Source organism: Tenrec ecaudatus, chromosome 14 (assembly GCF_050624435.1).
Source record: "Tenrec ecaudatus isolate mTenEca1 chromosome 14, mTenEca1.hap1, whole genome shotgun sequence".
NCBI lineage: Eukaryota > Metazoa > Chordata > Mammalia > Afrosoricida > Tenrecidae > Tenrec > Tenrec ecaudatus.
Window position 1 is genome coordinate 77,011,368 of NC_134543.1, and position 72,089 is coordinate 77,083,456.

Here is a 72,089-nt window from a genome sequence, read left to right on the forward strand (position 1 = left end):
GCTGATCTGGGCTCCGGAACTGGTTTATGTGGGGGAGAATGCTCTTCAGATCAGCAAGCACTCCCAGGTCCCTGCAGGCCTGTAGAGTTGATCAAGTGGGAGAGGCTACACAGGCTGAAGCAGCCCCACAGTATCAGGCCTCCTGCATTGGCCAGAAAAGACTGGAGGAGCAAGGGGTGCTGAGAGAGGCACAGGCCATTAGGGAAGGGATGGGGCAGGCTTAGAAGCTGGCCCTTGGAACCTGCCCACAGGGCACTGCAGTGGTGAGAGCCCTCTGAAGCACACAGACGGCTCTGGCAGGGACCAACAAGGCGTGTCCTAGCCATCTAGCAGGCGGGCGTTTATCGCTTGAGCCACTGGCCCTGTGAGCAGCGCAGGCTCCTCAGTGACATGGTCAGAGCCAGTTCGGACAGGACAGCTCTGGTGGGAAACAGCAGCAAAGGCGCCTGTCCTCCGTCCTGGGAGGAATGTGTCACGGCAGCCTCAGAGCTCGGAGCCATCGGCTGTTTCCCTGCAGCTCGAGGGCAGGAGTGCAAAACTCTGTCTCTGGTGCTTCCGACGCCCACTGTTGCACCCGGGGCTCCCTGCGTTGCAAGGGGTTCCCTGTGGCAGGCAGGTTTAACGCTCTGGGTGTGGCCAGGGGTCTCCGTGGTGATGCAGGCCAGCCTGAGGTGACTCCCGCAGTGTCGGGGATAGAAGCGGGATGGTTTCTAGCAGCAGACTAGCCCTGGCAGGAAGTGCACAACTCTGGTTCCCGGCAGGGAGTGGAGCGGGAGCTAAGCTGATGGACGGGTGGCTGGGCAAGCGGCTTGGCCGGTGGAGAGGTCCCAAGAAGCAATGGGGGTGGATGGTCCCCATGGGGGTGGATGGTCCCCATGGGGGTCTCCCAGGAGCTCCTGGTAGCCTTCAGGTCAGTTACTTGGTCCTTAGATGACTGGGGCGGAGGATGCGGGCCCAAAGGCAAATCACTGCCATATGAGGAGAGGGGAACCACGGGAAAGGGAAGGTTCTCTCCTAGTGGGGTCCCGCCACCGCTGCCTGTGTCTCAGCAGAGCAGGCAAGCGACTCTGGGCATGAGGTCCTGGACGGGGAATGGAGTGGAGCGATAGCTAGTCGCGGCCATGATGGCGGCAGCCTAGTGAGCAGAGGATGTCCCATTATTTGGGTCCTGGATCACCCAGGGCCCAGCTCAGGACAAATGCATTGGGTGGGGGTGGGGTGCTGTCCCCGGGGAAATATTTCACTCACCAGACTCCTACCACTTGGCTACCTGGACAACAAACCTGCTTTTTTCAGAAATGCTCTCAGAGTGTGTGTGTGTGTGGCGGGGGGGGGGAGGCGCCTGGTCCAATATCTGCCCAGAAGTCCAAGAATGCTTCTCAGAACTGCCTAAAGTGAATTTCACTATGCAATTAACCTACCACTTTATCCTCCTGTGGCTTCCCTCTCAGGGGAGGGCCTCGGAATGCTGGTGGGTTGCCTGCTTTGGTGTTGGGGAGGTTGCTCAGAGGTTCCTGCAGCAGCTTGGAATGTTCACGAGTGTTGGCTTAGTTGCCCTAGGCCCCCAGGCACAAAGGCAGGAATGCCACGGTATGAAGTTGGGCAGAGCATCCCCTGGTGGATGTCAGCAGGGCTTTCCTCATCAACGGGTTAGCAACACGGAGTGGAGCTCACCTAGCTGGGTGTGGGACAGGAGTAAACGCCCTAGGCTAAGGAGAATGTTCTGGAGGTCAGCAGTGGAGTGTGAGAGAACAGGAAAGAGACAAAAAGGAGAAAAATATTAAAATGTAAGCCCGCCGAGACTGTGTGGGGATATAGAGAAGAGAGGGAAATATAAGTAGCAATGTAGTTGAGTCCTGATCCCTGCCCGTGGAGCTGCAAGGGTTTAGGTCTTGCCTTGAGCAGGCAACTGTGGCTCTGTTGAGATTATCCACCCTTACAGGCTCCAAATGGTCCCAGCTCCAGCAGAGGCAGTGGCTGGGCTAAGGTCAAGTCCTAGCCGGCTTCCACTGTGGTACGTCCGCCACATGACCCCAGCCCCTCAAAACCCTGTGGGTCTGTGCCTACTTTATGATGCTCCTCCTGAGTTCCAGCAGTGTTGAATTTCCGTGTAATCAACTCTCCTGGGCTGAATTCCGCGGAGTCACTCTGGTATGTGTTATTCCATCACCACCTTACTGGAAGTCCCCCTATAACCTTTCTAAAGTTTAAATTTAGAACATAGGTGATCAGGCCCTTTTTCTGATATCCACTTGCACAGACTGGAACTACCCATTTTTGCTCTTAACCCCATTTATACCACCTAGGGATCCTGATGGAGGGCCCAAATTATAAAGCAAACCCATTGCCTTGGAGTCGACTCCAACCCAAAGTGACCCTATATAAAGTGTTTAGGCTGTGAATCTTTACCAGGGCAGGCTGCCTCATTTTTCCACACTGTAGCTAATGCGTTTAAATGACAGAACTTGCTGTTAGTAGCCTGATGCTTACGCAACAGTGCCACCAGGACTGCATACTGAAATCCCAGGAGGTCTTAAAAGGCAACTGATGGGAATAGTGGTAACAGAAGGGTAGGGGAAGAGTGGGGAGAAGAGGGGAGGTAGGAGGAACTGATCAAAATTATCGACATATAACTACACATTCATCCTCCAGGCGGATGAAGAACAGAAATGTCCTTCCCTTGGAGAAGGGAGACAGCAGTTGGTGTAATATATGAAAATAATAATATTTTATAATTTATCAAGTGTTCATGAGGGTGAGGGGTGAAGGGGAAAAAGAGGATCTGATAGATCCAAGGGCACAATAGAAAGTAAATGTCTAGAAAAGGATGATGACAACATGTGTACAATATGCTTGATATAATTGGTGTATGGATTGTTGTAAGAATCTCCAATAAAATGATTTCTTAAAAGGCAACTCAGATGAGTTGAATTTCAAGAAGTGATATGAGTTAAATATTATGAGGATATCCCCAGGTGGAAGAGAAATGGAAAGATTCCAAGTAGAAGAACCAATTCTTGCAGTCATCCAGGGAACATACAACTAACTGTTTGGGCCGAGTCTGGACTAGGCAGCCCCCATCTCTTCTCCGGCTCTTCAGGAAGATAGAACTTCATTTCCAGCCTATCAGGAAGATAAATGATTTATTCAAGTATGCATCTTCTTCCCCACCATTCCAAGGGACTTATCTCTCCAGATCCAGGTGCAGCTCCTGTGCAAACAACAAAGGCACTTCCCACAGATTGCATCCTGAATCAAAGTCCTGCAGCTGCAAGCAAAATATCTTCCTTCTTGTTGTCAATGTACACCTCCCTAACTCGAGCCCTATATATCTCCCACCCCCTCACCAGCAGGATCAGACTTCCCTGACCTAACTAGTTGGGTCTCAGAACCACCCAGGAGCTCATGATGCTCCTGTCTCTCTCTCTGCTGTCCCTTCCTTCCCGGCAGCACCTTCCCTACCCTAATAAAACTGCCCTTAACCTCACGATTTTGTCTCAATCCTATCTCCATTCAGTGTCTCAGTGTTGACCTCTCACTAATACCATCCTCATTTGCACTGCATGAGTTGATATGTGCTTTTTGGGACTTTCATATGTTCTTTCACATGTGTCATGTAATCAGTGTGGTAGAAGTTTGCTCAAATTTTGTTCATTTAACACAGAATATCTTTTAGGGATCTATTGTCTTATGGTAGTGGGACATACTGATTTTCCAGATTCTTCCATAGAAACCATACCCAAAAAATCAAATAAAAATTAGGAAAATTAATACTAATATAATGGAATTAGACAACATTTAAAAATATTAGAACAGTAAAATTAAAGCTATTGAAGGCTGAATCAGTAAGCACGAAGACAAGTCTCTCAATCCAATCTACAAGACAAACAACTTTTAAAAGAGCAAAAATTCTGAAGGAAGCCTAAAAACTATGTGGGGCACTGCTAAGGAAAGCAACTTACATCTCATTGAGATTTAAAAACAAGAAGAAAAATTTTTAAATACAGAGAAAAAATAGCAGCAGTAACCCTGAAAGAAGTTGCTTAATACCACAAATTAAGAGAAAATAACTATTTTTAAAAGTTGAAAGAACAAGAGCCTGTTGTATAATTGATAAACCCCAACCTACCACACCACCACTAGCTAATACAGTTTATAGACTGCCATCTTGAGCAAACGCCAAAGGATATGGCCAAAAGAAACATCATGACATAGAAAGTCAAAGTTTGTGATAAAAAGACAGAGAATGATGAGAGCGAGAGCAGCTTGAGATAAAAAAATAAGTTACATACAAAGGAAAAATTAATAACAGGCTCAAAATGTTTAGCATAAATCATGCAGGTAAGAAGGCAGTGGAAATATATATATATATATATATATATAATTTCTGAAAGACAAAAATTGTCAACCAAGAAACTTATATGCAACAAAATTCTCTCTCATGTATCAGGGTAAAATAAGATTTTTCTAGACAAGAAGAAATTAAATGAATTTGTAAAAACAAGACCAGTTTTATAATAAGGGGGGCTCTTTGGACAGATAATCAACAGCAGAAGATGTAAATCTGATATCAACAAACAACATTACCACCCAGAAATCAACCCACTGAAAGCAAATTCAAAATAAAATGAACTTATAAGACTGAAAACAGGGAGAGAGATAAATATGAAATGAAGAAAAATAGAAAGGAAGTAGAAGGGAACTGTTGATACAAACTATTTGCATAGAAAGGAAGTCAAGTGCTTTCATGAGATAACAGATTGCTCTAAACTTTGAAAGAAAATAATAAATAACAAGGTAACCTCAAACAAATTTTAACTCATGAAAATAAAAAAGAAGAATCACAAGAATTTAGTAAAAGTGAAATGACAAAAGGAAAAAATACAATAAAACCCATAAGCAAAAGGAGCTCAGCAGAAAATTTTATGAAGAACAAAGAAACTACTAAATGCACAGAAAAAAGCACACAGCAAAAAGACAGCAACAAATTCACACATATTACTACTGACACTGGATATCAATTAGATAACTGCCCAGTCAAGAGACAGAGATCATTAGACTAGATAGGGAAAAAATGTCCTTCAATATACTATTTGAAGAAGCACACCTTATACCAAAAGACACAATAGAACTAAAAGTCAAAATATGAGAAACAAATATCAAGCTAAGAGTAACTTAAAAAGTTGAAGTGGAAATAGTAATCTCTAGTAAAATAGAATTAAAGAGAAAATTCATCATGAAAAAGGTGTCATTACAAATAAAGCTAAAATTGGGAAAGACTAACTGTAATAAACATATATAAACTCAATGAAAGAGAAAATATATACATTAGTCAAACCTGGTGGTGGTGTGGTTACTTGTTAACCACAAAGTCAGCAATTTGAAACCACTAACCACTCCACAGGAGAAAGATGAGGATTTCTATTCCTGTAAAGAGTTACAGTCTTGGAAACCCAAAGGGGACAGTTCTATATTATCATTTAGGGTGACTAAGAGTCAGAATCAACTTGATAGCAATTAGTTGAATAGAGTTGAAGAGAAAAAATATATAACAAAACAATAATAGTAGGAGACTTCAATACATCACTCTCAAATGACAGAAAATCAAGAAAGAAACAACACAAATAACCAACTTGACTTCCCAGAATTCTATGTAACATTTCAGCCAACAACACCGCAATATACATTCTTTTCCATTGTATATAAGAATTTCTCTAGAATTGACTAAATGTTAGTGTGTTAGTGTGGGTAGACTAGAGAAACTAATCCATGGATACACATATGTGTATCAGAAAGAGATTTATATACAAGAACAATTGAACATTGAGAAAACACCCCAACTCAGTCCAGATCAAGTACATAAGTCCAATATTAGTCCATATGTCTGATACTTATCTATAAATTCCTCTTCAGACTCACAAAATACATGCAATGATGCCAAATGTAGAAGATCACAGGCCAGTGGGTAGAAAGTCTTTGGATCCAGTGGCATTGGAAACATCTCAGGGGTGGCAGGGATGTCTGCATGGCTTCTATAGCACCCAGGGTTGCATCAGTGTGGGTCCATGTGTCTTGTCAGCTGCTATGTCTTCCAGGACGTGAACAGAGTCTCTCACCCCCAAGGAGGAAATATGGGAATTCCCAGAATCCTTAGGGGGAAGGCTATGCCTACACAGAAGTCTCATTGGCTATGACCCGATTGACAGGCTAGACTTCACCCCTACATGCTCAATAACTACCACAGTTAGATAAATTAGAAAATATTAAAATGATACACAAAATCAACCTGAAAAGAAGTTTGTTCATTGAAAAGAAACAAAACTGAGAGTCAACTGGCAAAATTAAAAAAGGAATAGAAAGAGAATATACAAACATCTAAAATTAAAATGAAATGGGTCAGAGAAGGGTGGAAGGGATGGCTTTAGCAAGATGGTGATCAGGTCGTCAGCTCAGCTAGGAGCTCTGTGGAGATCAGTGAGTGGGGAGATTTGGGGCCCAGTGTGGGATCTGAGGCTGTCAGGTAATTCTCATTTCAGCTCAGACAGCTTCCATGAACCAGGAGCTGACTTTCATCCCCTCTCCTGCACCTGCTGGAAAAGGTACAAGATGTCATCACAGAGTCCACAGATGGATATAATAACCATGAATATCAATGGACTAAAGTCAGTCATTAAAAGACAGAGACCAACCAACTGGCTTAGAAAACACCGCCTGTCAATCTTCTGCCTCCAGGAGACACATCTCAAGATTGTAGACAAAAATAAGTTAAGAATCAAAGGCTGGAGAAAAATATACCAAGCAAATGGCAATTCATAAAAAGTAGATGTTGTAATCCTAATCTCGAATAAAATTGATCTCAAGGTGAAAACCATAACAAGAGACAAGAAAGGGCACTATATAGCTCAAGGGATCTATGAGCATAATAAATATATACATACCCAATGAGAGAGTCATGACATTTATCAATCAACCCTTTCAAAAGTTGAAAAAAGAAATCACAGGTTTAACAATTACAGTAGGTGATCCTAACACTCTGCTCTCTGATAAAGATAGATCACAGGGAAAGAAATTTAGAAAGGAGGCTACAGAATTAAACTCCATAATTAAGTTAACCTGATAGATTTTTTTCAGAGCTTTCCACCCAAAGACAAAAAAGTCCACATTCCTCTAAAGCCCATAGGACACATATTTGAAGATATACCAAATGCTGGGACACAAGTAAAGCTGTGTACAATCAAGAACATAGAGATCACACAGACTTCCCTCTCAGCTCATTATGTCATAAGGCTGGAAAGCAACAAAATGACGATGAAGAAAACAGTGGCAAACAATTAGAGGAGAAATAACACTCTATTGAAAAAGGAGTGAGTACTAGCCCAGATCAGAGATGTAATTAGGAAGTTTCTGGAACCCAACATGGATGAGAATACAACATACCAAACCTTTGGGACACAACCAAAGCAGTTTACCAGAGGATGTTTGACAGCAATAAATGCACACCAAAAAAGAAACAGACACTTATGATTGATATGCTGGTACAAAACCTACAGCAATTAGATCAGAGTCAACAGAATAATCCTACTAATAGCAAAAGAAATGAAATAATAAAAATCAGGGTTGAGATACACTAGAGGGAAAACAAGAGAAGAGTGGCAAAAATAAATGCAGCTAAAAGTTGGTTCTTTGAAAAGATTAACAAAATTGACAGACCGTTGGCAAATCTAACCAAAGGAAGGAAGGAACATATTTCAATACCAAGGAAGAGGGCTGAAACAGAGGACATCACAATAGACCCTAATGAAGTTAAAAGGCTAATTACACAGTCCTACAAAGGCCTATACTCCAATGAATTCGACAACTTGAAGACATGGACAAATACTTGGGAAAAGAATCCCTCCCTAGACTGTCTCAGATGGATGTCAAGAATCTCAACAGAGACATAGCAATAGAAGAAATAAACAAGGGTATCAAGGGATTACTAACAAAAAATCCCCCAGCCAGATCACTTCACAGAAAAAAATCTACCAAGCATTCAGGGAAGAACAGTCACCAATCCTACACTAACTCTTGCAGAGGATAGAAAAATATGGCAAACTCCTGAACTCTTTCTATGAAGCTAGTATAACTCTGATACCTAAGGCAAGCAAGAATTCCATGGGAATTCAGAACTGCCGACCAATATCTCTAACGAACATTGATGCAAAAAATCCTTACCAAAATACTGGCTAATGGAATACAAAAGTATATTTAAAAAAAAGATTCACCATGACCAAGTAGGATTCATTCCAGGCATGCATGGATGATCAGTTGTATTTGCCAAATTAACCTGAAAAATTATAAGAATCACATGATAATATTTATAGACACAGAAAAGTATTGGACAACATCCAACCCCATTCCTGTTTAAGACACCCAAGAAGATAGGGATTGAAGGAAAGATCCTTAATATAATACAAACTATAAATGAAAACCAACAGTCAGTGTGCTATTCAATGGAGAAAAGATGGAAACAATCCCATTGACAAAGGGGACCAGACAACGATGCCCTGTATCCCCACTCTTATTTAACATTGTACAGGAAATCCTAGCTAAGAGCATAAGGCAAAGGAGAGATATCAAAGGTATTGGCTTGGGGAAAGAAGAGGTGAAACTCTTCATTATTCACAATTCATATGATTTTATATTTTGAAAATCCCAAAAGCTCCACAGAGGAGTGCTGGAAGCAATAGAAGAACATGACAGAGTGGCAGGATACAGATCAAGAAACAGAAGTCTGCTTGACTGCTGTATCTATTGGACCAAACCACAGAGGAGGAGATTAAAAAGGTAGTACCCTCCACAATAGCCAAGTACAAATTGAAGTATCTAGGGATATACCTAACCAAAAGTAACTTGCACGAGGAAAACTACAGAATACTATTACAAGAAACCAAGAGTGCCCTCCACAAATGGAAGAATATGCCAAGCTCGTGCATCAGAAGACTCAAGTTAGGAAAGATGTCAGTTCTGCCCAGGGCACTGTATAAGCTTAATGCCATCCCGATACAAATAGCATCTTCTTTCTTCAAAGAAATTAGAAAAATGGATTACCAACTTCAGATGGTGAGGGAAGAAGCCCATAATTAGCAGAGAACTCCACAAGAAGAAGGACAAAGTTGGAGGGCTTATTTTACCTCACTTTACCACCTTTTATATAGCCAGAGTGGACAAAACAGCCTGGTACTCGTATAATGACAGATACTCAGACCAATGCAAAGAAGGCTAGTGTAACATGAATAGAGGAGATTGGTCAATTTTTATTACCACTTCCCTTGCTATACAGATGAACCATCTTTGAAGCAGGAGCAGAGAGAGAAAGCCAAGGACTATCAGCAGAGCATGTCTGAAGTAGCAGAAAGTGTGATACAGAGACTATGGGGCTGTGAGACAGAGCAGCAGGTGGGCTGGCTGGGGAGAGGTGTTGCTTTGGACCAATGACTGAATCCTATTTAATAATCCTGGCTCGTGGTAACCTATTCACACCCTAATAAGCCCTCGTGATTGTGAGTATTGTGTGTGAGTTCTGCGTGGTTATTGCAATGAAATACCAAACCCCGCACAGAAGAGCATGCCAGAGGAGGACCTGTTCATGTTCAAAAGGATGGAACATAGAGGCATGTTTGACGTCTGTCTTATGGCAATTGAGTGGAGTTGGATATCTTCCTTTGCATGGTCAGAGGAGGTAAGACATAGACACATTCATGCCATTTATTTCATATGTTTTCACAGAGGACAAGCAAGAATCACCAATTAAGATTGAGGGCAAAAATTGCAGCAATGATTGAAATCTGTTGGTGCCTAGAAGCTCACTGGAGGCGGGCTTGGAGGAGAACTTGAACAGGTTTCTTTCAAACAGAAAAACTTTACTGAAAGTATAAACTGAAACATCCAGATTAATAGCTCCAGGCAAAGCATCTTTTGATTACCCTTTGTGTTATATACCTGAGAAAAGGGAGATATAAACATTTATTTAGGCTTCAAATATTTCAAACTCTCTCCTCTTCCCTCTCTCACTCTCCCCCGGCCTCTCCACAGATGCACAAGCACATACACATAAAAGAAATAGAAAATGACCCAGAAAAGTTCTCTAATTGAAGCTTTGGCATCTCTTAGTGATTCAGAGTATTAACGTGCTAGGCTGTGATCTCAAAGGGCAGAAGTTCAAGTCGCCTAGAAGAATGTTAAAGAAAGGCTTGATAGTCCATTTCTTAAAAAAAAAATCAGCCATTAAAAGTCCCAGGGAAAGAAGTTCTACTCGGACATTCATAAGGTCTCTCTGAGTTCACATCCACTGGACCGCAACCATTGTTGTTGTTTGTTTGTTGTTTTTTAATTGAACCATTCGTTGAGAATATATAAACATTGGGGTCATCAGGGTAGAAATCTTGGTTTTCCCATTTATTAGCTGTGTGATCATTGTGTCTCATCCTCAGTTTTCTCATTTCTGTGAATGAATCTAAGGATACGTTTAGATTTCCCCCTACTTGTTATAAGCAATGTATTTCTAGAGTAAAACATAATGGCACTACCTAGAAGGAACCATAACTTGACCAGAGCTCTAGCCAACAAAACAAACGGCATGCATTCAGCTTTTACCAAAACATTTTTCAAGAGAATTTTGGTAGTCATGAGATTTTTTTTCTAGGGTTTATACAGACATATATTTATCACTAAAAATCTATGATACATTATTGAATCAGTTAAAAAGCTATGAAACATAAATGTACCAGCTAAAAATCTATTGGGCACTAAGTCAATAATGTCTGGACATTAAAAAAAATGTGAAGCCTCTTCAATTATTTTGAAGTTCACTCATGTGTTGTTTTAAGTTCATCCAAATCTAGTGCTGTGTTAATTGCTTGGGCTTTTGAACACTTTTGCAGAAAAGAATTTTACAGAAGATTTGCATTTCACCCTTTAGATCCTTTGTTAATTTTAATTCATTTCAGAAAAATGTCTAAAGTCTTTAATGAAGTACTATCTTCATTTATTAGTGCACTATAATTTGGTGAACTTCAGCAGCTTAAAGTACAGGGATGACATAATCAATTATAATAGTTTTAGAAATGTTTTTGTCTTGATTTTTTTTAAAGCTCCAAGGTAATAATAGCACTTTTTATTAGCTTATAAAAGTGAACTATTAGGAAAGGAGTGTTCTCTGGTGGTTCAACACGAAATTGAGAATCAGAAGAACAGAACTCTATTTATGTCTCCTCTCTTGACTTTGATTTTATATATGTCACCTAATATAGGTGGTGTTCTTCATATGCATTAGTTCCTGATTTAAAGGAAGCCAAAGAGGTACTCCCTATTTACTCCAATAATTTAAAAATTATTTTTCATCATGTCACCTATTTCTAAAAAAGTGTTCTTTCTGCTTATTCCTATTTATATATGTTTTAGGTTTTTGCAAGTAGATGAACAGGGAAAGTGAAAGAATCTGCATTTTACTCCAAAATTAAGATTCAATTCTGGAGAAAGAGAGACTTGCGTACAAATTCTGATTCTCCTTTGCATTACTACCTTGGGAAGACCTTGGGAAGAGTTTCTTCACTGTTGTGAATTAAGTTCCATTGTAAAGTTACGGAAACCTATTCCTAAGGGCTGTTTAATGGTGAGTTAAACTTTATTGGTTATGTGTGCTAAGCAAATAAGCAGAGAAGCTGATTTTTATGAAAAAGAATATGACATCAGGGTTGGAGGAAGGCTTTTTAATAACCTGAGATATGCAGATGACACAACCTTGCCTGCTGAAAATGAGGAGGACCTGAAGGACTTGCTGATGAAGATCAAGAACTTCAGCCTTCAGTATAGATTACAATTCAATATAAAGAAGACCAAAATCCTCAAAACTGAGCCAATCAGAAACATCATGATAAATGGAGAAACGATTGTAGTTGTCAATAATTTCATCTTGCTTTTGGTCTTTTGATAATTTCATTTTGCAATATCATGCAAGCAGTAGTCAAGGGCTCAAACAACTGATTGCATTAGATAAATTTGCTGCACAAGACTTCTTTAACGTATTGAAAAGCAAGGATGTTACCTTGAGGACAAAGGTGCACCTTACCTAAGCCATGTTATTTTCAATTACTTCGTGTGCAGGCCAAAACTGGACGTTGAATATGGAACACCAAAGGAAAAGTCAATGCATTTGCACTATCATATTTTCAAAAAATATTGAAAGTACTGAGAACAGCCAAAAGAACAAACAGATCCGGCTGGGAAGAAGGACAGCCAGAATGCTCCTTAGAGGTAATAAGCAAGACTCCATCTCATATACTTTGACATGTTATCCGGAGAGACCAGACCCTTGAGAAGAATACCATGCTTAGTAAAGTGCAGGGGCAGTGAAAAGGGGAAAGGCCCTTCACGGGACGGATTGACACTGTGACCATAGCAATGGACTCAACACGAGAACAATTGTGAGGCCAGCACAGGGCGGGCAGTGCTTTTTCTGTTGCAAATAGGGTCACTATGAGTTGGAACCAACTCAGTGACACCACCACCAACAATTCAAATCACATTTCCTAAGTCGATTTCAGGCTGGCTTCCCCACACCACACAATCTATCCTTAAGAGAGTAAGCTTAGTTTTCCAACTCACCCTTACAAAATTTCAAAGTCCTTGTATCAATCTACCTAACCCAATCCCCTGAGCCCAGTGGGAAAAGAGCAGATAGACATGCATATTTTGCTCTCTCTCGCTCTTTCAGAATCATTCCTGCCTCAGAAATTTTGCATTTTGGCTTGTTCTCCCTTTTTCTGGGAATGTTCTTGCAGATATCATTATGGCTTCCTCTCTCACTTCCCATAGCTTTTCTTCTTAAACAGTATGATCTATGTGAAGTCTTCCATGAACATACTATTGAAAGTTACAATCACTCCTCACTCTCCATGTATATTAATCATCTATTGTTGCTTATTATATCAAGTTACCCTCACAAGTAAGTGGGTTAATACAACAAGCATTTATTATTTTGTGGGGGTGCATGTGTGTGTGCAAACTCTATGCATCACTTAGGTATACATCTCTGGTTCAAAGTCTCTCCTGGTTGGCAGCTTTTGTGTGGGATTGATCTCATCTGAGGTTGCTATTTTGGAGACAACCACTTTCAAATTCACTCTCATGGTTATAAGCAAATTTTAGTTTCTTATGGGGCTGAATGGATTAAATCAGCTAATTGTGGCCCAGAGGCATCCCTTATTCCCTGATCATATACCCCATTCCATAAAGTTACTCAAAACATTTCCTAGGAGTGACAAGGAGGAGGGGAGGAGAGTGTTCAAGATGGAAGTTATAGACTGTAACCTAGTCTCTGAAGTACCTATTTGTCATATTTCTATGCATGAAAAATGAATCATGTGGTCCAATCTTACACACATGCATGACTAACCGGATTCTATGGCCTCCCTATGACACCATGGGAATAAGGCATTTTGCCGGTTTTTTTCACTGCTATATGCCCCGAGTTACAGGGGTAGGAAAGCACTCCTTTGCCAAGGGCCATTTGGAGATTTATGACATCATTCACAGGCTGCAGCCATGTTCTTAAAACATTTAATGAACTTACCCCTAATGTGATGGCCGGAACAACTTCTTTTTGGTGAAACATGTGATGTGAGCTGATGCTGATGATTTCTGGGGCCTTATATGGCCTGTGGATCAGAGATTCCTCACCACTGATCTAGAACAATGCCTAACTGGTAGCATGGTTTCATTTGATTTGTTGAGTAATAAGAAATGATATTCATCATCATACATTTCTAAATCTACTTTTCCTAGTGATGCTTTATTATTTCAAGGTCTATGATATTAGGCTTGAATTCCTATGATTCAACTGAGTTAAACAATAAGTCATAGCACCTTAGGTGGTTCCTCTAAAATGTTCAAAATTTTGAGGCAGTATGTCTACGTCAGATCTCCCTACCAATCTTAGGAAACTCAGGATGACTTCAAGAAAAACCAAATGAAACCAGTAGGAAAGAAACTTAAAGGTCCATACCCAAACAAAACTAAGCCAATTGCCGTCAGACAGATTCCAACCCATGGTAACTGCATGTGTGTAAGAGTATAATGACACTGCAACGGGTTTTCAAGGACGAACTTCTTGGAAGTAGATCACCAGGCCTTTCTTTTGAGGTGCCTCCAAAGGAACTTGGACAGCCAATCTTTCAGATAACACCCAAGTGCTTAACCAATTGCACTCCTCAGGGTCTCATCAGATTATACTATGATATATAAGGCTATGATAGAAAATAAGGTTTATAACTTTTTTAAGGAAAAGGAAAAATAGTGATTCCTTTCTGCTATGAAATCCTATGTTTGTGTTATTATTTTTTAGAGAAATCTAGAATCCTATGACAGAATCAGATTATATTTCTTAAGGATCTTCTCCTTCAAGAAAGGATGATCTTTCCCACAGTGCAGGCACCATGCATAGAGAATCACATGCCTTTGATCACCTCCCAACTGAGGAGTCTCGTGCCATCAAGAAACCCTGGTTGCAGTTGGTTACTATTTGGGCTCCTAATCCAAGTTCAGCCATTCAAATTCACTGGCCCCTCCAAGGTATTGAAATTTAGGCTGTCAGCCTCAAAAACCCAAAGGGGCAGTTCGACTCTGTCCTACAAGGGTCCTATGAGTCAGAATCGATTTGATGACAATGATTTTGGTGTTTTGTTTTTAACTAAGATCAAAGGAGCCTTAAGGTCATAGGTGGCCGAATTTTTCAAACATTTGGCTACTGATCCCAGATAGCCATGGTTCAAATCCACCAGCAGGTCCCCAGAGATAAAGCGTGGCAACCTGTTCCTTTAGAGATCATATCCTAGACAACCCTAGGGAGCAGTTCTACTCTGTCCTCTAGGTCACCATGGGTCAAAAATGACTCAATGACACACTACAATCACAACCGTGGAAATCGGTAAAACTCAAGAAATTAGAGCTCAGCAGTAGAAGAACATCGATGGCAGAAAGAACATCTTGTTCCCCTTTGAAGTAGGTGAGATTCAACTGAAGAAAAGTGCAGTTTGATGAGCTCAACAACATCTGTTTCTCTTGTTCTGTCTGTTCTTGTGAGCAGATGAATAAATGGCAGGTGCTGTAGAAGAGGAATGCCAAGACAGCTCTGACTAGAGAGGGGCTGCTGCCTTTAACGGTGACAGTAAAACAGCAGAGAGCTTGGGTGTTCCTAAAAGAATGGCCTATGAGAAGGTGGAAAAAGCCAGGGATATCAAGCACCCATACTGTGAGAGGCATGCTGCGTGCGATCCCAGGTAGAAAGCCCTGAGTACGAGCTGAGAGATCAGCTTTCATGTGGTCTCTGTGTGATATGGTTCTGATGGCACAGAAAATCATAACTTCTTGCATTTTCTCTTTGGTTCTTCTTTGTTTGTTATAGCCATTACTTTGAGTTATTAATCTGATATATTTTTTAATTTCTGTTATTCCAGAAAGGGAGGTGATTACATAGTTAGAAACTGGGACATCTACCTTTCATTTGTACTGGAACGGAGTGTTTTTGTTATCGGTAGGATGGATAAAGGCCTTATTTGCCTTTTATGGACATTGGACATAAGGAAACTGAACACCCAAGTCTGTGCTCAAAGCAGAAACGTTTGGGCTGTAGCAATCTTTGCTTTTCTGCGTTCAATGAGAGAAGGAAATCAACCACCCAAACCTCTAAAGTAACTGGCTGTCATCAAGTGGACTCAATCGATTGAGTAGACTCAATGGTGAGATTGTGCCTGTCACAATTATCAGTGGCCAATTAGCAGTTTATCACCAAGCCTTTCCTCTGATGTACTTCTGGATGGACTCAAACAGAAAGCCTTTGGGTTCTTCTGGTATGTAGTTGAGTTATATGAGAGCTTTTGACTCAGAAGAAATTGAGATGCAAATTCTGTAACCTAGATGTGGAAAGTTGGTGAGAGGAAAAGCCCCTTTCATGTCTTAGATAAATCCTAGAACACTAAGCAGGCAAGAGTCTTCCTTTGGGGAAATGAAAGCCTTGAGGAGATTAAATCACCTTTCTTGGAATTTACAGTTTATTAACACAACAATTATAATTTTAAACAAGCAATCAGGAAGTGTTGGATTAAAATATATTGAAATGTCCATATTAGGAATAAAAATAATCTATTCTTCATCAGCGATGGGATTAGAAAGCTGCCTTATATTTTTACTTTGATGTTATCTTGAAATTAAGCTGATGTCTGAAGAGAAAACACATGGTTTCTCAACAGATAGAAATAATAGGAAAAAATGTATGTGAAATACTAGGGGAATTCATTGTATTAAAATCACTCTGCTGCAATAGTATTTGTGAAGTTGTGGTGGGATGCACAAAGTATAGCTGCTTAGGAGTTGAAAGCTTTATTTAAAATTGAAAAGCATGAATATTGCTGAAAAATTTATGCTAGTAAAAAAATTCTAGCTTCATTTAATTTAGAATTAGATTTGCAAAGAATGAGACAAATATGGTTTGGCTAGAGGTAACAAAAAAGTGTAAAAACAGTCAGCAAAAATATGCTAAATAAAAGCTGTTATTTACATTAGCACTTAACAGAGTAAACAAGAAAAAATATTGTTTTACTAATAAAGACAAAGGTAACAATGCACTTGTAACAATTCAGGTTTTAAAAACTATATTTCAAGCAGTAATGAAGACTGTTGTGAACCCAAATATAAACAATTGTGAAAGCAGAGAGGCAGTCCTGTCTGATGGAACTAGAAACACTTGCCCTTGAAAAGAAGGTTCCGCTGGGCCACTGACTCTCTATGCGATGTGGGAAAAGACACTGGACTTAGTGCTGTGAAAAAAAACTCCTAACAATCTTAACTAGATTTAATCCACAGAGATAAGATGCGATGCACTGATTTACTTTCAGGTGCAGAGACTCGAAAAAGAAATAACTAAATATTTCAGTGTCTATTCAAATGTATTTAGTCATTGGCTTTTTTTTTTTAAATAAGGAGGAGCCCTGGAAGTGCTGTATGTTAGGCATTGTGCTTATAATCGTAAGGTCAGCAGTTCAGCACCACCATGTGCCTCTAAAGGATTATGGCCTCAGAAACCTTCTGTAAGGTCGCTCTGAGTTAGGGTTGCTTGATGACATGATTCTTTAAAAGATACGGACCAGGGGGCTCCAGAAATTTTGTTTTAAGCTGAGCTTTTGTTGTAAAATTAGGGATATACAGAACACCAGCTTTCCACCCTCCCACCTCTTTTCACCTATTTGAAACTGACTGTTGCCTGAAGTCCCCAAACTCTGCGGAATGCAGTTTAAAAACATTGGTCTTCATGATCCCAAGCGCCTGGGTATGAAAGATTATATGAAGGATTGAATAACTTCTGGGTTTTCCCCTCAGTTTTTTCATGGATACTTAACTGAATAACAGTTTAAAGCCCAGTTGTCTGCAAACGCACATTGAAGCTCAGGCCATTTCCTTTTTTTTTTCCTTCTTAATCAAATGGGAACTACCAAGGACAAAGAAAAGCAGTATATTAGATTCTGAAATCACTAGGCTTCAGATTCATGGGCTAGTTTAGATAATCAATATTTCCTTGTAGGTATTGGTATTTTTAAAGAACTCAAACCAAAAGAAGTCTGTGGAGGAGGATTGGCTATGGGAAGCAGGGCAACAGTGCAATGGGCAATGTTACCATGAGCTGCTGAAATCAATGAAGTAAAACAAATGTACGTTCGTTGTTGAATATAAAGCTGATGATCTGCTCCGTACATTTTCACGTAATTCACAACACAAAGTTGGAAAGGGAAAAGGAAGAGTGAATGACAGCAGAAAGTCATGCACACTAATGTTAACAAGATTTGAGCTCTGGTTCCATTTCTTAATGTATTAGCCATGTGGTTTTAATAACGTTCCATCATCTATTTTTCTGTGCAAAATGGGAATTATGTAGATAAGAGACACACTTAAAAGAGGTCTGTTTCAGATTCTAACTAGTCAGGACCCGCGACCCCTGGTTATGTCCATGAGGACACAGAATTGTTGGTCAAACATTTATTTGATGGGAGAAAGAAAATGTACATCAAGGTAGAAAAATAACAACAGCAACAACATTTTTTTCTATCAACATATGCTAATATGGGGGTTTCCTGTACCTCTACGGTCAGATTTTTGCTCAGTGATGTGTAACTAAAAAGAAACCTGATTACTGACCCCCAAATGAGCCAAAACCAAACAAGCCAGAACTACTTGTGCCTGAGAAAACTAACTCTAAAGAGGAAGCATGTTAATTAATAAGTTGCAACTCTTAGGAAAAATCCAGTATTAAAACGATTGTATTAACACCGACATTTAAATGATCAAATGGCTATTTTTACCACTTCTTCCATATCACTCCTGAATTGACTCACCCACTCCAAGTCACTCCCTCCCCTTCCTGCCTCCTTCACTTTCTTTCGTTTTACATTCAGAACTTGTACCAAACTCATGTATCAAAACTTTAATTGGTCTTTGGGTTTTTTGCAAGCCTACGGTTGACTTTTTCTTAACTTTCCCACATCGTTACAGGATAAGTTATGGTCATGTAATTATGCTAAAATGCGGATAATGTTTAAGTCAGTCAAAAGAATTAATGCACAGCACATTAGATAAGAAGCTATTAGATGAGTAGCAGCAAAGTGGGCGTTGGCATTCTTAAACTTCTCTACTTAAATCCCAGAAAATTAAAATCATCAGCAGAGTGCAGTTGGGCTGTCAATACTGCATTATTACTCATGTCCAGACCAACTCCTCTTTGTGTAGCGTTCACTTTGCTATAATTATGACAAAAGAAAAGACACTGCATTAGCACTCTCTTTATCAGATATTATTAAGAGTATGTTGAACTAAATGTCTTAAAATTGTTTGAATGTAAAAATAAGAGTTATCTTGATTATATAGATGACATCTTTGTCACTTGAAACGTATCAAAACAAAAATTCTTCAACTTTACACTGAAATATGCTCTTCTCTTCAATTGCAATGAATATGCAGCATGTTATTATATTAATTTTAAAATATATACACAATATCTCTCTCCAATTTTCTACAAAAATGCTTCACAGTATAATCTAATGGCTATTTTACTTGTAAATAATTCAGTTGAGTATTAAGCTCACAGGTCAAAGAATTATATATACCAGTGCAGTGTTTTATTTATGCACACATTGACATTTTAACTACAAAGCGATATAGCTACGAATTATAACAACAAATTGTAGAGACCGTCGTAAGAATGCATTTGACACATTGGACACTAATTACCAAAGACCAGAGAGTTGTGAGATGACATCAAAAGTTGTGGGTTACATGAAGAAAGCAAAAGTTCATTTAAGAGCCAGAAACAAATGAGAAGACAAAGTGAATGTCAGAATAGTCCCAAGCACACACTCCTGAAGTGAATGGAAGAAATTATGAAGTAAAAGAGCTGACCAGAAAAATACAAAGGCCAGCTTGAGAAGACAATAGTTTAGTATTATAAAGACATGAACTTAGATAAAAGTAAAGAATACACTCAGAATTTCTTAAACTGAAAGAACTAAAGAAAAAGTCCAGCCTCTCATTGGAATGTTGAAGGATTCTGTGGGCAAATTGTTGAGCAAAGCAGACAAGTAGCATCAAAAGAAAATGGAAATCACACAAAGTCATGGTATCAAAAAGAATTGACTCAATGATTTCAAGGGGTAGCATATGATTGAGAACCAACGGTACTTAAGGAAGAAGTCTATTGAAGATATTGGGCAAAGACAAGGAGGAACTGACTGATATTTATCAGTCGAAATGTATCAGCAGACTGATGCAATTCTAGAAGCAAACACTAGTCTATTCCAAGAACTTTGAAGCTGTCTACCTGCGCAACTGACTAAAGATCCATATTTATACCCATCCAAAGAAAGAGGACCCAACCCCAAAATGGAAATTATTGAAAAATATCATTAATATCACATATCACATACAAGCAAAATTTTGCTGAAGGTATTTCCATAGCAGCTGTAGTGGTACACAGACGAATAACTACCAGAAATTCAAGCCATATTCAGAAATGGAAGCAAGCATGTCACTGCTGATGTCAGAAGTACCTTGACTGAAGGCACAGAATTCCAGAATGATATTTGTTTGTTCTTCATGGACTACACAAAGACATTCAACTATGTAGAGCATAACAAACTATGAATAAACTGAGCAAAATAGGAATTCCAAAACACTTCAATACACTCACACAAAACCTGTAAATACACCAAGATATAGTTGTTTGAATAGAACAAGGTGATACTAAATAGTTTAAAATCAGGAAAGGTATGGGTCGAAGCTGTATCCTTTCACCATATTTATTTAGTCTATGTAATGATTAAATAAAATAAGAAGCTGGACCATGTGAAGAAGAACACAGTATTAGGATGGGTGGAAGACTTATTAACAACCTTTAATATGCAAATGACACAAACCTGCTTCCTGAAAGTGAAGAGAACTTAAGGCACTAGCTGATGAAGGTCAAAGTCTGCAGTCTTCCATATGGACTGTCACTCAGCATTAAAAAAAAAAAAATCTCACAACTGGACCAATGATGAATGGAGAAAAGACTTGAGTTGTCAAAGATTTCATTTTGCTTGGATTCGCAATCAATACTCGTGGAAGTGGCAATCACGAAATCAAAAGGTGTATTGCATTGGGCAAATCTGCTGCTGCAGATTTCTTTAAAGTGTTGAAGAGCAAAAATATCACTTCGAAGACTAAAGTCTCGCTGAATACAGTCAGGTGTTTCAATCCCCTCAATTGACGTGAAAGCTGGGTAATGACTAAGGGAGACTGGAGAGAAATTGATGTATTTGAATGACGGTGCTCGTGAAGGACACTGAATATACCACAGATTAACAGAAGAACACGCAAATCAGTCTTGGTGGAAGACAGAATGCTCCTTAGAATCAAGGATGGCCTGTCTCGCGTATTTTGGACAGGCTCTCAGGAAAGACCAAAACAAAAGCCCAAATGCCACTGCTATTGAGCTATTGACTCCCAGTGACCCTGTAAAACCGAGTCCCCGGCGGGTTTCTGAGATGTAAAGCTTTCTGGTGGTAGAAAGTCTCATTTTACTCCTGAGGAGCAACTGGTGGTTCAGCAATGCTGCCATGCTGGTCAGCTTAAAAATGCATGATCAACTATGCCACCAGGCTCCCTATCAGGAGGGACCAACCCCTGAAAAAAAGATGTCAGTAAAACATAGGAAGATGCTCTGGAGATGGGTTGCTGCAGTGGATGCAACAATGGCTCAAACGCAGCCCCTGTGAGGATGGCACTGGCTCGTATTCACTCTGGGGTACATAGGGTTGCTGAGTTGGTACTAAGCGGCACCTAACACTAGCAACAGTGTTTCAGCAATGACCTTCTTGTGTTAACACGGACAGCAAATATCACTACATAAAACTTTGATCCCCCACCATCAAGTGGATTCCAAGTAAAAATGACCCTATGCAGGGCTTCCAGGATTGTTAATCTTTACATCCTCAGCTTTCTCCTGTCAAGCAACTGGTGAATTTGAATCACCAACCTTGTGGCTGGCTGTCCAATACAGTGTCAGTCTGGGTAGACTAGAGAAACAAATCCATGAGCATATGTATATAAGGGAGAGGTTTATATGCAAGAGGAAATGCACATTGAGAAGACATAAGTCTGATACTAGCCCACATGTCTGATACCAATCTATAAAGTTCTCTTTAGACTCACGAAACACATACAATGAAGCCAAATGCAGGACGATCACAAGCCAGGGGGTAAAAAAGTCTTTGGGTCCAGTGGCGTTGCAAGCATCTCAGTGCTGCCAGGGGGCTCTCTGTGGCTTCTCCGGCTTCAGAGGTCTGATTGCGTCTGAGGCTTGTCTTCTGCAATGTCTCTCAGGGAGTAGCAGATACAGTGAGTGTGTAGTGTCTTCCACCTCCAAGGAGGAAGTCCCAGATTTCCCAGAATTCTCAGGCGAAGGCCATGCCCACACAGAAGTCTCATTGACTATCTCCAGATTCACAGCCTAGCCTCCACCCCTACACTTTTAATCCTTAAATTGACACCAGATTAGGTGACTACCACAAATACTTAACCAAAAGTACCACCAGGGGTCCTTAAACCAGGACCAATTTCTTTAGTATCCCTCTTTCCTATTATCTCCTGAATTTCAATTGTTTGAAAACTCACTAAGAAGGAAGTCATAACTCTGTGGTTGGCATTCAAAGATTTTAAAAAGTAGTGCCAATCCTTAAAAAAAATTGCCACCTGGATTAATTTATTTATTTATGTTTGTTTGTTTGTTTGCTGAACTCTCTTTTTTTAGGGGCTCATACAACTCTTATCACAATCCATACATATACATGCATCAATTGTATAAAGCACATCTGTACATTCTTTGCCCTCATCATTTTCAAAGCATTTGCTCTCCACTTAAGCCCTTTGCATCATGTCCTCCTTTTTTCCCTCCCTCTCCGCTCCCCCTTCCCTAATGAGCCCTTGATAATTTATAAATTATTATTTTGTCATATCTTGCTCTATCCGGCGTCTCCCTTCACCCCCTTTTCTGTTGTCTGTCCCCCAGGGAGGAGGTCACATGTAGATAGATCCTTGTAATCAGTTCCCCCTTTCCAACCCACTCACCCTCTACTCTCCCAGTATCGCTCCTCATACCCCCGGTCCTGAAGGTATCATCCACCCTGGATTCCCTGCCATCTGGATTTATTGATTTGGATTATTATATAACATCCTTAATAATATAAATACAAAATCCCCATACCCACTGCCTTGAATCAGTTCCAACTCATACTGTGAAGTACTTGGTGAGCTTGAGCCACCAAACTTGTTGTTAGGTCAGCTTCTAACCCACAGTGCCACAAGGGTTCCTTACCAACCTAAATGGCAGTCCCTGTGGGTAGCAGTCATCAAATATGAGGTTGGTCACTAATACACAAAGCAGTGCTAACACTAGATCATTTTTCCTTCCATATTTTTTTAACAAGTTCACCTAACCCTGCGTTGTTGTCTCATCAAATTCCTTGCCTAATGATGCCACATCCTCACATTATCCTTTCTTGACCTTCCCATCTAGTAGACCATTATAGCAGGTTCATTCAAACATGGCCTTCTCCTCTGAACACCTCCAGGAAGTGCACCGTATTTAACTGAGTGGGCGAGACATGAGCTGCCCACCTCAGATACTAGTGAGGAAAGACAGCGGACAAATGGTGTTTTCTTCCTAATGCCATAACTTTAATCAACTCACATAGAAGATAAAAAGCACATGCATTTCACTTGTCACCTTGGAAGAGAAAGTATAGAGGACAGAGCGGTGTTGTACCCTTCAATGCTGCACCTAGCACATCTTGGTGCTTAATAAATATTGAACAACCCAGCAATCAAGGCCTCCAGGCAATGGCTGCAGTCGTTAGTCCACACAGATGCAGACTGTACACAGTAGGAATTGCCAATCAAACAGCCAGATCTGAACACACAGAAAATAGCAGGGACAATAACGGCAGCATCACCTTCAAAGACAAAGGACAATCTGTATGTATATATTTGTGCTATGTATGAATTTAAAAGTATTCATGGTTTCTTTCCATTCCTCTGCGAATTTACATAATGCACAGCATGTGAAATTAGCCAAATGCGCTCTTCTCTCCAGTGCATATGCTTAACAATGTGTAAATATCTCAAGTTATTGTTATTGCTATTATTATTTTAGTAAAGAAGTACCTTTTCCTCAAACAATCCAATAGTTTCCCGAATAAAGCCTTTTGGGCCATCACATGCAGGACTTGCTCTACCTTCCGTACTTCCAAATGATTCGTTCAAGAACTCTCCAGCCTCAGAGCCCATTCTGAGACAGGTCTCTGCATCAACACGCCAAACTACATGGATACCTTTCTTTGAGCCAGAAATAGTCACTTTGCATTGCATTTCTTTATAATGAAGATGCTCTCATTGGATTTCAGGATGACAATGTTGTTTAAAAAACTATGAAATTGGTCCTTTGTGCCACCGCGTCTTCCAGGAGGCCAGGACAAGTTAATGGGCCTGCAAATATTCCTAATTCTTGTGTTAATTTTTAGCTTTACCTCAGGGATCTGACCCAGTTCCTAAGAATAAAATTTGAACCCCATCTCAAGAGCCAGATAAATGCGGGTATGACTGTACTGAGGTGATGGGAGAGGCCCGAGAAAGCGCAGCGTTTCCCTTCTCACCTACATTTCCCTGTGATCCTTGTTCTTGTGTCAACCCTTGAGTGAATACTGCTTGAGCTGCTTAAAATTAAACTTTCCATGTCAGCTTTATGCTCTAAGGAATATTTAATGTGAGACATCATTCACTTTTGCATGGAAATTAGCTCTGTGGTGTGAAAACTGGCTTCAAGTGAATTCTACTTTAAAAACACACACACACACACACAAGTGAGAACAGGAAGAACCTGAACGAAAGCGCTTTCAGTCATCAAAGAATCACCGCCAGCAGCTGGAATATCCAGTATTACAGAGATTGTTTTCTACCCAGAAGAATGGAATCTCTTTACTGTAAAAACAAGTACATTCAGATTAGAAAACACGAGTCCTCGCATATGTGAAGCCTGCATGTAAACAGGGCATAGTAAATACTTTATCTTTAATTTGGTCTTTAAAATAGATCCGATTCCTCTTGGCCAATGAGTAATACTGCATCACCTCCCCCAAACACAGCACTTGGCTGACTTGGATCGCGCATTCCATATTTACTGAGTGCCCATTGGCATCAAGCATAGTAACAGCTGCAGAATGGATTTTCATGCTTCCCCTTGTTCTAAGGAAAGACGTACTCCAGATAAAGGGAGAGATATATACTTGCAAGGTAGTGAGGATGTCACATGCAGATCTATGAATAAAGTGTCTTAGAATCATGGGTGGCAAATTGGGAGAACATGGAGTAAGCAACTTCAAAATAGACTTGGAAGAATAACCTCCAACTTGTTAAGTACTGTCAGGCCAAGAGAGTTTTACTTTCCAGGAAAGAGCAGTAGCTCATTGTATAATCCCCTTTACTCAGGTTCCTCATGAAAATCCAATTCTAGAGCTACATAGAGGGAGACAATTATTCTTTACTTTAAAAGCTGTCCTAAAATGATTTATGACACCTCTGAATGATGTGATCTGTTTGCCACTAAATAGCAGGTGGCTTTCTACTAATGTCCCTAGAATCAGGAAGAGGGATATAAGTACCACTAAGTTTCAAGTAGGTATACAAAGAAGGTGACCAGAGTCTAAGAACATGGGTCCCGTAAGGAGAGACAGACAGACCATCATTGGATTCTAATAAGGTCTGTTCCATGCAAATTGGATGCAATATGAACTCCAAAGAACATTCAATCCATCCAAAGAGGCATCTCTAAATCTTTGAAGCTGACTTGAATTTTAAAGGAGTGGGAGATCTAAAAAGAAAAACTCCACAGAGCACATGAAAGAGTTGATGCATGGACGCATCAACCAGCAAGCACTCTGAGTGTCAGGATCTTCAGCAGGTAATTATGAAACAGAGGAAGAATGCAGAGAGCAGGGAGAGGTTAACTTTAAAAGGCAGATGGATACTAAACCTTATAAATTCACACAGTTCAGGAAGAATTCAGTTATGGATAATAGTCAATAGGCAGACATTTCTTTTTCTTTTTATCATTTTATTGGGGGCTTGTGCAACTCTGATCACAATACATATATACATCCATTGTGTCAAGCACATTTGTACATTTGTTGCCCTCATTGGTCTCAAAACTTTTGCTATCTGCTTGAGCCCTTATCAGCTCCTCATTTTTACCTCTTCTTCCCTGCTCCCCCCTCCCTCATAAAGCCCTGACAATTTATAAATTATTATTACTATTTTGTCATGTCTTACACTGTCTGATGTCTCCTTTCACCCACTTTTCTGTTGTCCACCCCCACCCCCAGGCAGGAGGTTATATGTAGATAATTGTAATCGGTTTCCTCTTTCCACCCTACCTTCCCTCCACCCTCCTGGTATCGCCACTCTCATTACTGGTCCTGAAGGAATCATCTCTCTTGAATTCCCTGTGTTTCCAGTTGCTATCTATACCAGTGTACATCTTCTGGTCTAGCCAGACTTGTAAGGTACAATTGGGATCATGATAGTGGCGGGGTCGGGGGGAAGGAGGCACTTAGGAACTAGAGAAATGTTGTATGTTTCATTGTTGCTGCACTGCACCCTGACTGGCTCATCTCCTCCCCCATGACCCTTCTGTAAGGGGATGTCCAGTTGCCTACAGATGGGTCTTGGGTCCTCAATCTGTACTCCCCCTCATTCACAATGATATTATGTTTTGTTCTTTGATACCTGATGATGAGTGATACCTGATCACTTCGACAACTCATGGTCACACAGGCTGGTGTGCTTCTTCCATGTGGGCTTTGCTGCTTCTGAGCTAGATGGCCGCTTCTTTACCTTCAAGCCTTTAAAATCCCAGACACTATATCTCTTGATAGCCGGGCACCATCAGTTTTCTTCACCACATTTGCTCATGCACACATTTGTCTTCAGCAATCATATCGGGAAGGTGAGCACACAATGATATAATTTTTTGTCCTTTGATGCCTGATAACTGATCCCTTTGGCACATTATAATCACACAGGTTGCTGTGCTTGTTCCATGTGGGTTTTGTTGCTTCCCAGCTGGATAGCCGCTTGTTTATCTTCAAGCATTTAAGACCCCAGATGCTATATTTTTTGATAGCCGGGCACCATCAGTTTTCTTCACCACTTTTGCTTATGCACCTGCTTTTTCTTCAGCAATTGTGTTGGGAAGGTGAGCATCATGGAATGCCAGTTTAATAGAACAAAGTGCTCTTGCATTGAGGGAGTACTTGAGTGGAGATCCAATGTCCATATGCTACCTCAATACTAAACCTATAAATATATGCATATTTCATAAATGTGAAACTCAACTAGAAAGTTCACTTGCCAAAGTTGCCAGGGAAAAAATGTAGCTGGGCCAGAGGCTAAATCTGTTTTCAGAACCCACCCTCTTGACCACTATCCCATAAATGGCATTCCTGGGGTTGAAAGACTGGTTTGCAGATGTTCCATTAACTTAGCATTCCTTTACATTCCTCTCATTATCTATCCATGAAGCAGGCATCATAGATAGAGGCACTGGGCAGAGAGGGGGTACGTCATGGGTGGAGAGTGGAAAAAAATATGCACTGTGCTGATAGGTATTTGGAATGTACAAAGATGGAAAATGCAAAATTTGGGGGAAGAAGGATGCCACACAAGTACTAATGTGCTATCATAAGCCAGTGATTTTATTTTCCAGCTAAAGCAACAGAGTATTATGAAATTAAAGTCATAATTGAGCCCAGAATACTAATAGGTGCAGCTGTATAACCCAATCAGTAAACAAAGAAGATGACAGAGAGAAAGGAAATAGAATGTGAGATTGAATGGCAACTGAATATGCAGCCAAGATAGTTTGAAGAGGAAGATAAATGAATGTAATGCTAGCATAAAATATATACACTGGTGTGTTTCAGATGGAAGGAGATTTATTTTCATTAGCTGGCAACAAGATAATCTTGGATTTAAATGGACAGGCATTATTTGTCTACATAGAAAACATTAATAGAAAAGCCAACTGCAGAGTAGCAAGAACGTTCCACTAAGTACAGGATAAAAATCTCTTACATTTTTCTCTTTGTATTTTTCACACGAATCGATCTATTCTACACACCTTGGAACACACCAACATTCAGCATGGGCCAATACCCACATGTGGCTTTGCTGGGGCACTGGCGGTGCTGCATTTTCAGTGATGGTCTGACATTCTATCAAGTTTCACTGAAATACTGTCCAGGAAAATGGTCCCTGTGCTCATCGAAAGAGCTACATTGTGAATAATGGCTGACAATTGAGGGAAACCTTGATCACTCCTAAACATAGAGACAGTCTGCCCCTCGCTCTTCCTCCTTTGCTGAGTGAAAAGTGAAGGAGGGGAAATGGTGTTCAAGTTAAAATAGGAATGAAAGAATCTGCCAGTGACACACATACTCTTTGAGCTGAATGTTAGCCAGATGTCTTCCGTTCGAGACTTGGTCAAACTGAAAGTCTACAAGGGAGAAGGTAAGTGTTTCTCTGGGGTATTCAGATGAGGGTGAAAAGCTGTTAGTTTGAACGCAAAATATATTATTAAGCTGAGGTTTGTCCAAGAGGGACTGCTATCTGAATTCAGCTTGTCATGGAATCACCTTCTAAAATGCAAACACAAATATTCAGTTGATGATCCCCATTGCAATCTGTACAGGTATATTCATCAAGTCCTCTAGAGAAAAAAATATAGAGGTGGAATTAAAAGAAAGTTGTAATTTGACGCTTATCTTGGTCATTTCTTACATATCACATGTAAAGTGTCGATCCGTTAGACTAGAAATCACTTTCAGAAATATTTATTGAGTGGCTACTATCTTAAAGCCACTGTTCAAGGCAATCATGCACCTGATCAAGTACAGTTAGCATCCATGACCTCAAAGAACTTGCAACAATTTTTTAAAGAAAAAGCAGATTGCAAGATTTTAATGTAGTTTAAGTGAATGGTACAGGGTGGAAAAATGTCATTGAAGATATGACAGTGATTAGGTTATGTACATCTAAGTCGTAACTGGACCTTGCACGTTACCAGATTACATGCACTACCTACAATTTTAGATCTTTTCTTTTTTTTCTATCCACGAATTATCAATAATACTCCCCAACTATACATCGATTAACCTGTCCTATGGGGCTTCCTACTCCTGAAAAGTGGTAGAGTCTCAGAAACTCAGCGGGGCAGTTCTATCCTGTCCTATAGGGTCACCCAGAGTAGGAAACAACCCGGTGGCAGTAAATTCACCTTTTTTGGTATTGGCAACTCAGCAGAAATCATAGCTCATATTATCTCAATTCGATACTTATGACTGCTTAGTAGTGTACCCGCTGCCTACAAAGCTGTGCAGCATCCTCTCCCTCTCCCTGTCCCTTTGTGCTCATGGCACAGGTTCCTGGAATGGGCCCGGGTCCATGTTGTCTTATTCTTAAGCACTTGCAATTCCTTCTATCAGCATCACTTGCCCTGGGTGGCACAAATCGTTCAGTCCTCCATTACTAGCTTGAAGGTTGGTGTTTCCAGCTCACTCAGAAGCACCTCCAAAGAAAGGCCTGGCAATCTGATTGCAAAAAAAATGAGCAAACAGTCACAATCTTGAAAGCCAATGGAGCACAGTCCAAGGCTGAAACAGGGTCACCCTGAGTGAAAATGGACTCAACAGCAATAACGACAGTAACTCACAGGCAGGTTTCCCCCATCATAAAGCTCTTGGTTCAAATGTTGTCTACCAAAAAAGGCTTTCCTTATATTGTATCTGAAGAAACTGCCAACTCCCTCCTTCCCCAAAGCCAAGCATTTGCTCTCAAATAACCTCACCTGCCACCACACATTGGTCAAAGTGGCTCCAGGTTTGGAACCGGTTCGTTCCAGTTAGGCTCATGCTGAGAGTTTGCAATGAAATTCAGATATACTGAAGCACACCTGGAGATCTTATTAAAATGTAGGTTCTAAGTCCACGAAGCTGGGGAGTAAATTCTTTGTAAGAGGTGTAGTGAACCAGTTCAAAGCACGGGGTGGTCATATTGTGGTGGCTTCCATGTTGTTATGATGCGTGAAGTTATGGTACTGCTAGTTCAAATACCAGCAGGATCATCCATGGTGGATTGTTTTCAGGGGAGCTTCCAGATGAAGGAAAACGAAGAAGAAAATCCTCACTTCGTACTACTGGAATTTTGCTAATGAAAGCGCTCTGGATAACAAAAAGAGAACATTTTCTAAGATGATGCTGGAAGAGGACCCCTAGGTAGAAAGATGATTTGTTCACTTATTTACTTTTTACTGCCTCCCTTGTGACGCTACCATGCAATTTCCATGGTGAAAGGGATTCACCTGAGAGTCTCAGTTGCTCTGTGCCAGGCTCATAAGCTCACAATGACCCATGGAATGAATCCATCAGCATATAATTAGAAGAATGGTGGAATTGGAAGAAATCTGCAAGGGAGAGATAGAGAGAGAGAGAGAGAGAGAGAGAGAGAGAGAGAGAGAGAGAGAGAGAGAGAGAGAGAGAGAAAATGTGTCATTTGTAAATCCATCCTGACACAAGATTTAGAATAGTGATTTTCAACCTTCCTAATGCCGTGACTCTTTAATGCCGTGACTCGTGTTTTGGTGACCCCCAACCATAAAATTATTTCCGTTGCTACTTCATTTTGCTTTTGTTATGAATCATATAACCCCTGTGAAAGGGTCGTTCAGCCCCCAAAGGGGTCTCTACCCACAGGTTGAAAACCACTGCTAAAAGCAGTATAAGGTTCCACACCTGATATTCAGGTGTAGAGAAAATATTCTTCCCTTGCTGTCAGTCTTGTGAGCTATTGCTCTACAGGATTACAAAAAGCCAAGTTACCAATAATTTCAATTGGTAGAGAATCGTAAGTATCAAAGAATAATTGTAAAATGCTGCTGACTCTTACACCAGCTTTACCCACTAATTTTACACTCAGGTGTTTTTGGTTAAATGCCCTACTATCCAGTGGGATTGGAAAGATATGCTAGCAATCGCGCATTTGTGGGTATGATGCAGCCTAGTTACACATGTATCTGAATGACAATGTCCTGTAATTAGAGTACCCAGCAAGAAATAGTGTGACACCCTATCTACACCACTAAACAGAGGTAAATTTGAGTTCACCTGAAGGTGCCTTGGAGACACAGTGATTAAGTATTCAGCTGCTAACCTAAAGCTGGAGAGTTCAAATCCACCAGCCACTCCACAGGAGTAGAATGAGGCTCTCTGCTTCCAGAAAGACTCGTGGCCTTTGAAATAATGGGGCAATTCTACTCTTTCCTGTAAGATTCCCGGAGTCAGATTGACAAAATGATGTTGGAGTTTAATTACCTGAAGGTTGTTACGCAAAAAATTAAAAGAGTGTGTGTGCTATTAAAGTATTTATTAGAATTTAATTATTTTAATACGTCTGAAGGATGCGTTCAGTGAAGTATGTGTTTGTTTAATTTTATTTAATTTTATATAGAACATTTTCCTTAATGTGGACTTTGGTGGGAAAGAAATAGATCACTAATGGATACAAATCAGGGAAGCAGGCATGATGACTGAAATAATTCTCTACATATTTTTCTCTGTACACTTTTAATTTGACATGAATCTCAGGGAAGACTTTGAAGAGTGAGTACCTCTTAAGAGACTTTTAGTTACTTTAGTACCACTCTCTGAGTTCTTGCATTCACCTTAAAATTAAGGCAGCTGGAGGGGCGGGGGCATGCAGGGGGGACTCCTACCATTCCCCAAAAGAAGCTTTTTAAGTATAAAAAATTCTTTTTTTCTTTTCTTAATTTTATTCCTCCAGCTATTTCCTTTAATGTACTTAGGATATAATGCAGGATAATGCCGCTCATAAGTTCTGAGCGTCTAGTTATGGACTGATAATTTTACAGGTTAGAACATTCGGTCAGAGCACTCATTAGATTACCATGTCCTCTCTCCTATTCCATAATTTTTCATATATCCATATGTCTATTTAAACACAAAAGACAGTAGCTGCTCTCTGCTGGGAGATGAAACGAAAATCTCCATTACAATACATTGTCTCCTGTATGAATGCTCCACATTTTCAGCTGTCTTCTCTGTATTAACTGGTGTCATCTTGTGGAGTTTTAGCCTTGTCTAAACTGCTCTTGCAATGACACTGATACTGAAAAGATATATCATGAGGAGAAGTTATTAATATATAAAACTAATTAGATAAAACATTGTTTTGTCTAGCACTACCACATTACATTTAAAAAACTGCCCTATCATGTTCATTTAATGTCAACAAAGTCTATACATGGAGAAATATATTTTGAAAGGGAAGTTGGTTAACTCTTTTGAAAGTCTTATGAAAAGTGGCTGTGAAATTACTATATATCACCAGCCAAGCCACTACATAAATTTGCTTTTATGAATGAAGATCAATCTGAGTAGCAAGAGTTTAATAATACAAAATGAATATGAATTATTCAATAATGGAGCAGGCATTTAATGTTTTCCTTTAACAACAATGCTGATAATAAAAGTGGAAATGCCTTATCAATTTGAGCTTTCTGCTATTTTGTACTTCCCACTCATGTAACTATTCTATGATATGGAAATTCTATTATATGGAAAGACATGGAGAGCCAGCATATTGAGATAAACTGAATCATTACATATCTTTGTCAATTAAAATGTTCCTTACTCATTAAAATATTTCTTCCTAGTCATAAGATCAATCCTTTTGTAGTCACAAAATCATTTTGAGAAGAAAGGATGGAGCCATATTTTGATAATTCATAGCTACTTTAAGAACATGAAATGCTTAGGGATACCAATAAAATGTGTAAGGTGGTCCTGCCATTAAAAAGCCAGTCTTTCTGTAAGCCTGGCCCGCGTTAATAAGGCCACAGATGGACTCTACAAAGCAGTTCAGACTTTGGCACCCGGATGCTTTTATGCTGTCTACCACTTTCAGGGCCCACATTTCTCACCTCTATAGAGCTCTCCTGTGCTTTCACCCTGTGTTTGTCTTCAGGCTGACATTAGATTTCCACTCTCACCCACCCTTTGGTTTGGTACTGTGGTTTCAATGCCTTATCCTGACAGATAACAGCTCCCTGAAGGATATAAATTTCAGTAAGGGCAAAAGGAGTCATAGCCCTTCCATTTTTCATCTCCTCCTCCTTCACCATACCTTCCCTAAGCTGTACACTGATTTCTCAAATGAACCCTGACTTTAAACATCCTTCTTGTTATGATTAAAAAACAACAACCCAAATCTGTGGCCATTGAGTTGGTTTTGATTCATGACAAGCACCCTGTGTTCCAGAGGATTTCCTTGGCTACAGTCTTTATGGAAGAAGATTGCCAGGCCTCTCTTCTATGTGGTTATGTTATCTCGGGCTCCGCTCATGACACAGAGGGGGCAGGAGACATCTGAGCCTACTGTCTCGTGAAAGTGCAGCCTTCTGCAGGGGTGTGGTTAAAGCAGAGGACATTTTCTCAGAGGCATTTCCACAGTATGAAGTGGATGCTTGATTAGAGCTTGTGGAATTTTTAAATACTGAAGTATATGCATTACTGTTAGAAATGTGTCACAACTGTCTGAAAATGCCATATGGGACAAGTGGACAAAAGGCTCTACAGAAAAATAATAGGCACCAAACATGACTCCATTACCACAAAAATACTAATTCTGATATGTTTAAAATGTATGTTGTAACTTTTTAGTCTAAGACTGAAAAATCGGCATCTATTCCAGGTTACTTAAATGAAGAGATGAATCAAGGAAATATTGTTTGAGGAAGTATGCTCCTAGACAGCTCTGCCTCCTAGCTCTCAGCTCTGCTCTTACATATATGAGGTAGCTACTTCTCTAACCCAACACTAGGTTGTTTGTTTGTCCTATTTTAGTGGTTTGAGTGCTGTTATAATGATGGAGGCTAGGTCATTGGTGTTTCAAATATGAGTAGGGTCACCCAGGGTGAACAGGCTTCTGGTGAATTTCCAGATTAAGACACACTAAGATGAATAACCCGTCTAGTTCTTTATACATTGGTCAGTGAAAATCTTATACGTAGAAGCTGACCATTGTCTAATATAGTGCTGAAAGATGAACACAGCACTACTGAAAAATATGATTGGGAAGATATAGAGGTAGGAAAGTATTCAAAACCTTCATTTGCTTATGTGGCTTGACTCAAAATGAGAAGAGACATCTATAAACATGCATTATTGAAATATGAAATGCATGAAGTATGAATCTACAAAAAATGAAGTTATTTAAAATGAAAAGAAATGCTTGACGATCAACATCCTAGGCACTAGTGAACTGAAAGGAACCGATAGTGGCCATTACAAACAGGAAGATCATATGTTCTACGATGCCAAATGAAAACAAAATAACGCACTGCCATGGATGCAATTTCAACTCATGGTAATCCTGTAGAACAGGGTAGAACTGCCTCTATAAGTTCCTGAGACTATAACTTTTTACAAGAGTAGAAAGCCTGATTTTATTCCTCAGAACAGCTAGTTGTTTTGAACTGCTGACCTTGAAGTTAGCAGCCCAATGATCAACCACTACGCCACATAGACTCCTTACTCTACTATGCCACGACCAATGAACTTAAGAGGAATGACAATATGTTCATTGACAACAGGACAGTTCAAGATCTGAAGAAGAATACTGTCAGTAGAACAAAGGATGATCCACACAGTTATACAGAAGCCTTGATCATATGACCATTAGTGAAATTTACATACCAACCACTCATGCCAGAGATGAAATTATTTTTTTGTCAACCTCTGCAATGTGAAATTAATTAAGCAGGCACTCAAGACATTTTGATACTTAGTGGTGCTTGGAATATGAAAAGGAAAGACAGGTTGTTGGAAAATATGGTCTTGATGGTAGAAAGGATGCCACAGATTACATGATGGAATATTGCAAGACCAATATCCTAGTCATTGCAAATAACTTTTCAGCAATCATCATGAAGATTACATATGTGGATCTCCCCCAATGGAATATACAGGAATCAAATGGACTACATCTGTGCAAAGATGCTATGCACAACCTCAATATCACCAATCAGAATAAGGCCAGGGCCTTAATAAAGAACACAGCATCAATTGAAATTGAAGCTGAAGTTCCTGTTCAAGAAAATTAAAATCAGTTCACAAGAGTCAAAGTTCAACTTTGAGTACCACGTAGTTCACCTTAATTTAGAGATTAACTCAAGAAAAGATATGGTGCATTGAATACCAATGATCAAGGAACAGTTTATTTGTGAGATGACAACAAGAACACCATACATAAACAAAGCAAAATGTTGTTAAAAAGGTCAGGAAAGAATATAAAGACTGAAAAAAATGACCAAGGAGACCCTACCACTTGCTCTTCAATATAGGAGACCTAAAGTTACTGAATTGTGATGCTGAAGAATATTGAAAATACCACAGACTGCTGAAAGGTCAGGAGCCCTGGTGGGTAGTGGTTATGCGTTGGGTTGTGATATCCATGGTCGGTAGTTCAAAACCACCAGAGGCTCCATGGGAGAACACTGGACTTTCTACCTCCATAAAGAGTTACAAACTTGGAAATTCACAAAGAACCTCTATGAGTCAGCATTGGCTCCATGGCAGATCACTGCCTTAGAAGAAGTACGACCAGAGTAATCCTCAGAAGCAGAATGGTGAGACTTTGTCTTACATACGTTGGATATGTTGTCCAGAGAGACTGTCCCTGGAGAAAGACAGCATGTTTGGAAAGTGGAGTGGCTGAGAAGCAGAGGAAGAATCTCAAGGAGATAGATTGGTATAGTGATTGCAACAATGGTCTCTAGCAGATGAACAATTTCAAGGATGGTGCAGGACTGTGCAGAGCTGCTTTCTGTTGTACATTGGGTTGAAACCAACACAATGGCATCTAACAACAGCAACAAAGCTACTAGAAGAAATGATAAAGTAAAAGTGCTGAACAGAAAATCCTGAAGGACTGTTTAAGAAGGGCAGCTAAAGTATTAACATGAACTGTGCAGGAATGATCTGGAGTTCAAAGGACATGCTTAGAGTTTCACAAGCTAAAAAAACTGAAGGAAACATACAAACCATTAGTTATAATATTGAAAGATTCTATGGGTAAAATAGCACTGGTGGCATGTTGGTTAAGACTGGGCTACTCAAAAAATCATATCACTGTGAATGTGGAGGAGTGTGGAGTGGAAACCCAAAGCCCATCTGTAGGCAATTGGACATTCACTCCTGAAAGGGTCGTGGGGATGAGACAAGCCAGTCAGGGTGCAGTGTAGCAACAATGAAACATACAACTTTCCTCTAGTTCCTAAATGATTCCTACCCACCCCACCACCAACTATCATGATCCCAATTCTACCTTACAAATCTGGCTAGACCAGAGGATGTACACAAGTAAAGATAGCAACTGGAAACACAGGGAATCCAGGATAGATGATCCCTTCAGGACAAGTGATGAGAGTGGCGATACCAGGAGGGTGGAGGGAAGGTGAGGTAGAGAGGTGGAACCGATTACAAGTATCTACATATAACCTTCTCCCTGGGGGACAGACAACAGAAAAGTGGGTGAAGGGAGGCATCGGACAGGGCAAGATATGACAAAATAATAATTTATTAATTATCAAGGGTTCATGAGGGAGTCGGGACCAGGAAGGGATGGGTGGGGGGGAATGAGAAACTGATGCCAGGGGTGTAAGTGGAGAGCAAATATTTTGAGAATGATGAGTGCAATGAATGAATAAATGTGCTTTACACAATTGATGTATGTATGGATTATGATTGGAGTTGCATGAACCCCTAATAAAATGATTTTTATAAAAAAGACTGGGCTACTAAGGCGAGATGAGCAATTTGAACTCACCAGGCTTTCTTCTTGAGAAATTATAGAGCTTTCTGCTCCCACACACATGCAAAATATCAGAAACCCTAGGCAGCCATTCAACTCTGTCTTGTAGAGTTCTGTGAGTTGGAATCAACTCTGTGGCAGTGGATTTGGTTTCTAAATATGGGTGAATGGAACCCTGGTGGCACTGCAGCCATGGTGTTGGGCTGCTAAGCATAAAGTTGGCAGCTCAGAACCACCAGACCCTCCACACAAAAAAGATAAAGCTTCAACTAGGAACTCTAACATAACATAATAATGATTGACACAGAGAGAGTTGGATTTTGTTCTATTGTATATCTGATCTCTATCAGTGGACACCACCAAACAATAATAATTACATGAGTAAATGCTGTCTTATGAAGGAATAAATACATATAAATAAGGTGGCAATAGACACAAAAATGATAACTTGCACAAACTTGATCTGTAAAGGAAATGTTTTTCAAATGAAAATGTATAGTCAATATTAATTTAGATAATAAGTAAATAAAACAGAAGAAAATACCACTTGCAAATAGGTAGAATTAAGACTATCATTTTAAAATCAAGGAAACAAAATACAGAATTGGCTATGCCAACACCTGAGGCATTGTGTTCTTTTCAGCCATGTGAGCAGAACAACACTAACCTCTATTTCTTCTCTATATTCTAACCAACTCAGAAGTGGGGAGAGTGACTCAGTAAGGGTGAGTCTGAGATTTTTTTTAAGTCAGAATTTGCTTAACTTAAACTGTATTTCACAGAAATATCTGCCATTAAAAGAAAATTAGAGTCATGGTGCAACCTCTCTCAAAGGTTGTATTGCTATTGTTCATGTGAGATGCTGCAAGTTGATCCTACCCATAATCCTATGTACAGCAGAATAAAGCAATGCTAGAAGTGTAGGCTACAACGTCTAGAAATAGTTTAGGATTAAAATTTCCCCAAGATAACTAAAGAAAATTTTAATTTTTATCAGTGAAGTAAGTTCTTTGTCAGGAACAATTAACTTTTGATTTATTGCATTAGTCCTTTTACTAGTCATTGCTATTTGTAATTATTTTTGTCTTTCCAAAAAGAAATTTATTCTTTCTTAATTTAGATGTCTTCATTTACAGAAATATAGGCATGGGTGTTTAAAAAAAAGTTTGTATTTGGCTGCCTTTAGGTGAAGGGACTGGACTCTGAAAAATCCGGGGTTCCTGAATTCCTTGGAAATCTCCATGTGTGTTGATATCTAGTTCCCCTAAATCCAGAAGGGTCCTAAGGCAGGGATGTTGAGTTCCAAGAACATACCTTGCTCCTGCCCATCTTCTCCTGAAGAGGCTGAGCACACTGTTTGCCAGACGTTCTTTCCTCCCATGTCTTGCAGAAGACAGTTGTGAAACCAGTCAGGGTTGACGGGGGTAAAACAGAGGCCTCCTGTTATCTTCCCTCCAAATGGGCACCTCCTCAGAGAAAAAATAACCTCTTCCCCACGAACCAAACCCAATACTCTCAGGTACCGTCCAATCAAGCTGCAACCCGAGTGACAGGCCACACTCAGCCCTGGTGCTATCACGGGGGCCATCGTGGCACACAAAGATCCATTACAGTGTTGCAGGGTTCAACATGGTGTACAAACAGGACTCTAGTTGAATCTGGTTCTATGGTCACTACCTGCAACAACAAAAGCAGGTGTTCTTAGGCTGTGTAGTCTTGCTACAGTAGACATCAGTACCAAGACTAGATGGATTTAAAAAGCGATACACATTGTCTCATAACTGTACAGGTAGGAAGCAGAAATGTAGGGCAGGGCTACAAGCGATGGATTTCTCACTTAGAAGGAGGTGGGGAAGAGAAGTTGTTGTAGACACTTTCCTTGTGTCTTGGCATTCACGTTGCCCAGTTTCTGCATGTGTCTGGAGCACAGATCTCGGTTTTCAGGGGCCTACTTTGCTCCTGACTCATGTTTCTTGATGGTGGCCAGTGCGACCACTACCAACTGGCTTATCTGCCTGTCCATCCCGTGATGAAGACTGATCTACACTGCATCAATCAGATGTCCCCTCCTACCAGTACCTCCAGCCGCCTTCTGAAACATAGCCTCCTCCTGAAGGTCAAGTTAGGATTGAGTGCTGAAGGCAAAGCAGAGGGTCTTGGTATTTGTGGTTCAGATGAGCACAGATTACATCACACTCTTTGTAACAATTCCTATGATCAAAGAATACTCTTAGGGGCCTGTAGAGCTGCAGGATCGGCCTCAGCTCCATGATCACTTCTTCACGGGTGCCCTAGAGCAGAGTTAATTGGGGACACACGTAGCAGTGCAGAGGGACAGGCAGCTGTAGAAAGGTGAACATGCACCTTGGAAGAGTGAGGGCCAGCAGGTGCTATAGGACAGTCAAGGACACTAGGTTTCCACAAAGCATCAAGCTTCTGTGCTGGGAGCAGGTACACAGAGCAGGCAGCAAGTCATTGAGGTCAGAGTCCTGGATGCCACAGTCAGCTGGGTCCAGGGACTCCAGGGAGGCTGAGACTCTGTTCAGCAAAGCAGAGGAATTTTTAGTGGTACCCTGCCCTTTGTACACTACTCAAATCCAGGGACCTTAGGTGATTGGTGCAGGGAAGTGAGGACAGGTACATCAAGTCACTGTCCCCAAAAATGCAAGGTCTTATGCGGAGGGTCTCCAAGGGCCCTGCAAGAATCTGAGTAGCAGGTGGAGTTGGTCATTGAGGAAGGGGACAAAATGCAGGATGAGGTGCTGGAGCTGGCTCAAACTGAGGAGCTGAGAGCTGATTTGTTGAAGGAGCCTCTGTACCTTGTTGTCATTGCTCTTCCCGGGGCCATGTAAGGCAGGCTGCAATTTGCAGGAAAGAGAGTAAACAGGTAAAGAAGAAATCACATCGAGATTTTGCAGGTACCCCAAACCCTTCACTTTCCACTCCTGGACAGAGTCTGGCTGCACCATTGTCAGGATCCCCTCAAGAATGGGAAGATCGGGTTGGAGCCCCACAAACTCCAGCTTCCTGCACCACAGGTGTGGCAGAGCCTTCCTCTGCTTGAGCCTGTCAATGAGGAGTGTAAGGACTTCATCCGGGACGTCTTCCTCAAAGCACTCATATTTGAGCACCTTTACAGGGGCCAAGAGCTGATGCTGCTGCCCTGCCCTGGATCTGTCCCTTCGGTGACTCTGGACCCTGAACCGAGTGGACTCTGACTTCCCTGATGGGGTCCCAGAGGCACTGCCCTGGGTTCCAGCCCACCCTTTCCAGTCGTTTAAGTCAGTGTTGAGTCTTAGGTCCAGCATTTCCAAGTTGCATCTCCTGTGCTGAACCTTCTGTGAGAGCAGGATATGAAGACCCTCAAGTGCAGCCTTTAAGATGTCAAGGGGATTCTGATGATCCTTCAACAAATCCCCCAAGGGGAGCCAGGAGAAGGGCCAGACTATAATCATGGCTTTCACGATCTCTCTTTGCCTCCCAAGCACAGCGGCAATGAACAAGGGAGGGGAAAGATTGGAGGGCAGCCACTCCAGAGCGTCCAGGAGTGAGGCCTCATCCTGCATCACCCTCTGGATGGTGAGGTCCAGGAGGCTGGGTGGCATCCTGCCATTCATCCCACTGAATCTGGTCCCAAAGGAATAGTGATAGTGTTAAAGACCGGTAAGATTCCCATGGGACTTAGATTTCAATCTGGAATCTTCTTGTGACTCTAGTTGGTCTAGAGGCTGTAGAATCCAAGATGGGCAGGTTGCATGGCAGGCAGTGCCCTCAGCAGCCTTAATCCTTTATGATTGATTGAATTGGAATGGAAAGGAAAAGTATCATATTGACTCAGTCAATCATATGGATTACTTTTCTGGAATGACAAATTCCAAAGGGATGACTTGCATTCATCAGATGGAAACCTTGAACTGCCATGTTCTCTGTGATAGGGTAATATCCTGGGTCTAGGAACAGCATCTAGGAGCCTGGCAGGAATTGCAGGTTCACAAAAGTGCCTTTATCCATGAACTCCCTTCACTGTCGCTATTTGTAAATTTATCATCAAATAATTAAAAGAAAATGCCCTTGTAATTGCTGTGTAAATGCTTAAAAGAAAATGTCATTGTAATTCTATAGTCAAGATATAAATGTCCCAAAGTGACACCATACTTAGAAATTTGTTTCATCTCCCAAACAGAAGTCCATTTATAGTATAGTGACCTTTCCTGTAAATCACTATATTGATTATGCTTTATTAGAAATAGATCATTAATAAGGATATTAAATTTTCTTCACATTTTAAATATTGTAATATGTTTATAAATAGGTAAAGATTTGTCTTTCCATCATCTAACAAGGGCCAGAATTTAATCACTAATTAAACATTGATCTTACAAATAAGGAGAAAGAAAATAATTTGAAGAAGAGTATCATCTTTTTTTCACTGCAATATATTTCATAAATCTTACTTTGTCTTATAGACTACAGATCATCTTTAACATTACAAAGTATAAATAACCTTTAACAAAACTGAGAATAATTAAACCCTTTATAATTCATCTCTACATCATGACTAACCTATTAAAACAGTTTCTAGATCCTAAATCTGCCATTAATATACTCATTATTGGGAGAGGGGAAGAAAATGGCGACCAGATAGGACTCATCCCTCTGGAGCTCCTGCTGCCAGACCAGAAAATTGGGAGGTAAGGCGAAGGAAACGGGAGGTGCAGTCCTGAAATGAGAACTAGGGTACCAGGGTTTCTCCTGAACTCCTTTTTTGTGAGATTTCCACTCACAAAGCAAACCAAGAATGCTTTAAAGCATGCTAGCTTTGTAGAGTCCACAGGCACTGGCTATGCCCTTGCTGGGAATAGCGATTTCTGCAGGCAGACACCCGAGAGGGGACAGAATCCAAGACATAGGGGAACCTCACTCCAGAGCTCTATGCGTGGTTGGCTGCCTTGAGCCCACAGATGGGGGAGTGGTGGCAGGTAGCCATAATTTAGAGTAAAAGAAAAAATATAGTATTACCTTAGGAAGATCGAGGTGTGGGAGAAAATAAGTGGAAAGTTGGGAGTCCAGGGAGCAAATTTAGTTCCAATTGGCCAAGAAGGAAGCAACCCCCCAAATAAGCTGTATCTCCCCCTCTGGGGGCCAGCCAGACAGCCCCCAAATCAAAGCACATTACAAGCAAAAAAAAGGGGGGGAGGGTGAAATATATATTATTGGATTAAAACCCAAACCCAAGTCTGGTTGCTCAGCTCCAAGGAGCACAACATAAGAAGCAACCTAGCTAAGGAACTCCAGAACTCAGCTACAGGGTCTGGCAGCTTTTAGTATAACAAAGACCCGCTGTAGCAACAGTCAGCTTTAAACAGCAAGGAGCTGCAGCCCAGTGACTGTGCGAGACAATTACGTTTGAGTATACTCTAGCTGGCCAGGGAGATTAAAAAAATAATAAAATCCTCAGGCTCATCTGGCTTGCTTTTTAACTTTCCTGTCTACTCTTTGCCTCTTTCTCGGTCTCTCACATTCTACTGCTAACCTCCCTTAGCCTAGGGCATTTACATCTGTGCCACACCCAGCTAGGTGAGCTCCACCCTGTGTAGCTAGCTAGGCTGAGAAGAGCCCTGCTGACTCCCACCAGGGGGTACTCTGCTCAATTTCTTACAGGGAAATTCCTACCTGTGTGCCTGGGAGGCATAAGGCAGCTTGGCCAACACTCCTCAATGTTCCAAACAAGCTGCTGCAGGAACCTCTGCCCAACCTCCACAACACCAAAGCAGGTAACCCTTCTGGGTCACTCCCCTGAAAGTGATAGGTTAATTTCATAGTGAAATAAGGTACAGGCAGTTCGAAGAAGCACTCCTACAAGTCTCTCAGAGAGAGCCAGTGCTCTTCGACTCCCAGGAAAATGGCACCTGGCTCATCTAAAACAACACAACGCAAACAGCCATCAGCTGCAATGACGTCAACAACAAAAATGGGAGAAACAAAAGGCAATGCCAGAAGATGTCCTGAACATAATGATATGAATAGAGGAAGCAGACATTGAACTGCCACAGAAACAAATTTTCAGAATGCTGCTTGGAGTCTTAGAACATATAAGGGAAACAATACAGGAAAAGGATGAAATGATAGAGGAGGTAAAAGCCATAAATCAAAAAGAAATACAGGAACTTAGGGAGGACATAACAAAAACCAGTAGCACACTCATGGACTTCGAGAAGCGACTGGAGGAATCAGAGAACAGCATCAGTGACTTGGAGGACAGCCAAGTAGACTTTAAAAAATGTGAACAAAAATCTAATAAGATCATCAGAGAAGCTGAAGAAAACTTAAGAGCTATATCTGATGCTATGAAGCGGAACAACATTAGAATTTTTGGCTTACCAAAGGAAGACACAACAAAGAAGCTGTCTGCAACACTACTGAGAGAATTCTTGGAGGAAAACTTCCCCAGCTTAGTGAATGAAAACCAGGCAACCATTCAGGAGGCTGAAAGAACACCAGCTAGACTGAATCCGAAGAAGTCACCAAGGCACATAATAGTTAATCTACCCAACTTTGAGGAAAAGGAGAAAATCGTGAGAGCAGCTAGAGAAAAACGATTACATATTAAGGTTCCCAAATAAGAATATGCTCAGACCTATCAGCAGAAACTAAGAAGAGGAGGAGAGAGTGGAGTAACATATTCAAAAAATTGAAGGAAAACAATGCAAACCCAAGAATACTCTACCCAGCCAAATTATCAATCAAGATAGATGGAGAAGTAAGAGTTGTCCCAGACAAGGAAAAACTCAAAGAATATGTTAGAAGAAACCCAGTCCTACAAAAGATCCTTCCTAACCCAGTATGGGCAGAAGAACAACACTCACCAATCATAAATAAGAAACCAAGAGGCCAACACATATAACAACTTCACCCAGAGGGCAAAAAAGAGAAAACAGACATAAAGATAGCATTGACTTAAAGATAGAAAGACTTGAAAGGCTGCTGAGGTAAGCTTTAAAAAAAAGGGGGGTGGGGGAATAGGGCATGAGGGAAAAAACTATGGTATACAAATATTCCTGGGGTGAGGACCAGGTACTATGGCAGGGACCAGACCAAATAGAGGGATACACATGGTAGAAAACTAAAAAATGAGGTGGGGAAAGGAAAAACAATAATAATAAAAAAAGAAAAGGGTAGAGGGGGCACAGGGCACTAACCCACCCAATGGGGAGGGGGTATTGTTTGTGTCTCCACAGGGAAACAGGGACCAGACTTCAACCCAATACTCCAAGATGTGAATGCAACATGCTGGCATGAAGTAGGGAACCAGTAGAGAAGTCTGGGGGGCCAACCCCAACTACTAAGGGGACATCTGCCCCTGCCCTCTGAATGTATGTCAAAGGACAGCACTGAATCTACATCTCCAGAAGAGGAACATATCTGATCATAGCACATGGAACCAGATGAAGGGGAGGAGAGGAGAGTGGAGCACATGATGGTCCACCAGGCCAGGAGGTCGATGTTCCCAATTAGAAGAGCCAGTTGACAGAGAGGACCATATGGCTGGTCCCACTATGAGACACGACGTCCCTCACTGACCCATAGCCCTACAGGCGACAACACCGGAGACACAATGAGGGAATTGCACCTGATCAGATCCACCACACCCAGGCAGAACATTAAGAGGGTGCAACAGAACAGCAAGGGAATGGAGCGGCGAGTTTCCCAGGGAAAGCTGAAGGTGGACTTTGGGGCCAAGGCATGGTGCCCAAACAGACTGGACTGGAAAATACTCCTAAAGGCCAACAAACAATCCTTGAACTAACTACAAGCTTTCTTTCTTATTGTGTTTTGTTTTGTTTTTGTCATTGGTTTGTTGTTTTCTTGTATATTGTTGCTAGGTTTTGCTCTGTCTTGTTTTTGTGCATTTTACTATCTCCTCAGTTCTGTCTAAACAAGATAGGCTGGATGAACAATTGGAGGAGAAAACAACAGGACCAATAGTTCCATGGGGACATTGGAGACAGAAAGGTGGGGGGAAAGGTAGTGGTGGTAATAAACCCAGGGACAAGGGAACAACAAGCTATCCAAATCAGTGGTGAGAAGGGTTTGGGAGATCTGGTTGGGCATGATCAAGGGTAATGTAACTAAGAGGAATTGCTGAAACCCTGCTGGGGACTGAGCATGATAGCGGGACAGGAGAGAAGTCAAAAGAAATAGAGGAAAGAGCTGGGAGGCAGAGGGCATTTAAAGAGGTCTAGATAAAGACATGTACATATGCAAATATATTTATACATGAGGATGGAGAAATAGATCTATGTGCATATATTTATTAAGGTAGTAGAGGGACATTGGACCTCCACTCAAGTACTCCCTCAATGCAAGAATCCTTTCTTTTATTAATTTGGCATTCTATGATGCTCACCTTCCCAACACAACCGCTGAAGACAAAGTGTGTGAACAACTAAATGTGAAGAAAGCTGATGGTGCCCGGCTTTCAAAAGAGATAGCATTTGGGGTTTAAAGGCTTGAAGATAAATGAGCGGCCATCTAGCTCAGAAGCAACAAAGCCCACATGGAAGAACACACCAGCCTGTGTGATCACGTGGTCCCAAAGGGATCAGTTATCAGGCATCAAAGAACAAAAAATCATATCATTGGCGGCACACCTCCATGATACGATCGTGGAAGAAAAACGGGTGAATAAGCAAATGTGGCAAAGAAAGCTGATGGTGCCCGGCTATCAAAAGATAGTGTCTGGGGTCTTAAAGGATTGAAGGTAAACAAGCGGCCATCTAGCTCAGAAGCAACAAAGCCCACATGGAAGAAGCACACCAGACTGTGTGACCATGAGGTACTGAAGGGACCAGTTAGCAGGCATCAAAGAACAACAACAATTTTAAAAACCCCGCATCATTTTGTGCTCACCTCCCTGATATGATTGCTGAAGACAAATGGGTGCATAAGCAAATGTGGCAAAGAAAGCTGATGGTGCCCGGCTATCAAAAGATAGTGTCTGGGGTCTTAAAGGCTTCAAGGTAAACAAGCGACCATCCAGCTCAGAAGCAACAAAGCCCACATGGAAGAAGCACACCAGCCTGTACGATCACAAGGTGTCAAGGGATCAGGTATCAGACATCATCAGAACAAAACTCTTACCATAGAGAATGAACAGGGGAGTGCAAAGTGGAAACCCAAAGCTCATTTGTAGGGCACTGGACACCCCCTTACAGAAGGGTCTTGGGGAGGAGAGGAGACAGTCATGGTGCGACGTAGTAACGATAAAAAATACAACTTTCCTCTAGTTCCTAAATGCTTCCTTTACCCACCCACCCACCCCACTGTCATGATCTGAATCCTATCTTGCAAGCCTGACTAGATCAGAGAAGGTACACTGGTACAGATGGGAACTGGAAACACAGGGAAGCCAGGACAGATGATCCCCGCAGGACTAGTGGTGTGAGTGGTGATACTGGGAGGGGATAAGGAGGGTGGGTTGGAAAGGGGGAACCTATTTCAAGATTCTGCATGTGACCTCCTCCCTGAGGGAGACAACAGAAAAGTGGAGGAAGGGAGATGTGGAACAGAGCAAGATATGACAAAATAATAATTTATAAATTATCAGGGGTTCATGAGGGAGCTTGGAGTGGGGAGGGAGGGGAAAAAATGAGGACCTGATGCCAGGGGCTTGGGTGGAGAGCAAATGTTTTGAGAATGATGCGAGCAACGAATGTACAAATGTACTTTACATAATTGATGTATGTGATGGGAGGTGTATGAGTCCCTAATAAAATGATTTTTTAAAATTATATATATATACTCATTATTCCTCCTAATCCAATCTTGAATCCAGCCTCTGTTTTCTTTGTAAACACCATTCATCAGCATACTGTTTCTCATCTATCAGGAAAAAAAAAGGCAAGCCGGACTCTAATCTTAATTCAGTCATGTACACAGGCTATTAGGTTTGGAGTCTGTATTGTCACAGAACTCCCATAGTGAAGCTTCCATATTGTGAGTGATCCCTGAGCTGCCCCTGGACTGAGGAAATCAAAGAGCACTAGAGCCACTGACAGAACCCTGCAGGTGTAATTGGTTCTGAGTTGGGCTAACCACAATGTCAGTAGTTCAAAACCAACAGGTGCTTCTACAGGAGCTAGATGACATCTTCTGGTCCTATAGGATAACAGTCTCAGAAACCCACAGGAATAGTTCTGCCCTATGCTACAGGGTTTCTATGAGTTAGAATCGACTTGATAGCAGTGAGTGGGAGCCACCGATGAGTAGCAGTTAAGCCAAGAGTTAAGTCCAGAGAGCTGTACTACCGAATTCTGCATCTTCATGCTGCATGTGTATGTCTAGTCTCTATCTAAACACATTCCATTATGTATACATTAGAGTAATCTTTACCATTTTTCTTTCTTTTTATTATTTATTTACTTTGTAGTCATTATCAGATTGAGCCACAAACTTTCATTCCTAGTAATTCTGGTACAGAGTACAGCCATTCTATGAAGATGTGTCCGAATCATGACTGGTCAACTTTTATAGATAAAACCAAGGTGAAGTTGACGAATACTGCTCCAGGAGTCCTACAAAGAAGCATGTGGCTTCAGGGTGAGAGCTGGAGCCTCCGGACTTGAAGGAAAGTTTAGAGTTATGAAGCTTTCGGACGAGTTCTCAGAGAAAACTAGTCCCTTCTCCTTCTATTTGGTTATTGTGCCTATTCTAAAATAGTTTTAAAATATGGGATGGCCTAAAACATGGCTCTCCTCTGTGAAGCTAGACTTTTCCTACTAATTTTGATGAAATTAATATGTTTAAAACATTGAGGTCTGAGTAATATTAATTGACAAATATTGCCACACTCTATAGAACGTGGTGTGAAGAGTTACACTAAGTGTGTGTGAATGCATGTGTCAGTCCCGTCACCTCAGTTTTAAGATGTGTTACCTGCTATGATTTACAGGTACAAGGACTTAAAAAAGAAGACATCACTATTTCACACTATGAAATGGTTCAATTATATTCTGTTACCTGTATTTGTAATTGACAATTTCAGAAACATAAAGGAATGGGTCTACGTTTCTTTGCCGTTAATTGATTTAAGTGTGAATAAGGTAGCACAAACCTGACTATATATTTTTAAGAATTTCTAATGAGATTAAAATGGAATATTTATTAAGACCAAAAATATTTCACAATAAGTTTGAAAATCAATAGCTCTTTTAACACATTTTTAATTTTAGTTTTTTAATAATACACACAATGTTTAGTTATAGACTAAATGTGTCTCTTTTTAGAAGTTTATCCAAAGTTTATAGCAGACCAAGCAAGTTAAATAAATGAATATCATTGGAAAGTACAAAAAGATATTGAATGTATTAAGCTGAGTAATCAAGAAGCAAAACCGGTGACGTATGCCGTTGTCCGGTGCTGTTGTTATAACCGTTCAATCTCATAGCCTCCCGTGTAAAACAGAATGACTCTCTGACCAGTCCTGCACCTTCTCCACAATTGTTCTTATATTTTGAGCCCATTGTTGCAGCCACTGTGGTAATCCAACTTTTCAAGAGCCTTCCTCTTTTGCTCGGCCCCTCTACTTTATTACGCATGATGTCCTCCTCCAGGGACTGGTCTCTCCTGACAACATGTCCAAAGTACATGAGATGACATCTTATCATCCTTGCCTCTTAAAAAAGAATTCTAGCTGAATTTCTGCATACCTCTTGTAAGATCAGTTGACTGATCTGTTGTATTACTGGCAGTCCATGGTTCTTTCAATATTCTTCACTAACACCAGAATTCCAAAGTAGTCATTCTGCTTAGGTCTTCCTTATTCAATATCCAACTTTCACATGCATATGAGGCAATAGAAAATACTATGGCTTGACACTTTAAAGGCATCTTGTGCAGCAGATTACCCAATGCAAGGCATTGTTTGAATGTTTGACTGCTACCAGGAGCATTAATTGTGGATCTAAGCACGAAGAAATCCTTAGAACGTCGATATATTCCTCCATTTATCATAATGTGACCTGCTGGTCCAGATGTGAGTCTTTTGGCCTTCTTACATTGAGTTTTAATCCATACTGAAGATTGAAATCCTTATTTTCACTAGCAAGTCCTTCAAGTCCTCCTTACTTTAAGCAAGTAAGGTGTTGCCATCTGCCTATTGAAGGTTGTTAATAAGCCTTCCTTCAATCCTGATACTCCATCCTTCTTTATATAATCAAGTTTCTCAGATTATTTGCTCAGGATAGAGATTGAATAAGTATGGCAAGAGAATACCACCTTGTTGCACACGTTTCCTGATTTTTAACAATGCAGTATTTCCTTGTTCCATTCACATAGCTGTCTCTTGATCCACGTAGAGGTTCCACATGAGTACAAATAAGTATGGTGGGATTCTCATTATTCTCAAAGCTAACCATAATTTGTGGTGAACTACACCATTGAATGCAGTAGCATAGTCAATAAAACTCAACTGAACATCCTTCTTGTATTCTCTACTTTGAGTCAAGATCCCTCTAACATCAGCAATTCTATCCTTTGTTCCATGTCTTCTTCTGAATCCAGCTTTGACTTCTGGCAGTTCTCTGTCAATGCACGGTTGCAAATATTATTGGATGATCTACAGCAAAAATTTACTTGCATATGATATTAATGATATTGTTCTATTATTTGTGCATTCTATTGGGTCTCCTTTCTTTGGAATGTGTACAACTATGGATCTCTTCCAGTCAGTTGGTCAAGTAAATTTCTTCCAAATGTCCTGGTATAGATGAATAAGGGCTTCCAGTGTTTCATCGGCTGGTTGAAACATTTCCATTGGTATTCCATCAATTCCTGGAGTCATCGCTTTCAGTGCAGCTTGCACTTCTTCCTCAGTGCCATTGGCTCTGGCTCAAATGCTGCTTCTTAAAATAAGTGAATGTCAATCAATTCTTTTTGGTACAGACTGTGTATATTTTATATGTTTGTTTGTGTGTATATATATGTATATATGTGTGTAGATAGATACATCGAGAGATTTATATTTTTAAAATGACTCAGTTGCAGAAGTAGGGAAATCCAGTATGGTTTCAAGCACATAAATCATATATTAAGCAGGAGGCTTCTTCTGAGTTATGTGGCTTCAGAGGCTGACGAACTTAAGAGCAGTAGAAATTTCTCAGGCTGTCGAGGAAATGAATTCAAAGTCAGCAGAACAGGAATGTGACTGGAGAGGTGAATGAATGAAAGGTGTACAGGTCTGATGATGGACAACTGATGGCACTTAGGATCAGCAGGCAATATCCCAGGAAGTTGGCTCAAGTCCAAAGAACCAAAAGTCTATGATGAGCCAGAGGAAGGATTCAAACCCAGAAAAATGCAAGCAAGCTTCCTATAGACTCTGTTTATATAGTAAGTAGGTCGGATGTGAGGAATAATTTAAGTATCAACTAGTATATTCTATTTTCCCCAACTGAACTATACAGAATTTAAAAAATTGTATCTGTCCATGTGGATATGTGTACAGCTACTGGTTATCTGTATAATCTTAAATACCAATAAGAACTTTTTAGATTTTCTAGACCAGCAACAGTTTCTTTCTTAAACCTGTGAATGAAATCAGTCCCCAAAGTCAACAAGGGCATAGAAAATAATAATGTTCAAGAAGAATTTTCAGCAGTCCTCGTGGCAGAGTGGTTATGCATTGGACTGTGAACTGAAAGAAGAATTTTCACAAAAATTATTTTAGAAAACTCTTAGTAGAAGGAATACAATTTTAAAATTATTTGGGGGTATCTCTTACAGATGTCATAACATTCCGTAGTACAATCACATTGAGCATTAATCACATCAAGCATTATTGCACAATTGCTACCACAATCCATTTCAAAACATGTCTTTATTCTTGAACTCCTTGGTATCAACTTCCCTACCCTTCCCTTTCCCACCAACCTGGCAAGAAAATTAATTAATTGATTAATTAATTAATTTTATTGCCATATCTTAACATCATGAATATATCCATTCACATGCAATTCTCCTGTTCGATCCCCTAGAGTGGGGTTATAAAATTCTCAATACTCTATCAGTTCCCCCTTCCTCCCCTTTCTTCCTGTGTCCTCAGAGAACCATTACTCCTGTTACTGTTTCAGAATAGTGTCTATCTTGGCTCTCATGTATTGAACGATCTTAATTATACAAATGAACATACACAAGTTTAGCATGATAAATGAGGTAAAACAAATAAAAACCATAATATCAAGGGGAGGAAATATTAAATGACAAGAGGATAGTTATGTATTCATAACTGCTAGACTGCACCCTGGATTTATCATCCCTTTCGTGTAGCCCTTCCGTGAGGGACTGTCTAATTACCTTACAGGTGGGTTTTGAGTCTCCACTACATCCACTCCCCTTCACAGTGATTTGATTGCTTTTTTTTTTAACTTCTGATACCTTTTACCATCAAGTCAGCACCTCATGATCACACATGCTTCTTCGAGGTGGACATTATTGCTTCCCTGCTAAAATGGCTGCTTGTTTAACTACAAGCCTTTAAGACCCCAAATGCTATATTTTTAAATACTGGGCACTGTCAGCGTTCTTCACCACATTTGCTTATGCTCCCATTTTGCCTTCAATGATTGTGTCAGGAAGGTGATAATAATCGCCACATTATTAGAACCAACCATTTTTGTACTGAGTGTGTTAGTCTGGGTAGAATAGAGAAGCACATCCATAGAAACTCATATGTGTATAAGACAGAATTTTATATAAAGGGTAATTGCACATTAAGAAAACATCCCAAGCTCATTCTAGTCCAAGCCCATAAGTCTGATATTAGCCCATGGATTTGATACCAATCTATAAAATCCTTTTCAGATTCACGAAACACGGGCAGTGACACCAAATACAGTAGGATCACAGGCCAATGGGTAGAAAGTCTTTGGATACAGTGGTGTTTTAAGCATCTCTGTGGTGTTGTAAGCATTTCAGCTATGTGGACTCTGGCATCAGAGGTCTGGTTGCATAAGTAAAGGTACATGTTGCTTCTCCAGCTCCGGGCACTAGGTAATTCCATGTGTCTTGTCATCTCCAATGTCTCCCAGGGAGTGCACAGAGAGAGGTGTTATATCTTGATTGACAGGCCAAATTCCACCCTTTCACTCGTAATCCTCTCAAATTGACACCAGATTATATAGCTACCACACTGAGGTAAGATTTAAATAGAGGCCTAAAGTCCATCTGCGTCCTTGTATTTGCATTCATATACATCTATAAACATCCACACACACACAGACACACACACAATGTGGCCCCCTTGTGTGTAACCCCCAACCAGTTCAGATGGGGTGCCAAGTGCTGCCCCCTGAGTCAGAAGTCTGTAATAAGGATTTCTCGTGAACTTTGTGGCTTCTCTCCCTTCACTGGTCTGTTGCTCTCCCCTCTTGGTTTGACCCCATGTGTGCGGGTCTGACAGGCCACTCCCTGCAAATTTTACCTTCAGGGCCATTCTCTGTAGCATTGTCGTCTAGGAAGAAGACATCATATCTCGAGCTGAAGCCGGCCCTGCAGTCATCTCTGGGAACAAGTGCTCTGAAAAGGAATAGCATCCTCAAGGAAAGCATACAAGAATGAGGTCTTCTCTTGCTCTCCCTTTCCTGCGGAGATATAAACAATGTCCTCCCCTTGGGTGGGTTAGTGGCCTGACTCCCCATTGCCACCTTTTTTCTTCCCCCATCCCTTATGGCATGAGAGAGGGAGAGAGAGAGAGAGAGAGAGAGAGAGAGAGAGAGAGAGAGAGAGAGAGAGAGAGAGAGAGAGAGAGAGAGACAGAGAGAGAGAGACAGAGAGAGAGAGACAGAGAGACACAGAGACAGAGACAGAGACAGAGACAGAGGTGTGGGGATGGGGGTGAAGATGCCTTTCAGCAGAGTGCTATCTGAATCTTATTTTGATGATGTAGGATTCATTGGGATTGTTTTTGTGTGTTTTTCCTCTTATGCCTCTTCTGCTGTTTAAATCTACTTCAGTGAGCCCGTTTTGCACTTGAGCTTTTGTGCTTGGCTAACTTCACTCAGCATATCTTCCAACTCTTTCCACAAAATGAGGTGTTTCATTGTTTCATCACTGTTTTAGGGATGCATAGCATTCCATTATGTGTATATACCAGTTTTCTAATCCATTCATCTATTAATAGAAATTTAGGCTATTTTCAATTTTTTGTGATGTGAGCTGTGCAGCTATGAACATTAGAGAGTAGATGCCTGGTCTGGTCGTGGTGTGTTTCTTATTTCTTCTAGGTATATGCCCAGTAGTTGACTTGCTAGGTAACTCGATTTCCATCTGTTTTAGGTATGGCCAAATAGTTTTGCACAGTGACTGAGCATATCTACAAGACTACCAGCAGTGAATGAGAGTACCTCTCTTGTCACACCACCATGAGGATTTCTTGCTTCCTGCTTTTTTGAATTGGGCTATCTTTGTGGGTGTTAGGTGGTATCTCATAAATGTTTTGATTTATATTTCCTGGATGGCTAAGGATTGGAACATTTTTTCATACGTTTATTGGCCATTTGAGTTTCCTCCTTTGTGAATCTTCTGTTCAAATATTTTGCCCACCACCTTAGTGAACTATTTTTTTTCTTATTGTAAGCTTGGAGGATTCTGTAGATTTTAGTAATAAGATTGTCTGATAAGTCATTACCAAATGTCTTTTCCCAGTCTGTAAGGCTATCTTATTACTCTCTTGATGAAGTCTTCCTATGTACATAATTGTTTAATCTTTAGTATGTCCCACTTTTCTATTTTATCTTCCTCTGGGTATGTATCCTTCCTTATTTCTGATAGGCCATGTATTACTTGTACTAAGGTTCTTAGCTTTGTCTCAATTTTCTCATTGATGATCCTGATAGTTTGAGGTTTCACCTTGAAGTCTGTGATCTACCTTGAAATTGTTCTTGTGTATTTGAGGGAGGTAAGGGTCTTGCTTCATTCTGCAAGTTGATATACTGTTTTTCCAGCACCATTTGTTTAAATGGGCATCTGCTTCCCATTTGATATTTTGGGGGCTCTTATCAAGCATTATTTCTGTCTGAGTATCTATCATTATACCAGCACCATGCTTTTTTGACAACTATGGTAGTATAATAAGTTTTAAATATGTTTAAAGTCATGTAATCCAGGCCTTCCCATGTTATTCTTCCTGATGAGTTCTTTGCCAATTCTAGACTTCTTTCCTTTATAAATTATGTTGTTAGTCAGTTCTTCCATTTCTCTGAAAAAGATGTTGGTATTTGAATTGGAATTGCCTTGAACTTTTATAGTGCCTTAGGTAGAATTGACATCTTTATGATATTGAGTCTTCTGAACCATGAGCATGGGACATTCTTCCATTTGTGAAGGTCCCTATTGCTTTCTTGTAATAATGTTCTGTAGTTTTCCTCATATAGATCTGGGGGGGTTTGTTTTGTTTTGTTTGGGTTAGGTATATCCCTAGCTATCTCAATTTATGCTTGGCTATTGTGAAGGGTACTACCTTCTTGATCTCTTTTTTTTGTATCCCTACAGTTGTATAGAGTAATCCAATTGACTTCTGCTTATTGATCTTGTTCTGCCACTCTCCCATATTCCCCTATCACTTATAGTCATCCTATTGTGGAGCCTTTGGTGTTCTCAGTAAATAAAATCATGTAATCTGAAAATAATAATAATTTCACTTCTTCTTTCCCCAGACATATACCTTTGTTATCCTTTCAATGTCTTGCATTATTAGCTTGGACCTCCAGGATGATACAAATAAAAGTGGGGAGAAGGAGCATCCTTGTCTGGTTCCCTTTTTCGGTGTGAATGTTTTTGTCTTTTCTCCATTGATTGTTATGTGTTGGTTAATCAAATATAATTTGTATTATATTGAGGTAATTTCCTTCCAATCCTATCTTCTTGAGTGTCTTAATTATGAATGGGTGTTGATTTTGTCAATTTTCTGCATCCATTGATATCATTATGTGGTTCAAGAACTTTTTCTTGTCAATGTGGTAGATTTTCAGATGTTAAACTATCCCTACATCCCTGGTGTGAATTCCACTTGGTGATGATGGATTATTATTTTTGTATACTTTTGTATGCTATTGGCCAAGATTTTATTAAGGATTTTTGCATCAATGTTCATTAGGTATATTAGCCTGTTGTTATTTTTCTTGTGGGATCCATACCCATCAGTGTTATTTGCTTCATAGAAAGTGTTTGGGAGTTTACCGTCCTTTTCTATGCTCTGGAAGAGCATGTGTAGTATAGGTGTCAACTTTTCCCTGGATGCTTGGTATCATTTCCCTGAATTCTCCTATGAAGCCATCTGTGCCGGGTACATTTTAGTTGGTAGATCCTTGATGGCCTTATTTACTTCTTCTTTTGATATGGGTCTGATCAAGTTCTTGATGTGTACTTGAAATAATCTGGGGAGGGCTTGTTTCCCAAGTTGTTGTATTAATTGGAGTACAGTCCTTCATAGTACTGTGTAATTAGTCTCTTAATTCATTAGGGTCTGTTATAATTTCCCATTTCATCCCCCATCCTGGATATTGACATCTGATCCTATCTTTTGTTAGATTTGCCAACTGTTTGTTGATTCTGTTAATCCTTTCGAAGAACCAGCTTTTTACTTCTTTTTTTTTTTTTTGGTTCCCACTTTTGTTGCCCTGATTATTATAATTTTCTTTCTTTGGATATTAGAAGTATTATTCTGTTGACTCTGTTCCAGTTGCTGAAGGTTTTGTGATAGGGTATTGGCCATAAGGCTCTATTCCTTCTTCATAATGTGCATTTAGCACTGTTAAGCATCTTCTAATATTTGCCTGAGCTGCATCCCACAGGTTTTGTATATTATATTCTCATTCTCAGTTTCTAGAAATTTACTAATTTCATCTCTGATTTAGACCAATACCCAATCCTTTTGAAGAAGTAAGTTATTCATCCACCATATATTAACCTTTTTATATATAAAAAAAATCCTTATTTTGTTGTTTTCCAGCTTTATGTTGGAGTGGTCAGAGAAGGAAATCTCAGTGACCTCTATATGTCTGAATTTACTCAAGCTTGACTTGTGTCCCAGCATGGGGGTCTCTTTTAAAATGCATGCCATATGCAGTTGAAAGAATATGTTGTTTGTTTGTTTGGTTTTGCTATTGGGTGGAGAACTGTGAGTATATATTTGAGATTGGGTTATCTGATTGTAGAGTTTAGTTTTGTAGCTTCCTTGTTGAACTTCCTTCCACTGATCTGTCTTTCTCAGAGAGCAGTATATTGAAGACTCTTACTATGATTGCTGATCCTGTGATTTCTTTTCTCAACTTTTGAAGGATTTGATTGATGAATTCCATGGATGCATATATAAATTGGGTGCATATGTTTATTATGCTTACTGGCTCTTAGTCTACTGATCCCTTACACATTATATAGTGCCATTCCTTATCTATTATGTTCTGTACTTTGAAGATGTTTTTATCAGAGATTAGGATTACGACTCCTGCTTTTTTCCAATTGGCTTTAGCTTTGTATACTTTCACCAGCCTTTTATCCTCTGTCTACTTTTTTTCTGTGAGCTTGAGATATATCTCTTAAAGACAACAGATCAATGGAGTCTGTTTCTTAATCCAGTCTGCTACCTTTGTCTTTTAATGGGTGAGTTCAGACCATTGATATTCAGAGTTATTACCTCCATCTACATTCTTTGCTGTCATATCATACCTTTTGTGCTAGACATTTTCCTACCTCCTTTAATATCAGTGTGTTGTGTATCTGCAGCGGTATTGATTCTTGCCCTCACTACCGTTGGATCAGTGACATTTTGGGCGTGTCCTTAAGGGTTTTCACTTCTGGATAGTGTTGTGCTATGCAGTGGTCACATGTTTATGCTCTGTGGTTGTTGTTCTTCTGTTCAAAGTGACTTGGAAAATATCTTTGTAGAGCTGGGGGTGCTTTTTTGCTTTTGCTTTCTTTTTTTTTTTTAACTAATTCTCTAAATTTTTCCTAGTCTGGAAAACCTCTTACCTCCCCATCTAGTTTGGCAGGAAGAGGAATCTTGGGTTACTGTTATTCTTCACCTTTCTTCATGGTTTCTGCTGATAAGTCTGGGCATATTTTTATCTGATTACCCTTACAGGTGACTGCATTATTTTTCTTTTAATGCTCTTATAATTTTCTCCTTCTCCTCAAAGTTGGATCATTTGACTGCTATATTCCTTGGTGTGTTCTTGGAGTTCAGTGTAATTGGTGTCCTCTCTGCTTCCTGGATAATTGTCTGTTTCTCCTTCATTAAATGTGGTAAGTTTTCTTCCAGGAATGCCCTTGTTAAATTGGCTATTTTTTCATTATGTCTTGTTCTGGTATCCCAATTATTCCAACATTGTTTCTCTTCATGGCATTGCTCATTGTTCTCAGGTTTTATTCAGCTTCTTTGATTATCTTGCTTGATTGTCTGTTATGTTTGTTGAATTCTGCTTGGCTATCTTCGAGGTTGCTCATATGATTCTCCACCTCTTCCACGCTGTTGGTGAGGTCTTTTACCATTTTATTTGTTACTGCTGAATCATCCTTAACTCTTGTATTTCCTTCTGTAAGTGGACTCTATCCTTTCTATTTTTCATCTTTCTTCTATATTGATTCCTTCATATCCAGAATTATTTTAAGCAGCATTCTGAAGGTTCTTTTTGTGGTGGTTCAAAGTCTGCTTTCTCTAAATGTATTGCTAAGTTTAGGTCATCTCCAGACATTGCAATCAGTTTCTGTTGCTTTCTTATAATGACTGATGTGGGTAATGGTTTACATGGCATTTGGTGTTGCTTAAGGTGGTACTTTATGTGTGGTGCACACAGCACTGGATATGGAGCTGGTCAGGATAATATGTGGAAAACACTGTTCTATGCTCTTGACAGGGGTGTTCAGGTATGCGTGATTCAGGTACCACTGGTTCCCCAAGTGGGCAGGGTAGAGTACTCCACAAGCCTGAGTAGCGCTGGCTGGGGTGTCCAACCACCACATGAGTTCTATGAACAATGGGGGCTGTGCAGACCAAGATGGCTGGGTCCTGAGACCACTCTGAATCACCACCAGGGTTGCAGCTCATGCTGAAACTGTGAATCACGGGGCAGATGGCCAAAGTGGCACTGATTAGTGTGTGTGGGGGGGGGGATTGGGCTGAAATATGCTTTGACTCTGCAGTGTGGCAGAAGGGCAAGGCAGAACAGAGCCTCAGGAACAATCAGCCTACACACCAGGACAGTGCCCTGTTGTGTCAAGATCTGAACATGCTTCCTTTTCCCCACACTTTGCCTCCCAATTCTACAATCCATCACTTACACCTTGAGCTCCCAATATGGTCTGCCTTACCTTGGTACTATCTTTCCATACGTCCTAGAAGCCATATTAGAGGAAAAGTGATATTGTGATTTTTTTCCTATTTCTAATGAAGAAATGTGTCCTCCTAAAGCCCACTAAGCAGGAAAGAAATAAAAGAACCAATTATTGCCTCAATTTTCAAAAATGTATTTAAAATAATGAAAATAATGTTTAACCAAAGCAATTCAACATTAAAGTTGACAGTATTAAATATAAAAATGTTGTTAATAACCAAAATCTTTTTTAGAAATATATATCTAATAGTGTTTATCTGCATTTATAAGGTAAATATTTTCATGGCAAAGTAAAAACAATTTGAACATATAAAGTTTGACATCGTTTCTTTAATTTACATTTCAATCCACAATGTGATATAGTGATATATAACTGAAAATGTGTGGATTCGATTTACCCAATTAGAAATTCTATGGCCAACATCCAGAAGCACCTTATTAGCAATACAAGACATCAAAATAGTTCTAAGAAGTTTATGTGTATGCTTCTATATTTGGGAAGACTTATTTTCTTGTTCCTATTTATCCATGTAATTTACTATGCCAGTGATGGCACTAGGTAAACTCTTGTTGATCAAATTTTTCAAAGTAAGAGATTGAAAAGTATTACATTTATATATGGAATGGATTAATAAAAATATTCAAAAGCAAACTTTCAAAAATATTTAATTATGTATATGGATTAGAGCCAAATATCGTATGTAAAGTTTTGCAAATAATCATTAGAAATACAAAGAGTGGCTCAGCAAATTATGCTGCCAGACTTTCAGAGAATGTATATGAAAAAGCTTCATTTGGAACATTATTATGATAAATGAATATGCTTATTATTACTGAACAGTGAGGAGAAACAAGTAAGGACCATGGCAAGAGAATGTGAACTGACCCCTTCCTGACATTAATACCACTAATAAAATCTAGGTAGCCTATACAGAAATTCACATTTAAGAAAGAATTCAGTGTCATATCTAAAAACACTCCCTGCCATCCAGTCAGTGCTGACTGATAGTGACTCTTTAGGACAGGATGGTGTTACCTCTGTGAGTTTCCAAGACTATAACTCTTTATGGGAGTAGGAAGACACATTTTTCCTGCAGAGCTGCTTGCGGTTTCAAACTGCTTATCTCGTATATCGTAGTCAAAAGTGCATTGGTTTGCCAACCACAAAGTCAGCAGTTCAAAACCATCTGCCACTCCACAGGAGAAAGATGAGGCTGTCTACTCCAGAGATTTAGTCTTTAAAGACCACAGGGGATGTTACACTCTTCCCTGTAGGGTTGCTATGAGTCAGCAATGGCAGTGGCACTCATACCTGTTGTTGTTGTTGTCAGTTTTCATTGAGTTGGTTCTGACCCATAGTGACCCTATGCACAAGAGAGAGAAACATGGTTTGGTCTTGCTCCATTCTCATAACTTTCCCTATGCTTGACCTATTGTTGCAGCCTCTGTGTCAATCCATCTCCTTGAGGGCCTTTCTCTCATTTACTGATTCTCTACTTTACTAAACATGGTGTCCTTCTCCACAGACTGGTCTCTCCTAATAAAGTTTATAAGATAAAGTCTCCTCATCCTTGCCTTTAAAGAGCACATTGGCTGTTCTTCCAAGATCAATCTGTCTGTCCTTTTAACAGTCCATGGTACTTTCAATATTTTTCTCCAGCACCACAATTCAAATGCAAAATTCTGCATCTGTCTTCCTTATTCAATATATAACATTCACATGCATATGAGGCAATCAAAATGCCATGGTTTGGGTTAGACGTTCCTGAATCCTTGGAGTAACATTGCTTTTTAATGTTTTAAAAAGGTCTTGTGCAGCACATTTACCCAATGTAATGCATCACTTGATCTCTTGACTGCTGCTTCTATGAACATTGATTGTGGATCCATACAAGACGAAATCCTTGAGAACATCAACATTTTCTCTATTTGTCATGATGCTATATATTGGCACAATTGTGAATCTTTAGGTCTTCTTGACATTGAATTGCAATACATACTGAAGGCTGCAATCCTTGACCCTATCAGCAAGTGTTTTAAGTACTCTTCACTTCCAGCAAGCAAGGTGGTGTCATCTTCCTATGGAAGGTTGTTAATAAACCTTCCTCCAATCCTGGTGCTGCATTCTTCTTTAGATAGTCAGACTTCTCATAGTATTTGCGCAGCATACAGATTGAATGAATATGGTGAGAGGATACAACCGTGTTGCATACCTTACCTGATTTTAAACCATGCAGCATTTCCTTGTTCTGCTTATATATCTGCATCTTGATCTATGTACAAGTTCCACGTGAGGGCAATGTAGTTCTCTGCAATTATAGTGCTTCTGAAGGTTATACATAATTTTTTCTGATCCACAGAATTGAATGCCTTGGCAAGGTCAATAAAATTCATCAATATATTTCTTGTATTCACTCCTTTCAACCAGGATCTATCTGCCATCAGCAATGAAATCCCTTGTTTCATATCTTCTTCTGAACCCAACCTGAGTCTCTGTCTGCTTCCTTTCAATGCACTGCTATAACTGTTGTTGGATGATTTTCAGTGAAATTTTACTTGAATGTCTTACCTAGCAGGTGCAAAATCAAGATTTAGGTTAAAGCACAAAACAAAGCAGTTAAATAGTTGAGGGAGAAATTGGGGAGAAGTAAGAATTTTATGCCATCTTGAATATAAATTTAAACATAAAGGCACTTAAAATGAAAGCAACTAAACATTTTTTTTTATTTCAGAAGTGAACAAACCATGACACGATTTCAAAAGAATGTTGCAGTGTTAAAATTAGAGGGTTTACAGGGGCTACACCAGAAGTACTTAACATAGAGGCCCAGTTCAACGAACTGAGCCCTGCCTCAAAGTTGCCTGCATCCTTGGACTGAAGACTGGGGCACTCAGATGGGAGAAGAGGCAGAGAGTGACTGCTCCAAGGCTGTGGAAGGGGTGGTCATTTGGACCTTGAAGGGAACCCCCAACTTGGTGGGTGTCCAGTGGAAAGGGACCCAGAGTCATCATATAATTAGTAGCTTGATGCCCCTGAGCAGTGATATGACAAATTTTGATCTGCTAGTCAGGGATTGGCACTTGTGAGATTTGATTCAGGAAATTTCCCCTGGCACAAATTCCCATGCTTAGGGTGAACAGAGTTCAATCCAATGGGAGCTCGAACTGTGTAAGGCAGCACCTCATGGTTTGCAGCTCATGGTGGAACTGGACTCACATAAACCACTCATACCAACAGTGTCTGGAGTGCCATGTCATTGGAAAAATTGTTGATATTATCAATGCAATTGCCTTATACCCCAGGGAGATGACTGACAATGTTTTGCATTTTTGTTTCTATGAGTTTTTGTTTTCTGTCTTTTGTTTGTTTGTTTTGTTTTTTGTTTACTGGTTGGTTTGTTGATATTGTTGGTGTAGTTGATCTTACAGGGTCTTGATTTTGTCATAACACAGCTGCAAAATTTAACCTGAGATGCACATAACCCTTAGACAAGCATATGGAGTCTGGGTTCCCACTTAACTCTAGCCCCAAGCCAAGGACAGTTAGTCCTGATATCATGATCCTACTGGATACTCACCTTCATGAAATGATCACTAAAGATAAGGGTACTACAGCAAAGTGCTGTGAAGAAAGCAGACAGTGCCCTACTATCAATCAGAATAGTGTCTGAAGTCTTAAAGGGTTGATTTCAAACAAGCAGCCATATAAGCCAGGAGTCAACCAACCCATACAAAATAAGCACACTGGCTTGTACGATCCAAAGATGACAATAACAAAATCCAAATATGATAAAGGGAAAAGTATCAGAGCTGAAATTGTGAACATCCAATTTGTAGAAGACATTGGAGGAGAGTGAGGGCCCCAAACCCATCTGCAGAGTATCTCATCAGACTCTGCTGCTGGCACATCTCCTGCAGCCACAGGCAATGGGCTCTCTTAAACAGCTTTCCTTCCAGATATATATGGCAGACTTTTCTTTTTTACTCATTATTTGCATTTTTATCTTTATATTATTACTATGTTATCTTTACCACTTTCTTTTGCTTTTGTTATTTATAGATTCATTTGTGTTTCCCGGTTTATGGAGCATAGGAGGAGTAGATGCGTAGAAATAATGATGGATGCAGGAGTTAAAAGGGATAAGAGATGTAAGGATGGTGGGTGGAAGATAGGGAGGGGGAGGAGATTTGGGGAGCAAACAATAAATGTGGGAAGGAGCAGTAGAAGTTATTGTGATGATAAACTCATTTTAAAAGTGATTTAACAATGGAAGTATATACTACGTGAATACTATATCAAGAAAACTATATGTGAAAACTATACCAAGAAACCAAACTTGATCAATGGTTACCTAGGGCATGGTGAAAGAGTTGTTGAATAGGGGGCATTGAGTTATGAAAGTGATGGTAGAACACTGTGGAAAAGGATATCAATAGTGCCTGCGTAGTATGAATAGCATAATCAATGACAATTATACAAGTAGAAGTTGTGGAACTGGAGAATGTGCTGTGGTGTTTGTTTGCCACAATTAGAAAAATAATAATTACATTCATAACAATGACTACAAGAAAGAAGTAAACATTCTAGAATTGAATATGGTGACAATTGTACAACTCCTCTTGATATGATTGAATTATTGAATTGTATGAAAATGCTAATAGAGTACTAATAAAACTGTTTCGAAAAAAGATTTTTTAAAATTTGAGAGTGTCGTGGATAAGATGGATTGCTACTCAACATTCACTCCACATTTCAATACACTATATTTCCTACATTTAGAAATTTCTACCCCTGGTGTATCTATGAATCGAGATCATAATTGTACCAGGGGTATACATTTCTATGATAAGATATTCGAGCCCGTCCTCCAGGCATTCAAATAAGTTTGTAACTACGTAATTCCTGTATTAAATCCTTTTTGCTTAAAATAGAGTAGTCTCTGATATCTTGAACTTAACCCTGACACATACAGATGGCATATTGAAAAAAGAAAAAAAAACCCAGTTAACAAATTTAACCATTCTTTGGGATGAAAATTATCCTTCCTGAGCATACTGCGAACTGTAAACAATCATGTTGAAATAGATATAATTTTGGAAGGAAGAAAGCTGACCGATTTATCCAGAAATCAAATGTAGTTTATAATTTTCAATAAGTTTTTGCTGTCTTTTTCTCTGGGCTACCGGCATCGTTAGTTTAAATGACTTCCCCAAGTAAATGGAGTCAGACCTATTTTGAATGATGGCTATCAGTTTTATTTGTTTGACCATACATATATTTTTATTTGGACTTCAAATTAGTTTAGTAGTCACAGTTGGTTACTTGCCACTTATATGCTTCTTCTAAATTATATATTTATCAACAAATTTTGACACCTGTAAAGCAACGATACATATCCATATGGATGTTTTCATAGTACAGAGATGAAAAGATCTATGTTATACAGATGATAGAATCTAACAGTTTAGGAGAACATATCCTTATCTGCAAACAGAAAGGAAACTCATGATTAAGTTCAGTTGAGATCAAGCATTCAATATTTATATATTGCTTGAGTTTTTATTGTTATCCCCAGCTCTTTATCACATTTGACAGACATTTAAATAGTTTGACATACAGAGTCTATATGATTCTGAAAAGGTGACTAACAACAACAGTCCACTCTGAGGGTGAACAGCATACATATGTTACCTATGGGTCATGCAGCGTATCAAGTGTCTGCTGAAGTCCGGAGCTGAAGTTCTAGTGCAGCCTTCTCTGGCTATCTTTCTTCAGCTCGTTTCTTCATGCACTTCCACAGAGCTCCCAATCATGGACATTTGAGCAGGTTGGAGGTGAGATACATATGTTGGTTTTATGTTACATATTTTATTATATAGAGATATATTTTTACCTCTTGCTCAAATGTGTACATTATGAGTTATGGACCATGAATATGGCTTTTCTAGCCATGATTCCATCATGATCTGGACTTGGTTCATCTATGTCTATGGTCCCATCTTGAAAAGCATTTCCTACTGTGCTGAGGGACTGAGAATGGGACCTGACCTTGGTAGAGGGTGTGGACTGAGCCACATCCTTTGTTTCCTTGAGAGTGTCTTTAAGACCTCTTAGAAGAGGGTATGAACTAAGCCACACTCTTTTCTCCCAGGCATCTTTGATTGTACCTATAAGGTCACTATGAATCAGTGACTCAATGACAGTGAGTTTAGAGAGTTCCAAAGAATGGGCGATTGGAGATGTTCCAAATAATCCAACTGTTTCAATATGCTACTTTGCTTCACTTCCGCCCTCCCCCCAACCCGCCACCTTACACTACACACACACATCCCCACACTTCCTTCAGCAATTCACTGCAGTATCCCCAGAAACTCCTGAAACTTTGAGGAAATCTGTGTGTATTTCCAAGACTATTTCTAGGAGTAGAAAACCTAGTCCTTCTCCTTCGGAGCTGCTAGTTGTTTCAAACCGCCGACCATGCAGATCACTGCCCAGCCTGAAGAAAAGGAATGTTTGCAGCATGTTTTCTCTATTTAGCTTTGCAAACCTAAAGGGAAACAGACTTGGCCTCGGTATCTGTCCTGCTCTCAAGCAGTAGGTGACTTGAGAAGTCATCACACCCTTCTGGAGGCTGGTAATCTGAATTCAGGGTGTCAGCAGGAGCATGTCTTCAGTGAAGATACCAAGGGACGGTCCTTTCTTCTCTCGTGCTTCAGGCAGTCCTTGACTTACAGCTGCAGCATAAACGCTACCACATCTTCCTTCCGCGTGTCCCTTTGTGCCTCTTCTTCAATCGGATTGGATTAGTCCTCACTCTCCTCCAGGGCAATCTCAGGTTAAATTAAGTGATGAAATATCAAAGGACCCTAATTCCAAACAAGGTCACATTCACAGATAAATGATTAGGACTTAGACATTCACTGGAGGAGGGGGACGGGAGTGTATAACTTAATCAATAACATGATTTAAATAGAAATGTAAGTAAATACCTACATTCAGTTGCAATTTACAATCTATTTTTCACATATTCTAAAAATTCATATCCTGGCAATTTTAGCAGAGAAATAATTTTCATCACCATACATTGTGCATTCAGAGACAGTTCACTAACATCATAGCCGCAGTATTGTTTTCCATCTTTCCCATATAATACTTCATATACTGTGTCCTCTATATTTACTTGGAGTTGTAAACAATGATTGCAACATTCACTCTTGTCTTAGTTTAGTTTTTTAGTGAGGCTGATTTCTTTTTCCTGTCTAAGGGAGGACAGGCACATAAATGTTTGGGGGATTGCTGTTCCTTTAATGTTTAATTATAGGCATAATTTGTTCCTATTTTCACCAGGGAAAACACTTCAGAAAGATGGAAGTTTTTATGTATAATTTATCAGACTGATTTCTGTTTTGTTATGCACTGCCAAGAGCACACCATATGAAAAATGCTACAATTTTTAAAGGAAGGTGGAAAAGAATCATCAGACTCTGTTCTGGAAATAAAAATACTACAATACTTTACATAAGTGGGAAGTCAGAGGTTTTCCTCAAAAGCCAGCCGCAGACATGACAGAACTAAATGGTTAATAAATGAAAAAGTATGTCATTGGAAGAAGATTCTAATAGGGCTGATGGCTTTTTCCCAAAGCTTTGTTTTCTTTCAGGGTTTCTGGCAGTGTACAGCATAGTAGAAGAAGAAAAAAGTTTTTAAAGAACATTTTATAACAAAATTACTTCTAAATATCATGGGGACAACAGTCCTCACTGTGACTGCATGTTTCCTCCTCCGTCTCTGTCCACAGACAGCAGGGACCCCTCTTGTTGCCTAAGATGGTGTCTGATCGTCACCTTCCTCTCCTTATTGTATGACTTGTAGTCCTCATCGTTTGAATCATGCCATGTGTGGGGAACCTCCTACAGTTCACTTCAATCAACAGACACCATACCTTCCACATTCTCGTCGCACGCTATGCTTTAAAATCCAACTTTCCAACTGACTGTATTGAGGCACACACTATTTTCTGAGTGTCCCATAAATTTCACATATGGAATTGGCAAGAAAATGTGTGCTGACCTGTCCACCTTTCCCCCTACTCGTGGCATATATGTCTACTGGCTGCAGGGGTTAAAAAACACAAAAACTTTTTACACTTGACATTTGCTCCTTTTATCTGTGGTGCCTTAAAATACTTCAAACATTTAAATAACCTCAGAAAAGAAAAAAGGAAAAATTGATACTAAAATGCAATTAAGTCATATAGCTCCAAAGAAAAGTAATGTTATAATACAAGATTTTAATAACATTAAGAGTAAAACATCAGAGAAATAACTCCAAGGCATTGACCTTTATATAGCACTTAATGCCATTCAATTTCCTGAAAAAAATATGTGTTGGTCCAGTTTTTAGTGAGCCGATTAAAATAAAGAATGCTATCAAAGGAAACATATGTAGACTCTTTTGTAATAGAGTGATAGCATGATTATAAACTAAATTCTAAAGACAAGATATGGCTAATGTATAGAATCTCTAAATTATCAATACAGAGCTAGCAATTTATATATACAGCTGTGGAGGAAGATCAAATAAGTTCTTGCATCTTTACCCAATCACACAAGTACAAAAATATTCACAAACAATATATATACATATGCACATATCAATACATATAGATACACATATAAGTGCATACATTTACACACACAACATCTCTAAGATGACAACATGTTATGTAGCTCTGTGTTTGTGTTTCCCATGAAACATTTATGCTCCTCCACACCCACTCTAGGTTTTCCATAGCGCCATAGCAATAACAAGGAGCCATAGTAGCTCAATGATTAAGAGCTTCACTGCTAACTGAAAGGTCAAAAGTTCAAGCTCACCAGCTGCTCTGAAGGAGAAAGAGGTGGCTAGCTGGGCTATTACAAAGATTACAGCCTTGGGGGCTTTATCAGGCAGTTTTCATATGACCTGCAAGCGAAGAATGGTGTTTACATTTTTAGATGACATGAAAAAATATCAAATGAGAATATTTCCTGACATGTGAAAATTAAATTAATATTTATGTATGCATAAATAACATTTTGCTGGAACCCAGCCATGCTCATTCATTTACATATTATCTAAGGGTGTTATTGTATAGTTGCTACAGAGACCACATGTGCTTGTCTCGTTGCTTTGCACTAGAATCACAATAATAAAATCACAAAATCACAGCATTTCAAGTGCTATACATAGCTCCATCCCACAACATTTTATTATTATTTGTATATCACAGTATACCAAATATGTCCAAAAATGAACTTTGATGTACTTTAAAGACATATAGTATGCATTATTTTATCATCAAATTCTTTCTTTGTGTTTATTTGTTTCTTAAATGTGTTAGTCCAGGTAGACTAGAGAAGCAAATCCAGAGACACTCATATGTGTAAGATAAAGTTTTATATCAAAGAGTAATTTCATATTAAGAAAACATCATAGTCCAGTCCAGATCAAATTCAAAAGTCCAATATTAGCCCATAGATCCGATACCAATTGATAAATTCCTCTTCAGATTCATGCAAAGCATGCAGTGATACCAAATGCAGAATCACAGACCAGTGGGTGGAAAATCTTTTGGATTCAATGGCAGTGGAGGCATCTCAGCATTGGCAGGGGTCTCCATGTGGCAAAGACATTCTTGATGTTAGCTGCTGTGATGTTAGCTCTGGCTCCTATACAGGAAAAAAAAGCAAGGCCATTGAGTCTCATTCACTACCAGCAAGTAGATTATGGTCCATAATGACTCCATAGGACAGAGTAGAACTGCCTCTTTGAGTTTCTGAGGCTGAGAAACTTGACACGAACAGGTAGCTTCATCTTTCTCCCCATGGTGCACCTGAAGGGGTTGAATTGTGCAGGAAATGCAGGTATGAAGTGGGATACGTGGATTGCAATGGCTGAGATGAATTAGAATGTGTTTGACTTATTGACTGTGAAGCTAGAATCAGCTTTGTAAATTTTTTACAACATAAAAGCATTTTTAAATTTCCTGAACTTATTATATCAGTTGAGCAAAGACAACACCATAGTTTTATTGCAATTTGTCAGCAATTAATAATTAAAATTTTTTAAAAATGAACCCAATAGGCCCACCAGGACTCCTCATAGCTATGACAAAGTATACAATATATGCTGGAAGCAATGGTCATTAAAATTGGAAAATATAAAATGAACAATTTGATCAGAACAGGTTTCTTTCACAAATATAACAACTACATGGCAATTTCTGTAACGTTCATTTGTTTGCCAAGTAAGAGAAATGGTTTAGCAATGATGAGATAGTTAAATCATGTTTGACCACAGGCAAAAAATGACTAGGAAAAATAACTTCAATATCACTCACTTTGGGGTAAGAACAGTTTATCAGAAAGTTGAGAACATTGAGAGCAGCAACACAGTGAATTAAAAAAAGAAAAAGGCATCAACATCATATTGGAAGTCTTAACAAGGACAGAAGGCAGGAAGAAACATACACAATGAAAAAGAAAATAGTTTTATTTACAGGTGATAATTTGTCTGTGTAGAAATTTTCATAGATGCTACAACAAAAAGTACCTTGAACTGATTATATGTATATGTGTATTTATGTTTCCAGGAGCACAGTGGTTAGGCATTGAGCTACAACCCACAAGCACACAGTTTCAAAACTCCAGCCACTCCATGGGAGAAAGAGAGTTTTCTACTCCTATAAACAGTTACAGTCTTGAAAACTGAGAGTGGCAGTTCTACCCTGCCTTGTAGGGCCGATAGAGTCAAAATCAACTGGATGGCAGTGAGTATTTACTTTCCTGTAAATATATCCATAAGTATAGTGGAACATATGGGGGACAAAGCTATGACATTTTCATAATCAAACGCCTTGAAGAAATGAGCCTCTGAACCTGGAGTATCAGAACCATAGATCTGTGGGACACTGAAGGCATAGTTCACAAACACAATGTTCTACATCCTATTTTGGTGAACTTTGAGGCTTAAAATCTCAAGAGAAGAGTGATTAAAATGGAAAGCCTTAAGGAAATGTAAGATAATCTAGACACCTCCAGAGACCAGCACTTATCTTACAAATCAAAGGGGTTTGAGAGGGACACAACCGGCAATAAGAAAACTTATAGATCAGAAAAAGGATGGATACAGTGGAGGCACAGGACCCTGCAGTATAGATAGTATAATAGTTTTATTATTATATGTCAGCAATGAATAATTAAACTTTAAATTTTAATTACTCATAAATTATTTCAAATTTAAATATAGTAATAAAACCATTGATAAGTCACTAAATATTAGGTGTAAAACTATAAATCCACTAAATATGTAGAAAATGATACAGAGAAAAACATAAGAACACTGCTAAAAGAAATCACAAAATACCTAAATAAATAGAGAGCTATACCACACAGTATTAAGATGTTAACTCTCCCTAATTTGATGTGTAGATTTAATGCAAGCCCATTTAAAATACTATAAAGTCTTTTGTGGGTATTAGTAAGCTGATTCTAAAATGTATATAGAAAGGCTAAAAACTAGAATATTCAAAACAATACTAAGAACAAAGAAAATCACTGAAAGAGTCCCCTAATTTGGTTTCATGACTTTTTGTGAAGCTACACTAATGAAAACATTCTGTACAAAGGATAGACACATAGTACAATAGAAAGGAATGGAGTGCTCACCCACATATTGGTAACTGAATTTGATAACTGGCAAAGGTAGCTCGGGGGAGAAAGGATGGTTTCTCACCAGGTTTTGTTGGGACACTTTAGTGTAAATATGTACAAAAGAATGAGCATAGCCTAATACTTCACACCTTAATATAAAATTAATTCAAAATATGTCATAAGCCTAAATTAAAAACTTAGGAGAAAATCTATATGAAGCATGACTTTGTGATTTTTTTTTGTAGATACAACACCATAAGTATGAGCTCCGAAGACAAAAGAAATTGAAGGTCAGACTTTGTCAAACTTACATACACTTGCTCTGGCTGTACTTCTTCATGACAGTTTTCTTTGTTTTTCTGACAGTCTATGATATATTCTTTGTCAACATCATATTTCAAATATATAACTACTTCTCTAGTTTTTTCTGCATTCCGAGTCTGTGGGCAGTGGGAATTCACTGGAGACTCAATCCATGACAGGGACGCTGCACATGAATTTTGGGCTTCCCCTGTCATCTATATCATTCTGAGAACTGGGAATTTCTATTAATCACTGCTATCATTCTCTCCACTAGGTTTGCATCTTACAGTTTACAATCCTTAGATCACACATGCTGGTGAGCTTCTTTGTGGACTTAGCTAACTCCTCAATTATATGAACTTATGAATAATTAAATTTTAAAGACAAGCCCTTAAGACTGCAGTCACTGTTATTCCCAATAGTGGGCACCATCTGATTTCTTCACCAAGCTTTGCCTTGGCACTCATGTCTTCAATGATCTTTTGAATGTGAGTATCAGGCAGAACCATGGAACAAGAGCTAGTTGTTCTTATATTGAGCCTATGACCAAGTGAGAGCCCAAACTGCATTCTTATAACTATGGTTTCTATGTGTCCCTGGTTCAGTTTTTTTAAAACATTTTATTAGGGGCTCATACAACTCTTATCACAATCCATTCATATACATACATCAATTGTATAAAGCACATCTGTACATTCTTTGCCTTAATCATTTTCTTTTCTTTTTTTACATTTTATTAGGGGCTCATACAACTCTTACCACAATCCACACATATACATACATCAATTGTATAAAGCACATCCATACATTCTTTGCCCTAATCACTCTCAAAACATTTGCTCTCCACTTAAGCCCTCTGCATCAGGTCCTCTTTGCCCCCCACCTCCCTCCCCGCTCCCCCCTTCCTCATGAGCCCTTGATAATCCACAGATTGTTATTTTTCCCTGGTTCACTTTTAAACACATCTTTATTATTTGGTTGTAGTACACCATAAATCATCAGTGGGACTTAAGGTAATTCTATAGATGGTAACATTATTATATCTAATAGTAAGACACTGTTGTGCAAATGATTTTATAGATATGTAGAGCATCTTAATTAGTATCTAATATATGCATTGTTAAGTTGTGCATCATAACTTGGGTAATTGAACACTAATTATATGTCTGTAATGGTTGGAGATATGACAATACTGTCAGTTAAATTCATTAATGAAGGCAGGACAATGCTCGGTGTACTATGACATGTCACAATAAGGCATAGAGAGCTTGAAAACAGTGACTATACATTGGTCTTGGGTCATCATTTATTGCATACCCTCAAAGAAATAGATCCAGACCCGCGCAAAGTCCCATGGTCACAGATTCTCTAATCTTGGGATAGCAATCATCTGCTTCTTTTCTCACCAGGGTATTTCAGCCTAGAATTCAAGGGCATGTTTTAGTTCCTGGGTTGTGTAACAAGTAAGTTCAAGGCAGAGTCTTGTTCACCCCATGGGATTTCCAGTTTGAGTCCTTCTAGTGCGGTTCATGAAGGATGTGGTGCATGTTGAAAGAACAGAGTTCAATGTCTCCGTTGTTCATAAGATGCGGCCTGAGAAGTGGGTGAAGGGAGACATTGGACAATGTAAGACAAGAAAAAATAATAATAATTTATAAATTATCAAGGGTTCATGAGGGAGGGAGGGAAAAGGAAGGGGGAAAATGAGGAGCTGATACCAAGGGCTCAAGTAGAAAGAAATATTTTGAGAATGATGATGGCAACAAATGTACAAATGTGCTTGACACAATGGATGTGATGAGTTGTATGAGCCCTCAATAAAATGATTGACATTGTCAAATGCCTTTTGCATAGTAAATAAAACACAAGTAAACATCTTTTTGATATTTTTTACTTCCAAACAAGCAAATTCCATCTTGCATCAGCAATGATATCCTTGTTCCATGTTCTTTTCTGAATCTGACTTGAATTTCTGAGAACTTTCTCCATTAATATATGGTTGGAGTTGCTTTCAAAATTATCTTCAGAAAATGAATGATACTACCAATAGAATTACCATATCTCTCACAATAGTAATTTATAATATTCTCCCATAAGATGATAATCATATCTCTAAAGTGAACAAGAGACATACCAGGGTTTACCCCCCAA